Source organism: Aquarana catesbeiana, linkage group LG02 (genome assembly GCF_042186555.1).
Source record: "Aquarana catesbeiana isolate 2022-GZ linkage group LG02, ASM4218655v1, whole genome shotgun sequence".
Classification (NCBI taxonomy): domain Eukaryota; kingdom Metazoa; phylum Chordata; class Amphibia; order Anura; family Ranidae; genus Aquarana; species Aquarana catesbeiana.
In genome coordinates this window covers 389,053,445-389,125,533 of record NC_133325.1, presented here as the reverse complement: position 1 = coordinate 389,125,533, position 72,089 = coordinate 389,053,445, and the positions used below count along the sequence as shown (strand labels likewise).

General features: G+C 42.8%; 1 protein-coding gene across 1 annotated transcript; it reads left to right on the top strand.

The window, feature by feature from the left end:
* Positions 1-32,320: 32,320 nt before the first annotated feature.
* Positions 32,321-70,460, top strand: LOC141128112 (uroplakin-3b-like). The gene is made up of 6 exons (XM_073615198.1): positions 32,321-32,466; positions 44,905-45,048; positions 45,140-45,338; positions 50,903-50,982; positions 57,267-57,396; positions 70,078-70,460. Exons 1-6 carry the CDS (start codon positions 32,412-32,414, stop codon positions 70,205-70,207), a joined length of 738 nt encoding a protein of 245 aa, XP_073471299.1. The 5' UTR covers positions 32,321-32,411; the 3' UTR covers positions 70,208-70,460.
* The last annotated feature ends 1,629 nt before the right edge of the window (positions 70,461-72,089 follow it).

Here is a 72,089-nt window from a genome sequence, read left to right as displayed (position 1 = left end):
AAAAAAGGTTGCCAAGGCAATCAAAACGTGGTTGTTTTTCTTCTACGCCAACTCTTGAGGACTCTATGGAGTGACTTTTTTCTTTTTGTTTGACTTGATGTCAGGTACTCTTATATCTTTAACTTACAACTATGTATGGTAATCCCCCCCCCCCCCTTTTTCTTTTATTACCAGTTTAGAACTCACTCAATGCATACTTTTTTCTATTATTAAACTCCTTACTTTTATGCTGGTATATATATTTTTTTTTTTTACTGACAGCAGTGAGTTGTTTGCTATATTTCTTTATTTCTTTCCTCGGGCTATTATTCGTTTTTTGGATGTTTTTTGTTACTTGTATACACCTTACCCCATCCCTTCTCTTCCTCGTCATATGCCTTCTCATGACACATTGATGGGTATGCAACTTAATGGGACAATGGTATAATTTCTATTTATTAATTACTTTTTATTGTTGGTAGCGTTCCCTTTGGTGGTGTTTTTGCACCACCAGATTGCTACTCTTTGGCCTCTGATGGACCGCTTGTCGCTCCCCCAGTATGCCATTCTGTTGAGCTTTTATTATTTTGCAAATCTTAGTAATATCTGCTCGACGAGAGCCAATTCCTTTCGTTTTCTTCCAGACTATTCTTTTTCCTACCCCTCTTCTGAATTGATCATAGATCAATTCATAGATCATAGTGCAGTTTGTACTACCATCTCCTCCTCTATCCCAGGATTCGTCTTGGTGCATTAATGATTCCATTCTAACTCACCCGTCCCATTGTCTAAATATTAAGCATGCTTCTTTCAGAAGCCCATAAACCTGTAATTCGAGGTCCGCTTATCCGGCAAGCATCATTTCTCAAATGCGAGCATAAGCTCCTTCACCAAAAATTAGAAAATGACTTCAATCTGTGTCATGATGCATTCCGAAATTCTCCCTCCCCTTCTACTAAGACTAAGCTTGATAGAGCCCACTTAGAATTCGACCTGTTTCTCACTGACTCTGCAGATAAATGAATACGTAAATCACAGCACCTTATTTACCTCAAAGCAAACAAACCAGAAACCAACCAGATACCCTATTAGCTTGAACCATATGCTCACTGCAAAAACATACGACATCTGAGCAACTCAAACTTAACCCTGATTAATACACAAGTAACTCTGTCAAAATTTTACACACATTCCCCTCAAATCTTGCTAAATTATATTTGCCCAACCATAATTTTGACCATGCTGCTGCTGATTCCCATTTTTCACAAATTACCCTTCCAACACTCTCACAAACCCACTGTGAACGACTCGAGTGTCCCATCTCTGCAACAGAAGTCATCGTGGCTATTAAGGCTTTAAAACTTAATAAACGTCCCGGCCCAGATGGATTTTCTGCTTCCTACTACAATAAATTTTTTGATATATTATCTCCTATCCTAACTGAGGCCTTCAATACGTTGTTCAGGGGACACTCTTTTCGTTCAAAATCCTTAATGTCCATAATTTCCATACTTCCCAAAACTAAATCTGATACAACCTCTTGGACAAATTACCGTCCTATTTCGCTTCTTAATATTGACATTAAACTTTTAGCTAAAATACTTGCAACCTGCTTGAATCAAGTATTAGACAAACTTGTTCATCGAGATCAAGTTGGGTTTATCCCCTCGCGCCAACAAGTGATAATATTCATAGAACTTCTTGCCCATGTTGCTAAATCCAGACGTCTACCTTCATGTTTTTTATCGCTCGATATAAGAAAAGCATTTGACACTGTCTTATGGCCCTACTTCCCTACTTACAATATATTCTTCAAAAATGGGGGTTTGGACTGCATTTTTTGAAGTGGATTTCATCCTTATACGAAAGACTGAACGCGTTTATTAAATATACTGGTTTTAAATCAGACCCTTTCCCTATTGGAAGAAGCACCCGTCAAGGATGTCCTCTTTCCCCCCTCCTATTTGCACTCCTCATTGTACCCTTGGCCCATTTAATTAGATATGATCCAAACATAAAAAGGTATTGAATTAGCTGGGTGTCATCATAAAGTATGTCTTTTTTACAGATTATATCTTACTCTTGATGTCATCTCCCCATATCACAGCACCTAATCTCCTCTCTGTCCTAAACCGTTTTGCACACATTTCGGGCTTAACAGTTAACAATCAAAAATCAATTGTACTCAACATTTCCTTGCCTCCTTCAGCTTGCTAAAGATTCACTTCCCTTCTCTTGGACACCCCATAGACTTCCATACCTAGGAATACAACTCACTTCTAAAATAACTGACTTATACTCAGCTAACTTCCCTCTATTGCTAAAACAGGCTACTGAATTACTATCACAATGAACCTCTATCCCTCTATCCTGGATAGGCAAAATTTATGTAATTAAGATGGCTATATTGCCCAAGTTTTTATATCTTTTTAGAGTCTTACCCATCCCAGTTCCATCTTATTTTTATGGCTTGTACAGCGCAGAATTATCTCCTTTATCTGGGGTAAAAGGAAAAACTCAAACCTCTAAATCCACTCTTTGTTTCCCACAATGCTGCAGAGGTTTAGGTCTCCGAAATATTTCTGGTTACTATCATGCTGCACACCTTCATATTTACCAAAATACCATGCGATCAAAGAAATTTCTTTATGGGTAACAATTGAGTCTATCGACTGTGACCCTATTTCAGTATCTAACATGTTATGGTTAAGACCAACTGATCGTACTTTTATTCGTAATCCTATTACAAAACATTCTTTATCCATCTGGGACAGATTCAAAACTTCTCTTGGCCTTCAATCTCCTCATTTACCGCTCTTTTCTTTTGTTAAAAATCCCACTTTTTACCCTGCCTGGATCGCTCTTAATTCTTTCAAAGCATGGAATACAGCTAATTTATCCCATTATATAATTTGACATCTGCCTCCTCCTTTCCTACTTTGTGTTATACATTTGTACTTCCTCAATTGGGACTGTTCCGATATTTGCGAAGCCAATTTTTTTTCCAACCTTATCTCAATTCCAGGTCACAACTATCCCAGATGTCAAGTTTTGAATGCTTATGTATTTCTGACCCTCATGCTAGAGGACTTGTTTCGTTTCTCTATAAGCAAATTTTAGATAGTACTAACACTGGTCCTCTCTCATATGTCTCCAAATGGGAACTAGATCTTAAGCGCTCATTTAATGCTACTGAATTGTCTAGCATATGGTCCACCACTAAGTCTGCTTCTTCTAATATTGTTGCTGTGGAAACTAACTTTAAGGTGCTAACCAGTTGGTATTTAGTCCCCGCTAGAATATCGAAATATGCTTCTGATTACCCTGGAGCTTGTTTTCATGGCTGTTCAGAGTCTAGCACACAACTTCATATTTGGTGGGATTGCCCAATTGCCCAAAAATTCTGGAAGGCAATTTTTGACTTGGCCTCCAAAATCTTTGATACACCTATACAGCCCAAACCTGCTACAGCCCTATTAAACCTGATCACACAGAATCAATTTTGCCTTCTAACAGCCGCAAAACAAAGCAATGCTAAGGCATGGAAAACTGTGTATTGTTTCTAGCTGAAACCATACACAGAACTATTAAAGCTCTTATTCATGGTAAAATGGAAGCAATCGAAAGAGATTGAATCGGTCAATTTAAGAAACTCCGGCTTCTTTGGGTTATGCATTGTTTACCTCCAGACTTTGATGACACACTATTATTGCCTTGGTAATTTTTTTCTATTTGCCTAGACTATACTTTCTATTCAATTGGAATCACATCACCATTTGTAAACCCCCCCCCCCCCCATTTCCTTCCCCCCTTTTTTCTACCCTCTTCTCTCTATCTACTCCTATTTTTTGTTTTCTACCTTTCTTTTAATATTGTGTGGTACTAATAAGCTCATTATCTCTTCTGTTTTTAATATATACTGTACCTATTGGATTGATCTCTTTATTACTGCTCTTGCAAAATGAACTAATAGTCACTATCTTACTCGTGTAATACTTTATTGATTTATTCGTTGCACTACTCGTTACATTTTTACATACTTATGTACTCATCCTGTTCATAAATCGATATGTTTAGCTTTATTGCTATTTGAATATTGTGCCACCATCCTTGTATGTACTCAATTTGTCAATCTTTGTTATATTTTAAAAATAATAAACAAATTTGATGAGAAAAAACATTTTTACGTGTGCACCAGGCTTAAAAGAGAAGTAAAGGAATTTTTTTTGCAGAATTATACTTACCTAGGTGGATGCAGCATGGGAACGATGCTGCATATTTCCCCTAGCACCTCTGCACTGAGAGCCAAGCGATCAAACACCGCCGATTGCTCAGTTTTCAGAGCTCCGTGAGCAGAGGGCTGTAGACTGTCAGTCACAGCTCTCTGCTCTTCTCCCTCCTTGCTCATTGAAACGCTCAGCTGTGGAGGGGGAAGAGCAGCCGTCTCAGGCTCCCAGTGTTTCGCTGAGGGGCTAAGCCGGGTGTCAGTCCAGGCACCTGGTGGATCCAGACTCCATGGTCGGGATGTCGCAGTGATATGGACTGATATTGGTGACGTCAGCAGAGAGCGGACTTCAGACTTCACAGGAGTGCAAAACGAATTGCACTGCTGTGATCCATAGGAGAAGTACAGCCAAACAAGCATTGGCTATACTTCTCCTTTAAGTGTCACCTTTGTATCTAATAGAGGAGATCTAGATTGACAGTGACTCCTTCAATGGTGGCCAGAGTCATTATCTGTTTAAAGACCCAAAGATTTTTTTTTATATGATACCCCACAGAGCTTACAAAAGCTGAAACAAGCTGTTTATGATGTGGTTTGCACAGTGTGGGAATCATAAAGGGGTCCATGTGGTGAGGAAATTGTTAGTATTGTTTCATTTGTATTTTTCCATATCCAGTTTATTTATGTGCATAGGTTTATGGAGAGTATGTTAGGCATGTTTGGCTGCAGAAAATTGCGTAATATGCACCAGGAAGCAAAGATGCCCAACTTGTAGTTATCCTAGTGGTTGATTGGATAGTCGTTTGAAGCAGGGCAAGCATTTCAAAAAGTGTTCGTAATGTCTTCTAAAAAAGTTTAGGTGTATTGCCAAAGTCAATCTGGTTATGCCAGGAACATTTAGAGCAGACAATGGGGTATGAAGTGGATGATGTTAGCTTTGCAATGTCAATATTTTTTATATGTATAAGCAGGGCAGCCATCAGAAATTGTGGGGCCCCTGTGGAGCGGAACTGGAGGGGGAAGTGTCATGGGAGGAGGTCAGCGGGACAGGTGGCGGGCAGCAGGACAGGAGGGGGAAGTGTCATAGAATGGGGGCAGCATCACAGATTAGAGACAGTGTCTCAGGTTGGGGACAGTGGGGCAGGTGAGAGGCAGTGTCAGAGGTGGGGGGCAGTGGGACAGGTGGGAGGGAGTGTCACAGGTGGGGGGCAGCGGGACAGGGGGGAGGGAGTGTCACAAGTGGGGGGCAGCGGGACAGGTGGGAGGCAGTGGTACAGGTGGGAGGCAACGGGACAGGGGGGAAGCTAGAAAGGTGGGAGGGAGTGTCACAGGTGGGACTGGTACCTGAGCGGAGCCTGCCTGACTGTGACAGCCGGCCCCAACCTGCATGCACAAAAGAGGGGGGCTCCTCCACCCGACCTCCTCCTCCATGGGGCCCTCTGACCTGCACAAACAAAAGAGCAGGGAGGGGCTCCTCCCCCTGATGTCCTCCTCCATGGGGCCCTCTGACCTGGCACCTGACCTCACCCCACCCCGCAAAGCGCATAACAGCGGGCCTGACCTGCACATACGTGGGATCGGCCCACCTCTCCACCCTCCCCTGCATTATGGCAGCCGGTCTGCTCTGACAGTAGCTACTTCGTGTTAAAGATGGCCCAGGTTGTGACCTATGGTCCAGGCCCCTCGGAAGTGTGGGCCCCTTACATGTGTACCGGTTGTACCCCCCTGATGGCAGCCCTGTGTATAAGATATGTTCAAGTGCTCCCCAAATGGGCAAAATGACATATTAAACACACAGTTGTCACATAGTGAATTTTAAAAGAAAAAATGGGACCCGAAATTATCTGGATTTTATGCACTCAGTGGGGGTGCACCGCACCGGGTGCCACATATTGGGGGGTGTCAGGCCAGCTATCAGGGACAGGACAAGGCAGGGCGGTTCTCTGTAGCTGTGGCTGGCTTTCTATATTTGTGCGTGTCAGCAGCGGCTGCTCCTCTGTGTTATTCAGCTCACAGTCGGGCTCTTTACTGCCACCTCTGGCTGCTTTCTGCATGTGCACCCCTCATGTGTACTATATTTTGGATTGCAGCTTGTTTCATGTCTCACAGGGACATGTAGAAACAGGACCTGGGACTAGGAAGACCACCTTACAAGTGAGGGCTATGATTACAAGTGAAGGTAGGAGGCTGTTTGTGTACGGGGGGGCAGCTGAGTGTTTTCAGGTACGTGTGTGTGTGTGTGTGGGGGGGGTAGCTGAGTGTGTACAGGGAGAGGTGTGTGTGTGTGGGGGCAGCTGAGTGTGTACAGGTGTGTGTGTGGGGGGGTGGGGAGCTGAGTGTGTACAGGTGTGTGTGTGGGGGTGGGGAGCTGAGTGTGTACAGGTGTGTGTGTGGGGGGGGGTAGCTGAGTGTGTACAGGTGTGTGTGTGTGTGTGTGTGGGGGGGGGCTGAGTGTGTACAGGTGTGTGGGGGGGGCAGCTGAGTGTGTACAGGTGTGTGTGTGGGGAGGGCTGAGTTTGTACAGGTGTGTGTGTATGTGTGAGGGCAGCTGAGTGTCTACGGGTGTGTTGGGGGGCTGAGTGCGTAGACGTGTGGGGGGGGCTGAGTGCGTAGACGTGTGGTGGGGGGCTGAGTGCGTAGACGTGTGTTGGGGGCTGAGTGCGTAGACGTGTGAGGGGGCTGAGTGTGTAGACATGTGAGGGGGGCTGGGTGCGTAGAGGTGTGAAGGGGGCTGAGTGCATAGAGGTGTGAGGGGGGCTGAGCACATAGAGGTGTGAGGGGGGGCTGAGTGCGTAGAGGTGTGAGGGGGACTGAGTGCGTAGAGGTATGAAGGGGACTGAGTGCATAGAGGTATGAGGGAGACTGAGTGCATAGAGGTGTGAGGCAACTGAGTGCATAGAGGTATGAGGGGGGGCTGAGTACGTAGAGGTATGAGGGGGACTGAGTGCATAGAGGTATGAGGGAGACTGAGTGCATAGAGGTGTGAGGTGACTGAGTGCATAGAGGTATGAGGGGGGCTGAGTGCGTAGAGGTGTGAGGGAGACTGAGTGCATAGAGGTGTGAGGCGACTGAGTGCATAGAGGTATGAGGGGGGCTGAGTGCGTAGAGGTGTGAGGGGGACTGAGTGTGTAGAGGTATGAGGGGGACTAAGTGCGTAGAGGTGTTAGGGGGACTGAGTGCGTAGAGGTATGAGGGGGACTAAGTGCGTAGAGGTGTGAGGGAGACTGAGTGCATAGAGGTGTGAGGCGACTGAGTGCATAGAGGTATGAGGGGGCTGAGTGCGTAGAGGTGTGAGGGAGACTGAGTGCATAGAGGTGTGAGGCGACTGAGTGCATAGAGGTATGAGGGGGGCTGAGTGCGTAGAGGTATGAGGGGGACTAAGTGCGTAGAGGTGTGAGGGAGACTGAGTGCATAGAGGTATGAGGGGGCTGAGTGCATAGAGGTGTGAGGGAGACTGAGTGCATAGAGGTGTGAGGCGACTGAGTGCATAGAGGTATGAGGGGGCTGAGTGCATAGAGGTGTGAGGCGACTGAGTGCATAGAGGTGTGAGGGAGACTGAGTGCATAGAGGTATGAGGGGGCTGAGTGCATAGAGGTGTGAGGGAGACTGAGTGCATAGAGGTGTGAGGCGACTGAGTGCATAGAGGTATGAGGGGGCTGAGTGCATAGAGGTGTGAGGGAGACTGAGTGCATAGAGGTGTGAGGCGACTGAGTGCATAGAGGTATGAGGGGGCTGAGTGCGTAGAGGTGTGAGGGAGACTGAGTGCGTAGAGGTGTGAGGGAGACTGAGTGCATAGAGGTGTGAGGCGACTGAGTGCATAGAGGTATGAGGGGGGCTGAGTGCATAGAGGTGTGAGGTGGACTGAGTGCGTAGAGGTATGAGGGGGACTAAGTGCGTAGAGGTGTGAGGGAGACTGAGTGCATAGAGGTGTGAGGCGACTGAGTGCATAGAGGTATGATGGGGGCTGAGTGCATAGAGGTGTGGCGAAGGGGCTGAGTGCATACAGGTGTGAGGGGGGCTGAGTGCATTCAGGCATGATCAGTGAAGGGGGGGTGCCAGATACTGTATAGGATCCGCCCCAGGTGCCAAATGCTCTAGGTACTGTACGCCCCTGTGTGCACTTTATATGTTTGTTTTTACTTTTGTAACCTAGCATTTTATATGGGTTTACACTTTATGTATTATTGAATTATTATTATTAGGTATTTTTATTTATTAGAAATATGAAGACAGACTGATGTGGAAATAGTGAGGTACTAGAGATAGCCATTTCAAGACCACTGTATTTTTTGGTTATATACACATTAGCATAGACCTGTGTGTTATCCAAGCAGGCCAAAGTAATGAGTTCACTTAAATATCAGACATCTTTGCTTATTGCTCACCCATCCATTTGCCTGCAGGCAATGGTTCTGTCTATGGCCCCCATTGCTCAGAACTTATCTCTAATGTCAAATGCAGATATCTAGAGCATTGCTGTAAAGCATATTTTATCTTTTGTGTGAGCCCCTCCCTGCTACTGTACATAGTTGTGGAATGACAGATTTATCTTAGTTCATGTCAAACAGGTTTACCATGTTTCAGAAAAACAACACAGTATTTGAAGCAATGTTAATTAGGGTGGTTAAGGTCCATGATTTCCTAGAGGCAACTATTATCTGATTAGACATCTCATCCTTACTCACTTGTAGTTATTTTCTAAAGGAGTAGCTCTTAACTTTAGTAAACCCGTTTTGACTTTTGACATTCAACCTTGTACAAGCAGGTTACAACTATGGACTAGGGATTTTAAGTGAAGACAGGTTTGCCTCCTAAACCAATAATATGATATCCACATATGTGATATGAATGGGAATTATAATTACAGTACATCTAAGGACTTCTGTGTGGCAGCCCAAATAGGTCTCACATCCATTTACTGTGATGCAAGAGCCTTAATAATTAAAAAAAATAAAAAACTTATTTTACCACCCTTGAGTCAGCCAATCCTCTTTAATTTGGGCCTTACACACTCCTCCTCGAGACACTGCAAACAAAAGTTGAAGGGTTTTAGCAGAAAAGTCAGTTCTGACAAACCAGAAAGTAGCGGGCAGGAATAGGTGTCACCAGCTGCTGACTGGCAAGCTGCAGGCTTATGAATTAGTAGTGATGATGCTGATATTTACTCCCCCCTGCAATATATTTTCATCAAACTGTAGTGCAGGCAGTCACAGCCTACATGAGGGACAACACTGCTTTGAATTCAGCAATAGTGCAGCAGCATTGTTCCATCATAGGAAGTTACAGGGGGTAGACTTTACTTACGGGATTTGTGAGGTTTTTTTAGGGGGAACCAAGGGAAACTGATAAATGCAGATTCACTTACAAGTACTTCAGCATACATTTGAAGGCTTTATTTTACATTTAGAGCATATGCAGCAGATTTTCTGCTTGTCCCATAGAAAACAATAAAAAGCAACCTTCATAATATGCTTTTTCACTTTTCCAGAAAAACGTCAAAAGGCATGTGTGAGTTCTTCAGTTCACCAAAGCACAACATTCCAATGCAATATTTTCAGCACCATTTTAGACAGGGAAACTGGTGCATTGTGTTCTAGGGCTAAAACCAGCCATAGATGGTTCAAATCTTGGTCAGTTCAGCAGGACGGCTATAACTATTATACATAACTATAATATTATGAGCTTGGTTTTGGACAAGTTGAGTTTGGGGAAGTGGTGTGACATCCAGACAGATATGTCTGTTAGTAAGTTAGTGATGCGTGAGGAGACTGATGGAGTGAGTTGAGGGGTGGAGAGATAGATTTGGGTGTCGTCAGCTTAGAAATGATATTGAAAGCCGTGAGAGGCTATCAACTGACCCAGGGAGGAGGTGTAGATTGAAAATAGGAGAGGTCCAAGAACAGAACTTTAGGGGCCCCCGACAGAGAAGGGAAGAGGAGAGGAGGAAGTAGAATTGTAAGTGACACTGAAGGTGCGTTGGGATAGGTAGGATGAGAGCCACTGCAGAGCAGAGTCACAGAGACCAAGGGAGTAAAGTTTTTTTAAGGAGCAGGGGGTGGTAAAATGTATCAAAGGCAGCTGAAAGGTCCAGAAGTAGGAGTACAGAATAGTGTCCATTGGTTTTTGCGGTTAGTAGGTCATTTGTGAGTTTTAAAAGAGTAGTTTCTGTGGAGTGTTGAGGGCGAAATCCATATTAAAAGGGAGCAAGAAGGTTATTCTTAGTGAGGTGGTCACCCAGTTGGTTGTAAACCAGGCGTTCAAGGAGTTTAGAGGAAAAGCGGAGCAGGGAGATAGGGCGTAGATTGTTAAGATTGGTAGGGTCCAAGGATGGCTTTTTAAGTATGGAGGTTACCAATGTGTGTTTTAGAGCAGTGGGGAAGATGTCAGAAGAGAGGGAGAGATTGAAGATGTGGGTTAGAGAGTGTAGGATAAAGTCAGAGGGTGACCGTAGTATTTGAGGGGGAATAGGGTACAGGGAACAGGTGGTTAAGTGGACGTTAGAAAGGAGTTTAGCAACTTTGTTTATAGTAGCAGGTTTGAATAAGGGGAGTGTCAATTTTATCTATTGACATGTGGTCTTAACTGGGGGAGATACCTGTAGAGTGAAGATTTTATCACAAATTGTATCAATCTTGTTTTTTAAGTGATTAGCAATCTCCTGGGCAGTGAGTGAGTCAGTGGGTGGAGGCGGTGCATGGCGAAGTAGAGAGTTGAAGGTAGAGAAGAGTTGGCAGGGACTGGATGAGAAGGTGTTAATAAGTGTAGTAAAATAGGTTTGCTTGGCAGTGTGGAGGAAAGAATAGTATTTTTGGAGGGCAGATTTGTATTGGTTGAAGTCTTTGAGAGACTTAGTCTTGTGCCACAGACGCTCAAGAGCACGACTACATTTTTTGAGAATTCTGGTGTCATCTGTTTGCCAGGGTTGTAGGGGTCGAGGCCTGATTCTGTGTGTAGTGAGGGGAGCAAGCTTGTCCAGGGTGAAGGACAGGGATGTATTGTATTTGGAAGTGGCTTGGTTGGGACAGGACAGGGGTGAGATTTTGTCATAGAGGTGTTCAGTAGCAGTATAGAGGAGAGATGGGTGAAGGTTTCTGTGGTGATGGTTAGGCGATTGGAGGAAAGGGTGATGGAAGACAGGGAGAGAGAGAAACTAATAAAGTGGTGGTCAGAGAGAGGAAAAGGATTGTTGGAGAAGTTGCATGGAGTGCATAGGTAGGAGAATACAAGGTCAAGGTTGTTGCCATCAGAGTGAGTTCAGGTCAAATGAGGAGGTTAGACTAACAAGTTTAGAGGTAGCAGGAGTGTTTGTATAAGCAGGGATGTTGAAATCACCGAGAAGGATTGTGGGAATTTCAGAAGAGAGAAAGTAGGGTATCTAGGCAGAAAACTCATCAAGGAAAGTCGATAATGGTCCAGGGGGCCGGTAGATCACAGCAATTCTTAGGGAAGTTGGAGAGAATAGACATATACAGTGAGCTTCAAATGATGAGAGGAAAAGAGAGGAAGGAGAGTGAAGAACATTGAAGGTGCTCTGCGGGTATGGGAGCAATCCTACTCCACCTCCCTTGCTTCCATTAGGCCTAGGGGAGTGAGTCCAGAGAAGGCCACTGTGGGAGAGGGAAGCAGGAGGAGGAGTGTCGGATAAATTGCGTAGATTGCGACTACTGCCAGAGGGTGTGGGGTGATGGGATGGTGATGGGTGTGTTGGGTACAGTTAAATAAGGGGAGTATAGTCAAATAAGGGAGGTACAGTAGGTGAAAGGTCAGGAGTTTTAGTGCAGCTGAGGGCATGACCAGTCTTGGACTGGAAAAATAGTAATATCCCACTTTTTGTTTGGATGTAATATGTAAATATCCTTAGACCACAAAGTGGTTCAAAAGTTTATTTGTCACAGTAATTGTTCAAAAACTGTTAACACATTCTAGGAGTGCCAAGGTGTCCTCATCAAGTAATAAACTATCTACATTATTACAAGGGTTCTGATTATATGTATTTTAAATAGTCTAAATGTATGACACAATAATCAGCTAGTGAAAAATACATTTATCCTAAATGTATTTAGGGTAAACAAAATGGTATTATGAACAGTAAAGAACTTTTTAAGACATTCTATAAAAATATTGCATATTTACAGTGCTTTTTTTCAGCGGGAACGTCAGGGAACGCAGTTCCGGCACCTCCAGCACTGAATGTATGTAATAGCATGGGGTGTGGGGTGTGCTGGAGGGTCTATTGATGTTGTCTGCTGGGGGATCTATTGTCACTGGTGGGAATCTGATTTTGTGTGAGGGTTTATTGTTGCTGATGGGGAATCTATTGATGCTGGGGGGTCTTATGTTGCTGGCTGCTGGGAGATCTGTTGTTGCTGCTGGGGGGGTCTATTGTTGCTTGAGTGGATATTTTCTTACTGGGTGTGATATTTTGTTGTGAGTAGTTCACTGTTGCTTCAGGGAATCTATTGTTGTTGGGGTGGAGTCCATTGTTGCTGGGGGAGTCTATTGTTGTGTGGGGATCTATTGCTGGCATTCTATTGTTGCTGACTGCAGGGGATTTTTTTTTACTGCTTTTCTTTTTATCATTACCATGTTCCAGATGATTTAGCACCACAAAATGATACTTGGTCCTGTATTCTCTAAAAGGGGCAGTACTGGTAGGTGGGTAGGGGGTAGAATCAAGGGACGGTGACTCAGACGGGGGGAGTTCCTGCACCTATTCTCCGAGAAAAAAAGCCCTGCATATCTATATATGTCATATAAAAAGTAAATACCCTCATAAAATATGTACAATCCACATACAGAAGTTTTACATATCACTATGTAAAACCCTCTCAGAACTCTTAAACAAGTCTCTCAGGTCAGTTCCAAACCTAGAACTGTATTTAGGCAAACCGCTTAACCACTAAGCTAGTCTTCTGTTACTGTAATAAATTGACTTCATAAGTGTTAACAGTAAGTATTTGCATTTGTCAAGTATTAAATGTTAATATTTTATATAATACAATGTATGGTATGCATTATATATAATACATGTTATAAAACAAAAAGATATCCAATATTGAGAAATGCTTTGTTAGAGAATAAAGTCACCATACTTTTTCATTCAGCTGGCCCGAAACAAGGAAGGTGGAGAAATCCCCCCTGCCCGGACACTGGGGTTTATTTACTAAAGGCAACTAGACTGTGCACTTTGCACTCTGCAAGTGCAATTGCAATTGCTCCAGAGCTTAGTAAATGAGGCAAAGATTCACTTTGCATTGAATACCCAATCACATGGAAGGAAAATAAAAAAAACTTCTGCTCATTCACTAAGCTCTAGAGCAACTGCTCTTGCAGAGTACAACTGCATTTTGCAAACTGCACAGTCAATTTGCCTTTATTAAATCAACCCCATTATATTCTGACAGTGGCAGTGCTAGTCATGTGGGCAAAAGTGAGAGAGATCAAGAAGAATGGCCAGATTTGACAGGATGTCCAAAACAACTTGAATTACTAATCAGTACCACCCTTGCGTGCAAAACAGCATCTCCAGAAGAGATATTCAACCTTTCACAGAATGATATGCAACTAAGGACCATGGACCATGGACTAAGGACCAACTAAGGACCATGTTAGGTTCCATTGCTATTACTTAGGAACATAAAATTAGGCTACACTGGGAATAGGTCAGCAAAATTGCATACCTAAAGATAGAAAACATTCTGGCTTTTTGACAAATATTAATTCTCATGTATATAGTGGGAACAGCATGAAACCTTTGGAATATGGTGAATCAGAAGATTGCAGCATGAAATGGGATGAACCAGAAGATATTTGCCTGAAAAATCTGCAGGAATACAGTTTTTATTTTAGGACATACAGTGGGGAAAATAATTATTTGATCCCCTGCAGATTTTTTGTAAGTTTGCCCACTTATTTAAAATGATAGACAGAATATCAGTGGTGGCTGGTGCACAATATTTTCTTTAGGTGGGTGGCAAACAAACCTGGCCCCCTCACTTGCAGTGCAGCTCCCTCCCCCCCGCAGGAGATGGACAGGAAGGCGGTCATCAGTGGCCTTACCTCTTAGGAGGCCGATGACGAGGTGGTGCTGGATCTTGGCTAGGGCTCCTGAAAGCTTAAAGAGGCTGTTGCTGTCCCTCTGTCCCTCCACCTGCTGCTCCTCGCTCCAGCTTGCCAAGGGTAGAGCTGGGGCCGTTGCTTCTCTTCCCAGCTGAACAGGCATTGCTTCTCTTCTCTGCCGAACAGAAAATGGGTCCTAAGATTCAGTTGGCCAGGAGTCCTAAGATTCCCTGGCCAATCGGGTCTCAGGACCTGCTTCCTGATTGGCCCGAGAAGAGAAGCAGGAAGACATTAGCAAATATTAATTTGCTAATGTCACACAACCGGGTGGGCTTAGGGCGCCGTGCTCTGCGCCCCGAGCCCACCCTTTTTTGAAGCCAATTAGAGCCTCAGGCTCTAATCATGTGCTTAAAAAAAAAAAAATATTGAAATACATTTATCCAGCTCCCAGCATGTAGAATAGGGGCCGGGCGCATTGATTAGGGGGGCCCTAATGGAATGGCAACCACTGCAGAATATCAACCAAAAATCCAGAAAAAATACATGATACAAATGTTATAAATTGAGATGCAGTTCAGTGAGTAAAATAAGTATTTGTTCCCTTACTAACCAACAAAAATTTTGGCTCCCACATACTGGCTACAGTATGTGTTTATGTGGTACACAGATTAGTCCTGTCAATTTAATAAGGTGCTCCTAATGACAACTCGTTATGTGTATAAAAGACACCTAGCTTGGTGAGAAGGAGACAACTGTTGGAGTGATTATTCGCAAATGGAAGAAATACAAAATAATCATCAATCGCCCTCGGCCTGGAGCTCCATGCAAGATTTCACCTCATGGGTTAAGGATGATCATGAGAAAAGTGAAGGGACTATGAGAACTACACAAGAGGTGCGTATGAATGATCTCAAGGCAGTTGGGACCACAGTCACCAAACAAGCCATTGGTAACACAATACGCCACCATGGATTAAAATCCTGAAGCACTTACAAGGCCCCCCTCCTCAAGAAGACACATGTACAGGCCCATCTGAAGTATGCCAATGAACATCTAAATGATTCAGAGCAGGATTGGGAGAAAGTGCTGTGGTCAGATGAGACTAAAATTGAGATCTTTGGCATTAACTCGACTCGCCGTGTTTTAAGAAAGAAAAATGCTGACTATGACCCTAAGAGCATCCCTACGGTTAAGCATGGAGGTGGAAACATTATGCTTTGGAGCTGTTTCTCTGCTAAAGGTACAGGCTGACTTTGCCGCATTAAGGGTCCAAAGGACAGGGCCATGTATTGTAAAATTTTGGATGAGAACCTTCTTCCCTCAGCCAGAACACGGAAGATGGGTCGTGGATGGGTCTTCCAGCATGACAATGACTCAAAACATACTGCCAAGGCACCAAATAAGAGGCTCAAGAAGAAGCACATTAAGGTCATGGAGTGGCCTAGCCAGTCTCCAGACCTTAATCCTATAGAAGATGTATGGAAGAAGCTGAAACTTCGAATTGCCAAGTGACAACCAAGAAACCTTAAGGATTTAGAGAAGATCTATAAAGAAGAGTCGATCAAAATCCCTCTTGAGATATGTGCAAACCTGGTACCCAACTACAAAAAAAATCCTATCTCTGTGCTTGCCAACAAGGGTTTCTCCACCAAGTACTAAGTCAAGGTTTTGCTTGAGGATCAAATATTTACTGTATCTTACTGAACAGCAACTCAATTTATAACATTTGTGTTGTGTTTTTTTCTGCATTTTTGGTTGATATATTGTCTCTATCATTTAAAATACACCTATGATAAAAATTATAGACCCTTAATTTCTTTTTAAGTGGGCAAACTTACAAAATCTGCAGGGGATCAAATAATTATTTTCCCCAATGTAGCTTCTTATCCTTCTTGCATCGCCTTTAAAACTCTGTCAATCCTTCTGTATTCATTACTCATTTCTCCTCCGTGGGTTATATGCCAATAGTCCTACTAACATGTTCTTCCCACTAATCCTCCCAACATGAGCCAGCTGTCTCACATGTCTTTCTCACTTCTCCAGTAGGAATGAGCAAACCTGCCTGGGTTAAATTTGCAGGGGGTATATTGGATCCTGCTTGAAATCACAGAACACAAACCCAGCTGCAAACCCTATTGAAGAAGTTAGGAGGCGAATGTCGATATTAAATATCAACAGAACGCCCTTTTATGTCAAGAAAAAGGGTGTGAGGAGCTGGGCACTGCCATGGGAGACATTTTTTAAAATACGGTACAGCAAGAAGAGGGTCTTTCAAATGCAAATTTGAAGGTGGCATGAGAAAAAGAATAGAAAAAGTTCAGGTGCCAGAAAGCTTGTATTAATTGATTAGTCACAGTCCTAGAAGTATTAGCAGCTGGGGATGACTCCCGGGGGGGGGGGGGTTAAAGGCTGCAACAATATGTTCCATAAAGCACTTAGACACCAGTATGTAACTCCGTAACAGTGGAAAAAAATTAAGTCCATGAAAAAAAGGCAAACCTTTAATTTAGATCTCTCAGTTCCTCCTAAGACCTCCTTTTCTCTAGTTCCCTTATCACCTCCTCCCATGCTCTCCTCCAGGACTTCTCCTGAGCCTCTCCCATCTAATGGAATGCACTACCCCTATCTGTCCCACCATCTCCTACTCTGTCCTCTTTTAAGCAATCCCTGAAAACATTTCTCTTCAGAGAAGTCTATTCTGCCTCCCCCTAACAATCATACTTTTATTTTCTCCATCAGCTCATCCCCCCACAGTTATTACCTTTTGTATCACTTGTCCCTTACTTTCAGATTGTAAGCTCTAACAAGCAGGGCCCTCTAATTCCTCCTGTATTGATTTGTATTGTAACTGTACTGTCTATCTTCATGTTGTAAAGCGCTGCGCAAACGAAATCCTGTATAATAATAATAATAATTTACATGCTTAGGAGATGCACAACAACTTTCAATAAGATATCTTAAAGGTATAGGAAAGTTTGCTTTTAAAATATAAAGCTAATTTTTTTCACTGTACCACACTGCATTTAAAAGTTTAATAAAATGTCAAAACAGAGTGCACAAAAAACACAAACCTACTTTCCTTGCAGGGCCAGCTCCACCATAAGACAGCTTAGACAACCGCCTTAGGGCGGCAGCATGGGGAGGCGATGAAATACGAATGCCCAGTCACTTGCTGGGGATTTGGATTTTTAAAATACCTGCACAGGGCTCACCAGAGACATAAGAGTACAGATGTCAAAGAAGAGACTGACATCAAATGGTGCACAGGGTAGCAGAGTCTCTGGAATAACAGTAGTGCAAGAGACACTAGAGGCACAGGAGTGCAGAGATTGATGAAAGCACAAATGTACAGAGAACACTGGAGACACTGGGTTGACAGGAACTCCAGAGCACTGGAACTGGAGCCTACGGCTAGGTTTAAGCTATTACTCAGGCAAGGGCTGTGGTCTGAGCACAGACCAGCTAGCTATATTAATCAGGGGATGAAATGCGGCAACACATTTAGCTTTAAGTCCGATGCAAAAATAAGGTGAGAACAGTCCACATGCCTATAGTAGTACATATAACGTTTGTAGAACGACAGGTTACAGATCATCTTTGCTGCTGATCTTTGAAACCACCTTTCAACATGCAGGGGAAAGGACAGGCAGAAGCAAATAGAGTGGCAAAATCGGAGGACTAGGAGGAAGGGCGGGCAGTGACAAAAATTAAGTGCTTCTCCTCAAATTAGAGGTGTTGCTAACAGAACACAAACACTGCCCTTTATTTGAAGCAGGTCACCACATACTTGTGCTGAAAAGTAGTGTGCACCAAAACACTACATAGTTATCCTTCTTATTGCAATACCTGAAATTAAAGTTAGGCAATCCTAACATGGAGTTAGTAGGGAGCAAGCACGTTCTACAGGACAAAGGGGTGGTCGGCTGAAACTTTTACAGTCAGGGCATGTTGGCCTTTTCTCTTTCAGAGTAGCCATGCTATACAGTCACATCCTGATCTGGAGGAAGTGCAGTGATTGACAAACCCTTTCTCTCCTTACTGTCTTAATGCCAGCTTTGCAAAACTACTTTTTTGCAGCTTCTTTCATTAGAGCTCATGACGTCAGACCCCTTTCATATGTTTATGACCTGTGCTACACCACAGAGGCAGGTAACAAGGCATCAATCATTTGGTGGCTGTAAAGGATGCAGGGTGGTAAACTGCTGGTACTGCTACATGTCTTGTCTGATGGGGACAATGAAGCCAATAGTCCCTCTCACAAATCCAGAGCATATGCATTATCCCAATGTAAATTTTGCCATGCTGTGTTGCAGCTGGTGCGCTTGAAGACATAAGCCACACTGGGTCAGAGCTGCTGGCAGTTCTTCAGGACTGGGCTATTGGGTGGCAGACCCCACATCATCATCAGCCAGGCAAGGTCATGTGTGATGGCACCAACCTTCTGGCTGCCCTTCATATGGGAAAAATACTCCTGTATCTTGCCTAGCACATTTACTTCACTTGGGGGTGCAGAGGTTCATCAGGAAGTTCTCTGGCATCCACGAGGTCCTTTGTCAGGCCAGAACAGTTTATAGACATTTTAGTGCGACATACCCAGATTGTGTTTGCCCAGCAGAAATGCAGCATCAACATCAGCTGCCTGCCATCCTGGCCATATGGCAGAGGCTGTTCCCCTCCTCCACCTCCTCTCGTCCCTCTACTCCTCCTTCCCTTCCTCCCTCACTTCATCATGCTCCACCTCCTCTTTCTAAGTTCCCTTGAATCATACATGGTAAAGAACTGAAAATAGCTCCTTTCACCTTGTTCCAGGCCTGGGTGGCTCCACAGTAACATATTCATACTCATTTCAATCCCGCTTTATTCCTCATTGGCCTTTAAAACAACAAGTACATACTGTAAAGATAAAACACTTCATTTTAAAAGAACACATTTTCCAAGGCTGAGATCTGCTCTTCAAGATCTGGTAGGGATTGTTGTCATAAAAGAACACAGAACAGAAATGGGAAATCTTAAACTTCAACTGTGTGCAAACACACTGCAAATACTTATTCCAATGGGCAAAGAGTTTAAAAGGTTAGACATTGACAACTGTGACCCGGGTATCTTATGGGAGGCGCACAAAGCCGTGATGAGGGGAGTGTTCATCAAACATGGAGCGCGTATCAAAAAAGAAAGAGAACACTTGTTACTGGAACTTCTTAAGAAGATTCAGGTCACAGAAACAAAGCACAAGACAACACCGACCACATCTCTAGAGACAGAACTGATGACACTAATGCTATGTACACACGGTCGGACTTTCCGGCGGACTTGGTCCGGCACACTTTCTGACGGACTTTGTCCGCCAGGTGCGCCGGACTTTAAAACGGACGGACTTGCCCACACACGACCGGACTTTTCCGGCGGGCTAAGTCCGCCCGTCTTTCCGACGGACTTTCGCCGGAGGTACGGCGGACTTTCAGAATGAACGGACTTGCCCACACACGGACAAGTCCGTTCATTTTGAACGTGACTCATGTGCGACGGGACTAGAAAAGGAAATCAATCTTGCCGCTTTTATCGGCAAGACTGACACCTTGCGAGCCCCGTCGCGGGGCATACCAGGCCCTTAGGTCTGGTATAGATTATAAAGGGGAACCCCCTACGCCGAAAAAACGGCGTGGGGTTCCCCCAAAGATCCATACCAGACCCCGATCCGAGCATGCAGCCTGGCCGGTCAGGAAAGGGGGTGGGGACGATCGAGCGCCCCCCCTCCTAAACCATACCAGGCCGCATGCCCTCAACATGGGGGGGTGCTTTGAGGGAGGGGGGCGCCCTGCGGGGACACCGGTGGTCACCGGGCGATATTGACCACGCCCCCTAAAACGTCACAGTCCCAGCATGCCCAGGGACTGTGACATCATTAGGGGGCGGGGTCTCCGCCTATATAAGTCACAACGGAGCCCTCAGAGAGCAGTCCAGCCGGAGAGAGCGTGGTGTCAACATCTGGAGAAGAGAAGAGGGAAGAAGCCAAGAAGCCCAGAAGCCCGGACCTCTGCTGGCAAGAGAGCTACCTGAAGACAGCAGAGGAGCCGGCCGAAGAACTGGAACACCGGGAGAAGAGAGCGGAGGAGAACCAACCGGACGCCGGGAGAAGAGGAACCGGAGGAACCCCCGAAGCCGGAGGAAGACCCCCACGGAGCTGTTTAATAAATTATTTTAAAAACCTGTGTAGTGTGTTTTATTATTGACACTTTTTCCCTAGGTGAATGGGTAGGGGTACCATGTACCCCATACTCATTCACATAGGGTGGGGGGGCCGGGATCTGGGGGCCCTCTTATTAAAGGGGGCTCCCGGATTCCGATAAGCCCCCCGCCCGCAGACCCCGACAACCAACGGCCAGGGTTGTCAGGAAGAGGCCCATGTCCTCATCAACATGGGGACAAGGTGCTTTGGGGTGGGGGGCCCCGCAGGGCGCCCCCCTCCCCCAAAGCATCCCCCCATGTTGAGGGCATGCGGCCTGGTACGGTTTAGGAGGGGGGGGGCGCTCGCTCGTCCCCACCCCCTTTCCTGACCGGCCGGGCTGCATGCTGGGATCGGGGTCTGGTATGGATCTTTGGGGGAACCCCACGCCGTTTTTTTCGGCGTAGGGGGTTCCCCTTTATAATCTATACCAGACCTAAGGGCCTGGTATGCCCCGCGACGGGGCTCGCAAGGTGTCAATCTTGCCGATAAAAGCGGCAAGATTGATTTCCTTTTCTAGTCCCGTCGCACATGAGTCACGTTCAAAATGAACGGACTTGTCCGTGTGTGGGCAAGTCCGTTCATTCTGAAAGTCCGCCGTACCTCCGGCGAAAGTCCGTCGGAAAGACGGGCGGACTTAGCCCGCCGGAAAAGTCCGGTCGTGTGTGGGCAAGTCCGTCCGTTTTAAAGTCCGGCGCACCTGGCGGACAAAGTCCGTCAGAAAGTGTGCCGGACCAAGTCCGCCGGAAAGTCCGACCGTGTGTACGCGGCATAAGAAAACAAATTACAATATAGGGCCAAAGCAGCACTACAAAGGTGTCGTAAACTTTCATACGAATCAGGGAATAAATGTGGGAAATTGCTTGCCAATGCGGTACGAAATCAAAGACTTAACACATATATACCCCAGATAATAGACCAATCAGGACAGAAGAAGAATACACCGACACAGATAGCGGGGGGATTTAGAGATTTTTACACCTCCCTTTATAATCTTCCTGTTAGACCGCCCAATGACACAAAAATAAAGGAATACCTCTCTGCATCTCAGATCCCCCAACTGACGCCAGAGAACAGCGCAGAACTAGAAGAACCCATCATCTTAGAAGAACTACAGCAGGCAGTGAAAGGCATGAAACCAGGCAAAGCCCCGGGCCCAGATGTACTCACCCTGCAGTATTATCAAATCCTACAACCTATCCTAGGCCCTTATATGGTACGGCTATTTAATGGCCTAAACAATGGAGTCTCCTTTTCTAGAGATACGCTTAGGGCACACATTTCTATAATACTAAAAGAAGGCAAAGACCCAACTGCTTGCGGCAGCTATAGGCCCATATCCCTTCTAAATGTGGATCTTAAAGTATTCACAAAAGTGTTAGCCAATAGATTAACTCAGTTCATGCCAGATCTTTTTTTTTTTTAATTCCTTTATTTTCACACTGAGTAGGTACAACCAGTTACATATTCCTTTATACAACAGTGTTAGAATCAAGCAAATGGAATACAGAAGAGAGTTTATAACCCAAGATATCAGAAACAGCAAGGTCAGAATATCTGATTACTTAAATTAGCACCATATTCACAGTTTGTGGGGGTTATACCCCAACCCAACACTACTGCCTAAAAATAATACCTTTTTTCCGTAAGGATGGTAAAGGTGGGGATCTAAAAGGCTATGAAGCCCAGACATGGGACCAAATGAGAAGGTAGTTGATTTTAAGATTTCCTTTGTATCTGGCCGTAGAGAAACCCATGCATGAGAATGCGTTTATCCCGGGGATAGGTAAGAAATATGTCAGGATAAAAGGGGTAAGGAAGGGAAGGGGAACAGAAAGGGGAGTAGAAGATGGGGGGTAAAGATATTAGAGAACAAGAGTACAGAAAATATGAGAATATGAAATATGAGGAGGATTGACCTCCGCCTGAAGTGTGGAGCATGTTCATTCAGTTAGCTGGGTTGCTGGATTGCTCCATTTCCTGAAGATATGCTTCCGTGTATATAAAGTGCTGCCAGGGTCTCCAGGTTTCCCGAAAGGTCTCCTCCCTATTGTATAGGGTAGCCGTGAGATCCTCCATATCCCTTAGTTCATTAACTTTAGTGAACCACAAGGATTTCGTCGGTGGTCTCTCCGATTTCCAACATAGGGGAATGCATGCCTTTGCGGCATTCAAAAGTTGAATGGTGAGAGAGGTCTTGTATTTTTTAATGGGTCGATCTGACAGATGGAGCAGACAGGCTGCAGGGTTCCCCTCCAGGGAAACACCTGTGAGGTGACCGATTGTGCGGGCCACCCCTAGCCAGAAAGGGGCAAGTCTGGGGCATGACCAAAAGATGTGTAACATCGTCCCCTCCTCAGTACCACAACGCCAACAGAGGCTGGGCAGTTGAGGGAAGAAACGATGAAGGATGGCAGGGACCCTGTACCAGCGTGTCCTGATTTTGTAACCAGTTTCTTGAACCCTGGTCGCAATTGAGGATTTCTGGGCAAAGTAAAGAATTTTTTGTCTCTGTACATCAGTGAGTTGGATTCCAAGTTCCCCCTCCCATTTAGTGAGAAACAAGGGTACGTATCCCTCCTCTGGTTGGGTTAGGGATGAATATATCAGTGACAGGCAGTGTCGTATCGGCTCCCCACGGTGGCAAATGAGCTCCAGTTCAGTTAGTTTGCGGGTAACACCTGGTTTCCGTAGATAACTGCGTAGAAAATTCCGCAGCTGCAAGCTGCTCCAGAAATCTAGGGGAGGGTCTGTCACCACCGTCCCGACATTTAGGGAAAGTTGGCCATTGGGCTCTATGAAGTCGTGTAAATACAGCCTGGTGTCCATTGCGAGTCGCTTAAATTGTGGGCTCTGCAATCCAGGTGGGAATTCCGGATTACCCAGAATCGGGACCATGGGGGACGGCTGCGGGGACACAGATGAGTGCCGAAAAGCATCTCTGACCACCGTTAAGGTGCTGCCCAGAGTAGGGTGTTCTGTGATTCCCTTGAGCAATGGTGTTGTGATCCAGGGCCAACTCTTGGCCAAACCCCCGGAGTCTTCCTCCTCCATTGCTACCCAATGTTTCGCCTCAGCATGACAATGCCAGTCCACCAACCTAGTTAGGTGGACCGCTCTGTAGTAAGCCTTAATGTCCGGTAAGCCCACCCCCCCCCCTACTTTTCGCCAGATGGAGAAGTTGCAGTCGGACTCGCGGTTTGCGGTGGGACCAGACAAATGCCCGGAACATGGAGTCAATTCGTTTGAAAAACGCTGGAGGCAGTCGGATGGGGAGTGCCTGAAGCAGGTATAACACCCTTGGCAGCAGAGTCATCTTAAGGGCACTACATCTGCCGAACCACGTCAGCGTCAGGGAGTGCCAGTGTAGAAGGTCAGTTTTAAGGCGTAGAAGTAGTGGGTCAAAATTGGCCGAGTACAATTCCACTGGATCTGATGTGATGTCAACTCCCAAGTATCGTATAAGCTTGGTTGCCCATTTCAGTGGAAAGGACGAACGTATACGTTGGACAACTCCTGTTTCTACCGTTATGTTAAGAATGGAGGATTTGGTTAAATTGATCTGAAACGAGGAGAGAGTACCGTATTCTTGGAGGGATTGTAACAGATTGGGAAGAGAAGAAAGTGGTTCCGTCAGAAAGAAGATGAGGTCATCCGCAAAGGCGGCCACCTTATGGGATCCTGAGGATTTCGGGTAGCCCACAATGTCGGAGTTTGCCCTAATTGTGCACAACAGGGGTTCCAGGGACAGGATAAAGATCAGAGGGGAAAGGGGGCATCCCTGTCGTGTACCATTTCGGATATCAAAGAAGTCTGATCTCGTCTCGTTTACCCTAACTGACGCAGTGGGGCGAGTGTACAAGGAGAGTATCCATTGTAACATGGATGAGCGAAGACCTATGTGTTCTAAAGTTGCCCTAATAAAGGACCATTTGACGCGATCGAAGGCCTTCTCCGCGTCGGTTGATAGCAGGAGAAGAGCCTTTTTGGTGGTCTTTGCCGCATGTATCAGATTGATAACTCGTATAGTGTTGTCTCTTGGTTCACGTAGCGGCACAAAGCCTGCCTGGTCTCTGTGTATCAGACTCGGTATGTGGGGAAGCAGCCTGTTGGCTAAAATCTTGGCAAAGAGTTTAAGATCCGAATTCAGGAGTGCAATTGGACGATAGCTCCCACAAAGTGACGGGTCTTTACCCTCTTTCGGAATGAGGGAGATATAAGCCCTTAGGGTGTCTATTGGGAAGGCGTTCCCCTCCGTAAGGGTGTTAAGTGCAGAAATCAAAGGTTTCGCCAGTGTGTCAAAAAAGGTTTTGTAGTACACTGGGGTTAACCCGTCAGGGCCTGGGGCCTTTTTCGGTTTCGAGGAGGCTAGTGCCACCCCCAGTTCTTCTACTGTCAGGGGTTCCTCCAGCTCCTCCCTCACATCCTCTGGTAATGATGGCATGCCTGAGGCAGCTACATATGTTTGGGGGGATTGCCTGCCCTCTGGAGGGGGGTCCATATGTTGCATTCTTTCCAAATTATAGAGGCCTGTGTAGAATGAGCGGAACTCCTCTGCTATGTCTGAAGAGGTATTTAGCTTCCGTCCTAAGGATGACTGTATGTGGGGGATATATGTTTTCGTGCGAGGGCCCTGTAGGGCTCTGGCCAGGAGTGACCCGGGTTTGTTTGAAAACTCGAACATGGTACGATGTGCCCACGCTAGTTTCTGTTTGGTCTTATGGAACATCAGTGTACATAGTTCCTCACGGGCCTTCTGTAGGTCTCGGTAGGTTGCGCGGGCAAGACTAGCTTTATGTATTCTCTCTAGTTTGCGAATTGATGCAAGGAGTTCCTCAGTACGTTTCAGTCTATCTCGCTTGAGGCGGGTTCCTATTTTGATCAGTGCCCCTCTCACAACCGTCTTGTGGGCTTCCCAGACCACAAGGGGGTTGGGAACCGACCCCTCATTAACAGCGAAGTACTCCCGTAATGCGTTCAGTATCTCCGAACGGGTTTCCTCTGATTGAAGCAGTGCTTCATTTAGTATGCCAGATCTAATTCATGTCGACCAAGTAGGATTTATCCCTGCAAGAGAGGCACGGGATAACACTACAAAAGTACTAAATCTTATTCACGTAGCTACCCAACAGAAGACCCCATGCGTCTTTCTCAGCACAGACGCTGAGAAAGCGTTTGACCGTGTCAATTGGGGATTCATGTCAGCAGTCCTCAAACAAATAGGCTTAGGGAATAAAATGATACAGTGGATCTCGAGTATTTACACTATACCTACGGCTCAGGTCAAGGCAAATGGGATTCTGTCAGACCCCTTTACAATAGCTAATGGTACCAGACAGGGCTGCCCATTATCGCCGCTGCTATTCGCCCTAACACTTGAGCCATTTTTGTGCACGGTTCGCTCAAACTCAGACATAACGGGGGTAACGGTGAAGGGCACTCAATACAAAATCTCTGCGTATGCAGATGACCTCATGTTCTCCCTATCCAATCCAATGATCTCAATACCAAACCTACTCAAAGAATTCAACAGATATGGAGCCCTGACTAATTTAAAAATAAACTTTGATAAATCGGCCGCGATGGGAATAAATATCCCACCAGGCAGAGTGGACTCATTGAAGTCGCAATTTAAATTCAAATGGTCAACGGACTCTCTTAAATATCTCGGCACCCAGATTCCAAATGACTTAAAACATACCTTTGACCTCAACTTTCCACCCTTGCTGACTGAGACCCGTTTACTACTGCAAGACTGGCAAAAGGGACTTCACTCATGGTTCGGCAGGTGTAACCTGTTTAAAATGTCGATACTCCCGAAATTCTTGTACCTGTTCCAGGCCCTCCCAATTAAAATCCCACCTAAATATTTTGAACAAATACACTCATTATTTACCCGATTTATTTGGGCACACTCTAAACCTAGGTTACGTAAAAATTACTTAACAGTACCTAAAAATCTGGGAGGAATTGCCCTCCCAGACCTGAAAAAGTACTACACAGCGGTCCACTTGGGTCGAATAATAGACTGGAACCATCATTGTAAAAACAAACTGTGGACACAATTGGAACAGGCACAGTCCGAAATTACACTAAAAGGAGCAATCTGGTGTTATGACCAGATCTCCTCACAGTTAAAGTCTCACCCGGTCATCGGTGCCACCCTTCGGATTGGAGGGTCCGTGATTTCCGCTAACCTCTTATCCACCAATGACTCCCCTCTTTATCCCATACTGGGCAACCCTGCTTTTATGCCTGGCCTGGGACGGGAGGGGTATAAGACATTGACATCATCAGGAAAAGACAGAGCAGCACATTTTTTAATAGATAATGCCTGGCCGTCCCTACAATCCCTTACGGATGTTAGAGGACAATTCAAACTGCCATTTTGGGAAGCCTTAAAACTGCACCACTTTCTACACTCAATCCCCAATCCAATGCACTTCAGTAGAGACTTGACGACCTTCGAAGACTATTGCAGAGATGAGGGAGTTCTACCCCAAGTTTTATCTAAAATGTATATCTTGCTTAATACCCCGGTGGAACTACCAGACTTGACACACATAAAAAAATGGGAAACAGACCTAAAATGCCAGTTTACGGACACTCAAAAACTAACGATAATTAGATTTTCTCTGAAATCATCCATATGCACAAAGACGCAGGAACTCAATTACAAAATATTGACCAGATGGTATTATACCCCCGTCAGACTTCACAAGATGTTTCCTCATTCCTCAGAGGGATGCTGGAGATGCCACTCTGCCAAAGGAACACTCCTCCACATTTTTTGGTCCTGCCCTCTGTTGCAGCACTTTTGGACAACAGTCCGAATGATTTCTCAGAAATTTACGGAATACCCGATGAATGACAATCCAGCTTTTATACTGCTGCATGTCTCCTCTATTCCGCCAAAGACATATAAAAAATCAATAATACGACATTTACTAAATGCAGCTAAATCCTGCATCCCACTATTGTGGAAAAAAACTTCACCCCCGACGGTGGGAATGTGGCTGCGCAGAGTGGAGGAGATCAGGAGATTGGAGGACTTAGTCCTCACGGCACAGAATAAGCAGGAACAACATCTCAACACCTGGACGCACTGGAATATATTTATATATTCAGATGAAGGGCAGGCTATGCTAGCGACTTGACCATATAATAATAAGATTAATACTCCATCCGAGGAACCTGGAAACACTAATTCCACAGACCACCCTTATACTACCCCCCCCCCCCACTTCCCTTCCCAGCTTGTACTCATCTCTATGACTGCTTCTCCCTCTCCCTGTCTCTCCTTCTTTTCTCTTCGTTAGTTCTTTTTTATTTCTTATTATTAATTTTTTTTTTTTGTTGGGGGGGAATTCTGGTGATCCTAGACTGAGATCATTACGTATCTATGTGTTAGGCTCGACTGAAAGGAACACGGGATTCAACCAGACATAAAAGTATACAGAAACAACGTTCAGAATTGGTTGTAGTATGCTCGATTACAGTTACCACACGTGTATACTTTCTAGTGTACGAGAATTATTGTTGTGAGATACTGTAACATGTCTTATATTTTGACTTTCTGTTTAAGAAAATAATAAAATTTATATTTGAAAAAAAAATAAATAAAAGGTTAAAATAAAACCCTCATTTTCCCTCATAGCCAAAGTTAAAAAAAGCTATAACTAATAAGAAAAGAGCATTTAAAAATATAAAAAAGGTATGAATACTATCCTTCTAATAGTTAAAAAAGCTATAAATAATATGAAAAGAGCATTCAAAAATATAAACAGTGAAGGAATAGTATCATCATTTAAAAGTTACAAAGAAGATAACAAAATATGTAAAAAGGAAATCATAGTCACAAAAATTCAAAAGGAATGAAAGGTTGCAAAAGAGAGTAGGACAAATGCCTAAAATGTCTTCAAATTTATTAATAGTAAAAGGTCAGAGATGAGCATGTAGGATCTGAGCATGTACAAAATAATTTTAAGTTGGTGACTGGGGACAAATAGAAGGTGGATTTACCCTTGTCAGCTCTGTGTATACAAAGTAAAATAAGGGACCTCAAGTCCACAATTAACAAACTTTATGCTTCCCAGATCAAGTTCTTCTCTATTTAAATTTGCATTTACAGGCATTTAGGCATATGCAAAGTATCTAATCTATGCCCTTTTTTCTCTGGTGTCGTTTTCTTTCCGAGAGCCACGCAGAGGAAATCACTTTTTTAGAACATTATGGTGCAATAACATAATGCTGCTGACTGTTTAAAGAAGATTGCACAAGGTAGATCGTTGAAAGTAGTCTCGGTATACCATTTAAAAATCTATATACTGTGACTTATCTATTAGGATATTGCATGATGATACAAAAACACAATATGCATACTTCACTGTACTTTACTGTGTATATTATGCCACATGTACTTTATCTTTGCTCCTTATCTTTTTTGGTAAATTTGAAACTTCTCCTGTCTTATATGTCTAATAAAATAGATTATATATAAAAATCATGTTGATTTGATGGTCTTTGGCTTTTATGATAGGTTTTGTTTTTTTGATAGGACTAAGTTTGTTCTGTAGAAGAGAAAAGAGAGTGATTCCCAGTGGTGAGCTTGAAATTTCCCATTTTTTACTACATTTTATGTAACCACAAAGCGTATGTACGAGGACACTTTCCTAAACCACAGTATTTTTAAACAGCATTTTGGAGGCTAATATAGTTTTGGTCAGTTAGCCCTGGTTCACACTGACCACGGGAATGAAATTGTGCAAGTTCAGCTGAACCCACACAATTTCATTCCTGCATGTCAGTCCTGACTTCAGGGGCGATTTCAGAGATATCTGTGCGGGTTTCTGCAAAGATGTCAATGGAAATCGCACCCCGAAATCGCCAAAAGTAGTACAGAAACGACTTTTGGGAATCGGTGCGGCGACGCAAATGCAGCGTCGCACCGATTTGGATGCTGCCATTGCAGCCAATTTGGCATGTGATTTGACAAATCGCATGCCAAATCGCATCAATGTGAACCAGGGCTGGGAAGGTGTTCTGTCTTACCCAGTTGTGCAGCAAACATGATACCAGTGGCATACTTAATATTTTTTAACAGCCCCTTTGGTATGTGTCAAAATTATTTTCAGTTATAAAACTGAAACAAAATAAATATTATTAATGCATATAAAAGAATCAGAGGCAGTTAAAAATGTTTCTTACCCAAACAATGTGTACCAATCATGCAGTTAAAGTGGTTGTAAGCCCTAGAAACCCCCCCCCTCACCCCCCCATAAAAAAGAACCTGCAAGACAAAGGCATAATGAGCTAGTATGCATAGCATACTAGCTCATTATGAATTACCTTAGATCAAAGCCCCCGCAGCGGTCCTCGTACCCCGCCCTGGCCGGTGACACACTCCCGGAGCTGCAATGACATCACTCCTGCGCATACGCGCGGGAGCCGCTGGTAACGGCACACTCACTAAAGCAATGGCACGTACATGCAGATACGAGGGATATCCAGGGTAGCTACAGGTAAGCCTTATTATAGGCTTACCTGTAGCAAAAAGTGGTTGTAAAGGGTTTACAACCACTTTAAAGCAGATCTTCACTCAGAAATTGAAGTCCTGCTGGTTGGCTACCTCCCGCAGCCTGTACATGAGTTATAGTTGTTTTTTTTTTTTTTTTTTTTTTGGGGGGGGTATTAAGTATTGATTTTTTATTGGCACCCTCTACCCATCCCCCCCCCCCCGCAACCATCTGGGGAAAGTCACATATGAGCCTGTGGGACTATTAACATGCTGTGTGAACTCACACATGTGCACTAGGAACCTACAGTAAGGGAAAAAGGTATTTGATCCTCTGCTGATTTTGTACATTTGTCCACTGACAAAGAAATGATCAGTCTATTATTTTAATGGTAGGTTTATTTTAACAGTGAGAGACAGAATAACAACAAAAAGATCCAGAAAAACGCATTCCAAAAAATGCGTTTTGTAGCCCATTCCAGTCTTGTATGGTCTTGTAGCCCATTTCAGTCTTGTGTAGGTCTACAATCTTGTCCCTGACATCCTTGGACAGCTCTTTGGTCTTGACCATGGCGGAGAGATTGGAATCTGATTGATTGATTGCTTCTGTGAACAGGTGTCTTTTATACAGGTAACAAGCTAAGATTAGGAGCACTCCCTTTAAGAGATTGCTCCTAATATCAGCTCATTACCCATATAGAAGACACCTGGGAGCCAGAAATCTTGCTGATAGGGGGGCTGATAGGGGATCAAATACTTATTTCACTCATTAAAATGCAAATCAATTTATAACTTTTTTTAAATGCATTTTTCTGGATCTTTTTGTTGTTATTCTGTCTCTCACTGTTAAAATAAACCTACCATTAAATTATAGACTGATCATTTCTTTATCAGTGGGCAAAGGTACAAAATCAGCAGGGGATCAAATACTTTTTACCCTCTTTGTAGCTGTGGTTCCTCAGGAAACCATAGCTGACTCCTGTATCCAAGATGGTGGCTCTGGTGATCCACAAGATGGTGGCTCTGGTGATCCACAAGATGGTGGCTCTGGCGATGGTAAACAGACCTAGCTACGGGAAGACAGTCATGGACCCCTGACACTGGTAAGTATCTGATTTTTAAATGTCAACAGCTACAGTATTTGTTCAATTCAAGCTGAAGTTCTTCTTAATCAAGAGCATACTGTGGCATAACATTGGGAAAATAGCAGTGTGCACTAACAAGTAAAAGTTTTCCCAGTATACTTGCCAGCTAGCCTGCAAAAAAGAACAAAATGGCATTGGCTAACAATTTACATTAAAAACAGTGGTTTTAGTTGCAGACATTTGCCAACATAAAGTATGTGGAACCCTACTGCTTTATCAAGGCCCCCTGTAAAGTGTGGTCCTAACTCTTCTAGCAAAAGGAATACTATTAATGGCCATAAAATTAAAAAAGGCAATTAAAAGTGCTGCTTATCCAAACTATGTATATCATGCTAATTAAAAAATACATTAAATTAACAGGTGTACTGTGGCAAAACACGGGATAATAATAGTGCGGTTATAGTAAGGTGATCCTGTAAACGGCAGTGACCTGATAATATGTAGTTAAAAAAAAAAAAAAATCCTTAAAATATATCTACAACTGAGCAATTTTATACGATATGCAGGCAATAAACGTTTAACTGTTACAATACATAAGTAGGAAACAGATGGAGACAAAGTAAATAGTGACACATTGGCCACTTTCTCTCCATACTTATCCATGCCACTCCTAAGTGCCACACCTGCCGTGCATGGTGCCCTCACCCATCTCCTGTCACCATTGCCTGAAAAGCCCTGTGCAGGCACTTTCAAGTGGCTGTGCCTGCACTCTTATGAAACTTTGTAACTGGCTTTACCTGGCAGACTGCCCCACCACTGTATGATGCTATAACGAGCAGCTTATGGTTCTTGGATAGTGTGCATGCATGTATAGGGCAAGTCTAGCCAATAGTGGAACCAATGCATTATTATTTAATTATTTCACTAAATATATGAATTGTATCATTTGTACAGTTTTTAGGTTGCAAATCCTTTTTTTTAGCTCGTCTAAAATGAGTGTACTTTAAAATATTTACACACAAATAAGGTATTTTTCCCCTCCCCTAGCAATGTTCTTGGAACTGGTTTTGTCACATTTTAGTGGCAGGTAGGAGAATAGTTTGCAGCTAGCACCTGTGGGTGTCCTTAAGACAATGCCTTGTAGAGTAAAAAACAGGACTAACATGTTTTCTTTTTTAAGAAATGTGAAAAATGCAGTTATCTAAAGCATCTCATTAGTTATTCTGTGTTTCTTAGGGGGGAAGCTTGTAATCAGACTTTTCAAAATCTTGTCATACTGATTCTGTTCCTCAACACGTCCAGTATTCGAGAGAGGACCACATCAAAATGATCATAAGCATCAAGTTATGGCTTCTTGTTTCTTTATCTTCTGTTGCAGCAGGTAAGTGGAGTTTACTAACTTGCTGTTGGATTTTTAGCAGTAACCATTTAGGACTTACGACACTCCGAAATCAGTTTGCAAAATGCAGTGCAATATGCAGAATCTGATCGTATGGGTGTGATCACCAATGCGATTTGATTCTGGTGCGGACAAAAAAAAAAGGTCCTGCATGAGTTTGGTGCAAATGCGGTGCAATTTGAGCCATACAAATCCATGGCTCTAATCGCATCCCAGAGACACTGCCTGTAATTCGCACGATTCCTGTGCGAATTACATGCGGTATCCTGCATTGCATCAGTGTGAACACTGCCTTACATAAAATCATTGTTAGAGACTGTCATGAACGGGGGCTTAACATCAGTCCAAAAAGTTCTTTCTCGTTGGATAGTTCCCCTTATTTCCTCTCTGGTAAAACACTGTCAACAGGACAGTGTAGTTTCAAATAGCAGTAAAAAACAGAGAGGGGTTCCAGATAGACATACACCCTTAACATAATGTTTGCCTAAATCAAAGTTAACCTAGTCAACCTAGTCAAGACATCATGAGGCTCCGTGCACACTGGGTTTAAAAAAAACACCAGTTCCCCTGGCAGAAAAAAAAAAAAGTTCACATAGAGCATTTTTTGTACACAGTTTAGGCGAGTTTAGGAGAGCTTTGCATTTTTTCTGCCAGAAAACTCCAATCAGAAACGCAAACCAGGAGTTTTTTTTTTCCTGCCTCTAAATGTTGATCTTAAAATATGCCTGTAATCGTCCTAATGTGTATGGACACATAGGATAACATTGAGCTGTAGTAGCAGGGATTTTTAAGCCAGTGTGCTTTGAACCTTAGAGACCAGAGCTTTGGACAGAAGTTGTCAGATAAGAGCAGCAGTCCAGCAAATAGAATTTTTTGTTTTTTTGGGGGGAGGGGGGGGGGGGGATATAAACCCTTGCACCACTTAGCAACCCAACCATCCAAGTCACAAGTAATTACTGGGTAGTTAGTAGGAGTTATACAATTAATACTAATACTGAGTATTTTGCAGCGACAAAATCTGTAGAATTTACCTATCTGATCTTCCAGGTTGCTGCAAAAAAATGTGAAATTGCTGGTAAAAGTTAATCTCCTCAGCTAAAATAACAGATCTTTCCATGTTTAAATGTACAATAGGTATTAAAGGATTTCAAGAGAAAGTTATAAAAAAATGAATTTAAGTATAAAGGTTGGCAACAAGGTTTTTGGGACAATTTGCAGGAAGAACAAATACTGTATGAAATGTGTTATGGTATTATTGAAAGATTAGCAGTACTCATTTATTACACTATGCATCACTTTACTTTCATTGGTATGTATTTGTATATTTTAAGGGGTTCATTTATGATCATTAAGTCTGTAATGAATAGGAATTAGAATGATGGACTTCAGAGGCACGTATAGAAGTAATATATTTTATTGATCTACAATAAAATCCATAACATTATGCAAAGACAATAACGTGATAAAAAATAGGTAGGACTCAATGTGGTTCCCCTGGAGGGTGTAATAGATAATACTTCCTGTGTGACAATAATTGAGATATGCCCACATATATATACTTCTCTCAGAGTGGATTCCACTTGTCCTCCTTGATATAAAACAGTTCTGCTTCACATGTTTTGTGACCTAGAAAGTTGCTTCTTCAGGAGCTTGAATATTTCTATTAAAAAAAAACATACCTTAATTAGAATACAAAATACAAAAAAGTATATATATACATATATATATATATATATATATATATATATATATATATATATATATATATATATATATATATATAATATGCATCTCTCTCTGTGTACATGAACAGTGTGTTCAATACAACCAACACTCACTTGACACCTGGGGCAGATCCAGAGTCTAGTTTAGGGAAGAGCACTGCCAGAAAATTTTGTGGGCAATTTGTCGGGGCAATGGCTGGTGTTGGCGCTTCAATCATCACGGCGCCATGGCTGATATGGTGTCAGGATGATTGAAGCGCATTATTTCTATTATTACATTGTAATATAAAATTAAAAAGTTCGACTCACCATAATGCAGAATCAGTGGGAGCCTTGAGTGTGTCAATTGCTACTGTCGCCTGCCACCAGATGCAGCGTGTCACTTGCCCCTGTTGCCTGCCACCAGATGCGGATTGTCACTTGTCACTGTCTCCTGCCACCAGATATAGATTGTCACTTGCCATGTCACTTGCCACATCCCCTGCCACCAGATGTGGATTGTCACTTGCCAATGTCACCTGCCACAAGATGCAGATTGTCACTTGCCAGTGGCTGCTGCCCGTGCCAAGCTGCTACTCATCAGAATATGCAACCAAAGTGACGTTGCGTTGTGGCCATCTTGGTACACCCGCACTTGTCCGCAGTAAGCCTAGAGTTAGAAGTCGGCAAGCGGACATCTTTATATACCCACCGGAGTCTTGCTTTTCACAGTTATTTTTAACAGTAAACTCAGCTTAAATAGTGAAATATAAGTTGAGTTTACTGTTAAAAGTAACTGTGAAAACCAAGACTTTGGTGAGTGTATAAAGATGTCCGCCTGCCGACTTCTAACTCCAGGCTTACTGCGGACGAGTGCGGGTATACCAAGATGGCCGCGACGCAACGTCTTTTCAGTTGCATATTCAGATGGGTAGCAGCTTCCTGACAGAACACCTACCTGCTCGCTCAGTCACACGCCAGCCCGCTCACCAGCCTGACCAGCCGCCGGCATGCTCACTCAACAGCCTGCTCACCAGCCTGCCTGTACGCTTGCTTACCCGCCGGCCTGCTCAGTCACCCGCCAGGTCACCCGCTCACTATTTTCTCGGGGGGAGTAATTGCACCGTTGCCTCCTCCTGAATCCGCCCCTGCTGCACTTGACTCAAGTGAGTGTTGGTTGTATCGTGTATGTGAACATGTTTACAGAGATACACACACACACACACATATATATATATATATATATATATATATATATATATATATATATATATATATTACTTTTTTGTTGTATTATGTATTCTAAGGTATTTTTTTTTTAATAGAAATATTCAAACTCCTAAAGAAGCGACGTTCTAGGTTATGAAACATGTAGAGCAGAACTGTTTTATATCAAGGAGGGCAAGTGGAGCCCACTCTGAGATGAGCATAACTGTATATATATATATATATATATATATATATATATATATACTCCTAAGTTCTTCAGAGAATATGAATGAAAGAACAAAAACTTTTCTTTCAGTAATGGTTAGTGCTTGGCTGAAGCCATTTATTATCAATCAACTGTGTTTACTCTTTTTAAATCATAATGGCAACAGAAACGATCCAAATGACCCTGATCAAAAGTTTACCTACCCCAGTTCTTAATACCGTGTATTGCCCCTTTAACATCAATGACAGCTTGAAGTCTTTTGTGGTATTTGTGGATGAGGCTCTTTATCTTCTCGGAAGGTAAAGCTGCCCATTCCTCTTGGCAAAAAGCCTCTAGTTCCTGTAAATTCTTGGGCTGTCTTGCATGAACTGCACATTTGAGATCTCCCCAGAGTGGCTCAATGATCTTGAGGTCAGGAGACTGAAATGGCCACTCCAGAACCTTAACTTTATTTTTGTTTAGCCAATGACAGGTCAACTTGGCCTTCTGTTTTGGATTATTGTCATATTGGAATGTCCAAGTACGTCCCATGCCCAGCTTCCTGACTGATGAATGCAAATGTTCCTCCAGTATTTTTTGATAACATACTGCGTTCATCTTGCCAAAATTTGGACCAAATTTCCTGTGCCTTTGTAGCTCACACATCCCCAAAACATCAGCGATCCACCTCTGTACCTTTCATCATAGGCCTTGTTGACTCCTCCCCAAATGAAGTGTTTACGGTTGTGGCCAAAAAGCTCAATTTTCGTCTCATCACTCCAAATGGCTTTGTGCCAGAAGGTTTGATGGTTTGATGGCCAGAAGGTTTGATGCTTGTCTCTGTGCTGTTTGGCGTATTGTAACTTTGATACTTTGTGGCATTTGCGTAGTAATGGCTTTCTTCTGATGACACGACCATGCAGCCCATCTTTCTTTAAGTGCCTCCTTATTGTGCATCTTGAAACAGCTACACCACATAATTTCAGAGAGTCCTGTATTTCATCTGAAGTTATTTTTGGGTTTTTCTTTGTATCCCGTATAATTTTTCTGGCAGTTGTGGCTGAAATTTTAGTTGGTCTACCTGACTGTGGTTTGGTTTCAACAGAACCCCTCATTTTCCACTTCTTGATTAGAGTTAGAACACTGCTGATTGGCATTCTCAATTCCTTGGATATCTTTTTATACCCCTTTCCTGTTTTATACAGTTCAACTACCTTTTCCCGCAGATCCTTTGACAATTCTTTTGCTTTCCCCATGACTCAGAATCCAGAAATGTCAGTGCAGCACTGGATGAAGGATGCAAGGGTCAGGAGTCCAGAAATGCATTGACCTTTTATACACACACACACACTAATTACAAGCAAACAGATCACAGGTGAGGATGGTTACCTTTAATAGCCATTCAAACCCCTTTGTGTCAACTTGTGTGCATGCTATCAGGCCAAACACTAACCATGAGTGAAAGAAATGTTTTTGTGTTATCATTCATATACTCAGAAAAATGGCCAAGAAATCATAAATTCGGCCAGGGTATGTAAACTTATGAGCACAACTGTATGTGGGCATATCTCAATTATTGTCACACAGGAAGTTTTAACTATAATGCCCCGTACACACGGTCGGACTTTGTTCGGACATTCCGACAACAAAATCCTAGGATTTTTTCCGACGGATGTTGGCTCAAACTTGTCTTGCATACACACGATCACACAAAGTTGTCGGAAAATCCGATCGTTCTGAACGCGGTCACGTAAAACACGTACGTTGGGACTATAAACGGGGCAGTGGCCAATAGCTTTTAACTCTTTATTTATTCTGAGCATGCGTGGCACTTTGTCCGTCGGATTTGTGTACACACGATCGGAATTTCCGACAACAGATTTTGTTGTCGGAAAATTTTATCTCCTGCTCTCCAACTTTGTGTGTCGGAAAATCCGATGGAAAATGTCCGATGGAGCCCACACACGGTCGGAATTTCCGACAACGCGCTCCGATCGGACATTTTCCATCGGAAAATCCGACCGTGTGTACGGGGCATTACACTCTCCAGGGGAACCACATTGAGTCCTACCTATTTTTTGTCACGTTATTGTCTTTGTATAATGTTATGAATTTTATTGTAGATCAATCATTCTAATTCTTATTAATTTCAGACCATTTGAGATGTGGCACATTATTACTATGGGAGCCTTATTGCCACCTAAGGGCACTGCAATTTAATCTAGTATTCTATTAATTCTGTAAATCTTTCATGATTTTAAATTATAAACTGTCATGCCATCTGTAGTTAATGGTGTGCAATCATCATGCTTGTCATCTTGTTATTTCAAAGAAGTAAAACTAATCTGTTGGGCATAGAAAAGTAAACAGCGTAGTTGCATTTAAATGTGTTCTTGTACCAGCCACATTTTTTTATTTATTTACATTCTTAAAATGTACAGATTTAGGAAATTTTTGCATACAAATGTTTGTTCACGGGAGCTATGCCTATAAGCTCAAAACCTGTGGCAATCAGAGTAGCACACCTCTGCTAGGATCCCCACTACCAGTGGCATCGCTAGGGGGTGGCTTTTGGGGCTATAGCCCCGAATCTGGAACCCATAGCCCCGAGTCTCTGCAGGGGTTTCCATGGGGAAGGGAGGCTGTCTGAGGACCCTGATGTAAGTGGGGGGCTCTCTGGGGACCCTGATGCAAAGGGGAGGCTCTCTGGGGACCCTGATGCAAGGGGAGGCTCTCTGGGGACCCTGATGCAAGGGGGGGGCTCTCTAGGGACCCTGATGTAAGTGGGGGGCTCTCTGGGGATATATACAGACATGTATATTACTTTTTATACAAGTGTATGCTCGCCCAAGCATATGACTTTCTTTACTACGATGCTATGGACTCTAGCCCCAGATCTTTTGTAGACCTAACAATGCCCCTGCCCACTACTAAACAAAATCTTTTCATGTGTTACTGGTCCTAACCTGATTCAGGATATTATCAACAATCTGACACAAGGATAAAGATCTTTAGTTTATATTTGTAGTTTACAAGTTTCATTTGACACAGCTGAAAACAATTGTAACTTTTTTTAAGATAAAGATCCTTATCCTGGTGTGTTTGTTTTGTACTAAAGCTGTGTATACAGGTTGACTTTTTTTTTTTTCATTCAACCAGCGGGTTGAACGAAAGAAAAAAAAAATCACAGATCCCTGCATGCACACAAGCAAGGTGGAAGCAGGAATGCCCCTCTTGCTCTATTGTATTCTGACAGCGAGGACTCCCCCTACCCGATCAGAATACACAGATCAGAGGTGCAGCCATTGGCTGCAAGCGCTGATTGAATGCTGGTTATCCATCATGACCGTTCAACAGAAGCTGGTCTTTAGACTGGCTTCTCTTGAACAAACAGCAGTAGACACATACTAGAAAGCCATTTGTCTCTTGCTGAACCAGCTGGTACGTGTATAACTAGGGTTGCTACCCTTTACCCTTTAAACCTGAACACATATGAATTACGCAGGTTCTGTGTTTAGTGCAGATAAGGCACCAAGTGAGTTTAATTACCACCTTAATCAGCCAACCTGTGTAATCAATATGTGTTCGGGTTTAAAGGGATGAGGTGGCAACTCTATTGCCCCGTACACACGGTCGGACTTTATTCGGACATTCCGACAACAAAATCCTAGGATTTTTTCAGACAGATGTTGGCTCAAACTTGTCTTGCATACACACGGTCACACAAAGTTGTCGGAAAATCCGATCGTTCTAAACGCGGTGACGTAAAACACGTACGTCGGGACTATAAACGGGGCAGTGGCCAATAGCTTTCATCTCTTTATTTATTCTGAGCATGCGTAGCACTTTGTCCGTCGGATTTGTGTACACACGATCGGAATTTCCGACAACGGATTTTGTTGTCGGAAAATTTTATACCCTGCTCTCAAACTTTGTGTGTCGGAAAATCCGATGGAAAATGTGTGATGGAGCCTACACACGGTCGGAATTTCCGACAACAAGGTCCTATCACACATTCCCTGTCGGAAAATCCGACCGTGTGTACGGGGCATAAGTATACCCAATGCTTGGAACATAGGGATCAGGAGTGTGTAGGGCCCAGAGAGCAGTAGTCAGGAGTGGAGGGGTCATGAGTGCATAGTGCATAGACAGCAGGGATCAGGAGGGTGCAATGCATAGAATGTCAGGCATATGTAACTCACAGAGCACAGGTGTCAGATGTATAAAGCTGAGTTTAGCGGCCAGAAATAAATAAAGCACAGGTCAATGTATAGAATAGAAATGAGTAAAATTACTAATTTCCAGTACAAATTCTCCCATCCCCCTAGTACAGAGCTGCCCCCAACTCTTCCCAGAATAGATTTATCCTCAACCCAGTAAAGACCTCAGTTCTGACCTTTCCCCAATTAATCCCCCCCCCCTTCCCAAATCATCAGTACAGACTTCCATGAAATTATTTTCGCTCCATACTGCTCCAAAGCACAGTGAGGGGATGTCCTCCCCTTGCTTTTTAATGGCACATTGCACATCAAAGCTATGCAGGAGCCTAAAGGAGTCTTGCTTAGGTTCAGCAGTAGCTCAGTATCTGTCTTAACAAAACAGCAGCTGCAGTGCAAGCAAAAACAGACAGTCATGGTGTTGGCACCCAGGGCAGTCTGCAAAAGATGCAGTTTTTAATTTTTTTTTTTTATTTCTGTATTTAAATTACAAAAAAGTTTGGCTCCATGACATTCAGTTTGCACATGATGTTTGACTTTCTAAGGCTGGGTTCACACTACAGCACGAAGTGGCTCACAGCAGGAGTCCGGTGCGTCTCCATTCACCGTTTCAGGTCCGAATTTAGCCCAAATTTGGGGTTGAATTCAGACCTGAAACAGACCAAAAGACGCACAGGGCTCCTGTGCAATTTGCACTGGAGCCGCTATGGAGATGTGTGAACCGGCTTCGTAGAGGGCCGGACACAATATCCTGCTATACGAATTGGATGCGGACAAATCCGCATCCAATTCGCAATAGTGTGAACCCAGCCCAAAAGTCCAGCGCTACCTGCAGATTCTTTACAGCAAAACATACTTTTATTGATTGGTTTCTTCTGCCAGGTCCTACATTACTGCTATGTCTTGTAGTGGCAAAGGGCTGGCAGATAGAGCCATAGTTTGGGCGGCACAGTGGTGTAGTGGTAGCACTCTCGCCTAGCAGTAAGAAGGGTCACTGGTTTGAATCCCAACCACAACACTACCTGCTTGGAGTTTGCATGTTCTCCCTGTGCCTGCGTGGGTTTCCTCCGGGTACTCCGGTTTCCTCCCACACTCCAAAGACATGCTGGTAAGTTAATTGGATCCTGTCTAAATTGTCCCTAGTATGTATGAATGTGAGTTAGGGACCTTAGATTGTAAGCTCCTTGAGGGTAGGGACTGATGTGAATGTACAATGTGTATGTAAAGTGCTGCGTAAATTGATGGCGCTATATAAGTACCTGAAATAAATAAATAAATAATAGTTTATCTGGAATTGCACATTATGAGCTACTCCCATATTTATGTTGTATTTCATGTCAGGGAGAATTCAAAATGAGGTAGGCAGCAACACCTAAAACCCAAGTGCACAGGAACCAAGCATAAGAGCAGGGAAAGCTCACTGTGGGGCCAAAGGCTCCACCTTAAACTAAAATATCACTTTTGGGTAGACAGAACCTTTAAGCATACTTCTATACTACAGTCAACCCCTATCTATGTGTATAATACCCATATTACATACCCACAGGATGTACAATATCACAGGGAAGTTTCTGCCATGTATATGAAATGCCAATTTAGTTGCATTGATCTGATGTTAGAAGAAGGATATGGGAACACACACAGTGCTCAAAGGGTTTGAAAATGTACATGCTGGGTCCACTTATGTCATAAGCTGGCAATCTACTGTTAGAATTGATTTAGAGGAATTGACCAAAATTCTAAGCCTCGTACACATGGTACAATTGTTGGCCAACCGAGCGTCTGATTTTTGTCAAAAGGGCATGTTCCAGGACCTTGTCTTGCATACTAACGTTACACAATTGTCGTGCCACAAACACAAACGTAGTGAAGTACTACAAGGAATTTCAGCTCTTGAGTGCCACCCTTTGGGCCCCTTCTGCTAAATTTCGTGTTTGAGGAGCAATGATTCCGAGCATGCATGTTTGAACTTTCGACTTTTGTGTGACGGATTTGTGTACTGACCATACGAAAATCTAAAGTCAAACCATTGTCTGCCAAAAATTTACTAGCCTGTCATCCAACATTTGCTGCCCGAAAGTTGGACAACAATTGTCAAAAGGAGCGTACTAACAGTAAGATTATAGGACAACAGTCTGTCAACAGACAGGCCCCTGCTAACAATCGTACCATGTGTACGAGGCTTAACAGTGGGTGACTTTTATCAAAGGAAACAAGCCAAAAACTGGCAAGCCAATTAGCTTCAGGCATTAATCAGGTATTCTGGCAGCCTGTGTTGGCAGCTGACAGAATACAATACACCAGCAGGGGGGAATCTTCTATCCACAATGATTATGTGGATGGAGTAATCTGTTGAATTTTCTTTGTTCAGTTCACAAGCTGAATTAAATATATCTATTAGTGTATGGCCAGCTTTACGGTGGCCCTGCCCAGTGATTGCAGTACTGCTTGGACCAAGGAGAAGAGGCGAGACCTTGAAGATTTGTCCTAATACATGAACTAGTATTGTCCCAAGCTGTCCCCTGCACACACTGTGTAGGAAGGTGAACTGTCTGCTAATATTCAGTGGCATATGGTGTGCAGATTCCTCCTTCCCCTATTTCCTTTTTGGGGTTAATTGGATATTTGAGACATAATTAATTGAAGGTGGAAGTCCGTTGTTTAAGTATTATTCTCAGAGGGTTCATTCCCCCTCCCATCTTGGCTGCTGGATCATGTCAGATCTGTACACAAGAATATGGCGCTGTGATTTTATATTGGCTGCTCATTCTCTTAGATTCATACCAACAGTAAACAGAGGTGGCTCCAGACAATTTTTTTGGGGGGTTGTTGTGCTGGAAGTATGAGTGGGGGGCTAACCTATTGTGCAGCTGTGGGCGTGGCCAAAACTTGGGTGTGTCCAGCAAATGGGCGTAGCCAGCAAGTGGGTTTTTCTTCATGGGCACTCGTGAATTATGGTCACTGGGCAACACAAAAAGTGCTCTACCAAGGACAAATAAAGTAATACAACTCAAATTCCCCCAATTTACTAATGTTGTTGCTCACACTGTGCTGTGCTTCCCACATCAAACCATAATATCATATCAAATAGTGCGGAACAACAGAATCACACTCAATGAATATACCTAACAACTTAATATTGTGTATAATCAACAAATCAATACTCAAATAAATATTAAAATATTTACAAAAAGTTAATAAATGTAAACAATCCCATATATTATTGTGCCGCCTATAAATAAATAAAAACAGTCCTATATACTGCTGTGCTGTATGCACAAAAATAAATAAGTAAAAGTTCTTCAGTGAATTAATGAGTTCTACCACCATTTTTAAGCTGCAATCATCATATGTGAAAAGTTGCAAAACAACTTATTCAGTTTTAATATGTCTTGCCCACACTCCTTGTTGTTAGCGTTATCCAGCGAGTTATGATTATGGTGATTATATGGTTGTAAATAGGTCAACACATTAAGATAAGTGCGGATTGTGAATGGTGGTGGAACTCACTGGATAGCATTTACAACAAGGAGTGTGGGCAACACACTGTGCAGGGTTCCGGAGTACACTATGCACAGGGTGCGGGGTTCAGGAGTGTGCTGTGCATAGAGTGAAGGGTTGACGATTGTGGTGCTACATACAGAGTGCAGAGTTCAGGAGTGCACTACTTGCAGAGTGCAGGGTTGAGGAGCGTGCTATATGCACAGTGAAGGGTTTAGAAGTGTGCTACATTCAGAGTGCAGCATTCAGAAGCCAGATACATACAAAGTGCAGTGCTCATAAGTGTGCTAAGTACGGAGTGCAGAGTTCAGGAGTACACTACGTACAGTGCACGGGGTTCAGGAGTGTGCTACGTACAGAGTGCAGACTTCAGGAGTGCGCTATGTACAGAGTGCAGAGTTCAGGAGTGCACTATGTACAGTGTGCAGGGCTCCTTTAACAATGTGGGAAACAGATGAATTGCATGGGCGCTGCCCCATGACCATCAAACTTTCTCCTAAAGAAGTGAACATTGTTCATAAAACACATAGAGAAATCCTGGTTCTACCAAACATTGGGGTGGATTTACTAAAACTGTAGACTGCAAAATCTGGTGCAGCTCTGCATAGAAACCAGTCAGCCTCCAGGTTTTATTGTCAAAGCTTAATTGAACGAGCAAGTCAGAAGCTGGCTACCATGCACAGCTGCACCAGATTCTGAGTGCTCCATTTTAGTAAATCTCTTGAAATATGTCGACTACAAAAATGCTAAAATACCATAGATAGGTTATATTGTATGCTAAATTAGACCTGGAAAAATGTAAGGTTGTTGTGAACTTTGACCATTGTAAACCATTGAGTATTAGATAAAGGTATCAGCCTCAGTTTGTGATTTCAATTTTAATTCAATTTCAAGTGATGTAAACAATTGTGTATTATTAGAAAATATTGTTTTATTTTGCACCAATTAAAAAAAGTATCTGAAAAGTCCCATCAAAATGGGTATATATACTGCTATTGAAATATGAAGTATCATTTACACATAAAGTTCTCAACAATAGAGATCTGAAAACACAAAATGTCCAGTTAGCTATATTATCAAAATGTTTAAAGCTGAACTCCAGGAAGTTATACAAATATACAATATACAAATAAAATATGGCTCTGTAATAATTCATTATTTATTAAATATATTTTATTAAATGTAAGCAGCATATATACCTGAATTTGACCTGGTGTCAGACTTTTGCATTCTACTGCACAGCAGAGCTTAGAGAGGGGATTGAAGAAGCAGCACTAGGGACCATTCAGTACCAGGAGACTGCTAATAGTTGGAGATAACAACTTACCTGCAAGGACAGGTTTTGCTGTGTGGTAGAACTGTGTAAACTCCTTACCTGCAAGGACAGGTTTTGCTGTGTGGTAGAACTGTGTAAATCTCAGGACTGGATGGTCAGAAAACAAATCCTTTGTCAAGAATAAACAGCTCCTGTATATATTTTTTTTATTTAGCGGCTTATCCAGAGTTCAGTTTTAAATACATATAAATGTATAATATTTATCTGACTGTAAACACAATATTGCACAAAATGCTCTCTGTTTTTCAGATTTAACAGCTTATGTTCCACAACTGACTAACAGTCCCATTCCAGGGAGAGTGACAGCTTCTACATTTGTACTAGACCAACCACAGTGTCTATTTGGGAGTAATTCATCTAACACTGTTTGGTTAGTTGTCGCTAAAAGCACAGGTAGGGAAAACTGAATAGATCTTAAAATTCCATTTTGTAACATTAAAAATAAACCTCATTTAACTTTTTACTTGCTTTTTTTCCCCTGAAGCTTCTTTAAATAATTCATTACTGCAGACCAAAACACCCTACAGTGTTTTTAGTACGACAGGATACTACCATACCTTCGAAAATCTCGAGTCATTCTATGGTTGCAGTAGTACTCCTCAGTATATCAGAGTTGGCAATGATTCTGTCTGCAGTATCACAAACACTTACTGCAATAAGTATTTACCACAAGGAACTTACAAGTAAGTGACCATTTATGACTATTTCCAAGCCTGTTTACTTTTCAGTTTTTTTAAATCTTCATTGCTCCTATAGTAAATGTCTTGTTTAATAAAATAAAAACCTAATATTTTTTTTAAAGATTCTCTGAAAAAAATGGACTGAAAGCCAGATTATTTCAAAGTTTGGAAACCTTGGCTTTGTTATGCACTCCCAACCTTATTAACCGTCAGCTATCTGTAAACACCATCCTTATTGGAAGTTAATTCTGAGCCCCAAAGGGGAACCATCCCTCCCATCTCCCTCCTTTTCTCAACTCTCTCTCTTTTGCTTCCCACTCCTCTCCCTGTTTCCAGTTATCTCCTCAGGATTCCCTTCCTGGAAGCCTTTTGCCTCTTCTTTAAGCACTTAAGCAGGCCATAGACGATTTGAATCTCTGCCGGTTCAGGAGGGACCAGCTGAGATTTGAACCATGTATGGGCAGGGTGAATGTACCCAAATTGATCAATTGATCAACTTGATTACAAACAGCCTGTCAGAATTTACATGTGATTATTGCTAGCAGCTATTATAGCTGCTAGCAGTAACCACTGTTCTTCCAGCGGGGATGGCCCCTCCTGCCCCACCCGGAGAACACAATAGCTCAACAGGAGGGATACTCCCATCAACACTTATTGTGTTAATGGGGGAATCAAGTGATTTTTTTTCTGCCACCCATGGTTGCAGGAAAGAAAATCGCTCTGTCTATGGTCGGCTTTAGGAGCCAACATTCCCAGACATCTTCATATGTGGACATCCTTGGTGGACAATTGGACTACCCTGTGAAGATTTGTGTTGTACCTTGGACTGCCCTCCCAGTTTGACTCGCATGCTCAGGGCCGGATTTCCCACAAGGCCACCGAGGCCAGGCCTCAGGGAGGCAGTGGTACAGGGGCGGCGCCGCTCCTGCAACGACTTCTCGGCCCCCCTCCACACTTACATAGCAGCATGCAGTGCACCCGGGCACCAGAGAGGTGGGGACGCTGAAGCGCTAGAGTGCTCTTCTCCCTCCTGCTCCTCTCTGTGTCCAGACTGAGGCGGCTCCCTCCGCAGGTCACGCTGCTGCTGCTGTTTTTTTCGAGGCTCAAGCCTGTCCCCCCTCCCTCCTCCTGTCAGAGAAGGAGAGCAGCCGCCGGAGATCGGAGCGGCTGGTCTCTGTGGGGGGGGGTGGGGCGTGTTCTCCTCTGTCTCTCACTCCCGCCCAAGCCTGTCTCCATCTGTTTTGTTGTACACTTATGGAGGGGGGTTTGTCCTGGGGGGTATGTACTAATGGAGGGGGGTTGTCCTGGGGGTCTGTACTAGTGAAGGGGGGTTTGTCCTGGGGGGTCTGTACTAATGGAGGGGGGGTTGTCCTGGGGGGTTTGTACTAATGAAGGGGGGGTTTTGTCCTGGGGGTCTGTACTAAATGAGGGGGGTTTGTCCTGGGGGGTTTGTACTAATGAAGGGAGGGGTGGTTTGTCCGGGGGGGGTCTGTACTAATGGAGGGGCCTGGGGGTCTGTACTAATGGGGGGGTTTGTCCTGGGCGAGTCTGTACTAATGAAGGGAGGGGTGGTTTGTCCTGGGGGGGTCTGTGCTAATGGAGGGGGTGGGGGTTGACCTGGGGGGGTTTGTACTAATGGAGAGGGGGTTGTCCTGAGGGGGTTTGTACTAATGGGGGGGTTGTCCTGGGGGGGTCTGTACTAATAAAGGGAGGGGTGGTTTGTCCTGGGGGGGGTCTGTACTAATGAAGGGAGGGGTGGTTTGTCCTGGTGGGGGTCTGTACTAATGGAGGGGGGGTTGTCGGGTTTGTACTAATAGAGGGGCGTTTGTCCTGGGGGGTCTGTACTAATGGAGGAGGGTTTGTCCTGGGGGGGGTCTGTACTAATGAAGGGAGGGGAGTTTGTCCTGGGGGGGTCTGTACAAATGAAGGGAGGGGGGTTTGTCCTGGGGGGGTCTGTACTAATGAAGGGAGGGGGGTTTGTCCTGGGGGGGGTCTGTACTAATGAAGGGAGGGGTGTTTGTCCTGGGGGGGTCTGTACTAATTAAGGGAGGGGGTTTGTCCTAGGGGGGTCTGTACTAAGGGAGGGGGGTTTGTCCTGGGGGGGTCTATACTAATGAAGGGAGGGGGGTTTGCCCTGGTGGGGGTCTGTACTAATGGAGGGGGGTTTGTTCTGGGGGGGTCTGTACTAATGGAGGGGGGTGGTTTGTCCTGGGGGGTGTGTACTAATGAAGGGAGGGGTGGTTTGTCCTGGGGGGGTCTGTGCTAATGGAGGGGGTGGGGGTTGACCTGGGGGGGTTTGTACTAATGGAGAGGGGGTTGTCCTGAGGGGGTTTGTACAAATGGGGGGGTTGTCCTGGGGGGGTCTGTGCTAATAAAGGGAGGGGTAGTTTGTCCTGGGGGGTCTGTACTAATGAAGGGAGGGGTGGTTTGTCCTGGTGGGGGTCTGTACTAATGGAGGGGGGGTTGTCCTGGGGGGGTTTGTACTAATAGAGGGGCGTTTGTCCTGGGGGGGTCTGTACTAATGAAGGGAGGGGGGTTTGTCCTGGGGGGGTCTGTACTAATTAAGGGAGGGGAGTTTGTCCTGGGGGGGTCTGTACTAATGAAGGGAGGGGGGTTTGTCCTGGGGGGGGTCTGTACTAATGAAGGGAGGGGGGTTTGTCCTGGGGGGTCTGTACTAATGAAGGGAGGGGGGTTTGTCCTAGGGGGGTCTGTACTAAGGGAGGGGGGTTTGTCCTGGGGGGGTCTGTACTAATGAAGGGAGGGGGGTTTGTCCTTGTGGGGGTCTGTACTAAGGGAGGGGGGTTTGTTCTGGGGGGGTCTGTACTAATGGAGGGGGTGGTTTGTCCTGGGGGGGTCTACACCCAGGAAAGTACACCCAGGGCTCCAGAGGGCAGTGTTGAGGGAACACCATTAGAGAGAGAACCCCGCTGCCCTGCGCCACCAGAGGGAAAGCCACACAGCCTGGCGCCATCCCTGGCGGAGAAAGGAATGGAGTCATTGCAGGAATACAGATCTGGGTGCTACCCAGCGGAGTTGCCACGGGCAATTCAGAGTGAGCAGACTCCTGATCAGAGGAACCATTGCTGTATCGCTGGGTCAGGTGAGAGGGCCGATCAGCCATTATCTACTAATGTCCATAGGAACTGCAGTCTCTGACCGTCTCCTGTATCATGTCTGCAGTCTCTGACCATCTCCTGTACTATGATTGCAGTCTCTGACCATCTATTGTATCATGTCTGCAGTCTTTGACCGTATTATGTCTGGGGGCTCTTTCTGGTGGTGTGTGGGGGGGGCGGCATTGAAGGGCCCGGCCTTGGGGCGGCAAAGGGAGTAAATCCGGGCCTGCGCATGCTCACATCTGGCATATAATGTTATAGCCCGGTGTTGGCAGCTGTTTCATTATTTCCCCTTTTGAAAACCAACACAATTGTAGCACCCTCCTTGGTAGGTGCTAGAGAGAGAGTATAGCTTTTGGGTTTCCCTGCCTACCAGGGAGGCTATTAGGTGAATTTAGGTGTTCACTGCCTACCAGGGACCAGTGATTTTTTTTTTGTCTGCGGTGGTGCAAAGCCTAGAACACAAAAACCTGTAAGTGAACAAAAAACGTACATGTGAGACACACACTAAAAAGTGCACTTAAGGGTGTGCTTTAGTCCCCCACTCCAAAGGGGTAGGACCACTACCCTGACCCCTGGGGTGCAAGGCTCCTGACAGGGACATAGATTTACATGGTCTGCCTGGCCAGAAGGCCTGGCAGACCCCTTCTTATAAGACAGCCGAATACATCCTTGAATACTAGGTCAGGGGAGCTCTCCTGAAGAGAGACTCCCCAGAGGCAGGGGAGGAAGGAACCTGTTCGCTACACATCCTCACCCTAGACATCAGGGTAAGCCGAGGACTCGCACCCCTCATCCGTGAGAAAACACACAAAAGTGAAAAGTGACAAACAAATGGGGGAAAAATAAAAGGTGAAATACATCAATTATATGTGTGCAATTTACCTGTCACACTGCATAGCTAGTCCACTATTTTCTATTTTAGCTTTACAGATTCCTGATTGGAGAAAAGCCAATGTAGCACCAATCTTTAAAAAAGGACCAAGATATATCCTTAGGAATTACAGACCAGTTAGCCTAACATCAATAGTATGCAAGCTCTTTGAAGGGATGATAAGGGACTATATACAAGATTTTAGTAAAGAAAACGGTATTATTAGCAGTAATCAGCATGGATTCATGAAAAATCTTTCTTGCCAAACAAATCTACTAGCCTTCTATGAGGAGGTGAGCTGCCATCTAGATAAAGGAAGGCCCATAGACGTAGTGTATCTGGATTTTGCAAAGGAATTTGATACAGTTCCCCACAAAAGTTTACTATACAAGCTAAGGTCTGTCGGCATGGACCAAAGGGTGAGTACCTTGATTTAAAGCTGGCTACAGGGGCGAGTTCAGTGGGTAGTGATAAATGGGGAGTACTTGGAATGGTCCAATGTGAAAAGTGGGTCCCTCAGGGTTCTGTCCTGGGACCCATCCTATTTAATTTATTCATAAATGACCTGGAGGATGGGATAAACAGCTCAATCTTAGTATTTGTAGATGATACTAAGCTAAGCAGGGCAATAGCTTCTCTGCAGGACGTGGAAACCTTGCAAGAAGATCTGAACAAAATAATGGGGTGGGCAACTACATGGCAAATGAGGTTTAATGTGGAAAAATGTAAAATAATGCATTTAGGTGGCAAAAACATGACAGGCTCAGCAACGGCATGCAATGCCAAGTTGCTGCAAGCAAAGCCAATAGAATATTGGCATGTATTAAAAAGGGAATTCATTTCAGAGATAAAACGATAATTCTCCCACCCTACAAGGCTCTGGTCCAGCCGCACATGGAGTATGCCATCCAGTTCTGGGTTCCAGTCCTCAGGAAGGATGTGCTGGAAATGGAGAGAGTACAGAGAAGGGCAACAAAGTTAGTAAAGGGACTGGAGGATCTTAGTTATGAGGAAAGATTACAAGCACTGAACTTAGTCTCTCTGGAGAGGAGATGCTTGTGAGGGGATATGATTTCAATGTACAAATACTGTACTGGTGACCCCACAATAGGGATAAAACGTTTCCATGAAAGGGCATTTAAAAATACTCACGGCCATTCAGTAAAATTAGAGGAAAAGCAATTTAACCGGAAAGAGCATAGAGGGTTCTTTACGGTAAGAGCGACAATAATGTGGAATTCTCTTCCACAAGCTGTGGTTTCAGCAGGGAGCATAGATAATTTCAAAAAACTATTAGATAGGCACCTAAACGACCATAACATACAGGGATATACAATGTAATATTGACATAAAAGCGCACATACACAGGTTGGACTTGATGGACTTGTGTCTTTTTACAACCTTACCAACTATGTAACTATGTAACTACATGTGTCATCAGTCTGCTCACTGGGAGGATGCATAGAATATTATACTTCTAATGTTTGTCATAGCATTTAGTAAGATTTTATTCATGCTTTACTATTGTTCTAAAATGCACTCAATAAACAGTATTACATTGTTTTTTTTACTTACAGGGTGAAATTTGTGGTCATCAATAATGCAAGTATATTGATTGATCAAACCAACTGGTCAGATTTAATCACACTTAATGCAGGTAATATTACTAGAGATTTTTTTTTATTTACATTGCAAATGTAATCTATATTTTATAATAATGAAAGGTAAAAATATGTTCTTTTCGGAAAAATGAAATAAAGTGACCACAATAAGAATTGCTCAGTCATGTAAACATGTGGAATTGCGCTTTAGGTACTAGACGATTGCTTTGAACAGAGTGAAAAAAGCATAGAACTCTGGTCATGTTTTTATTGTGTTCTGTGTTCCACTGGGTAGATTTTCCTAACAGGGAGTGATAGGAAATGGCTACAGAGGGAACAAGGACTTTTTTTTTCAGTAAAGTGGGGAAGGGTTAGAGGCTCTGTCAGGTAAATCCTCTCATTTTTTTGTCTGGCTGTCATAAGTTGTCAGAGAGACAGGGAGGGAGGTGAATCCCCCAATAGGGTGATGAACACCTATAACACTTTTACAGAAGTATTTACTTTTTTCAAATGTATCCAAAACTAAAAAAACATCTGATTGGAGGACGCAAGAGACTGTTCAGTACTTGCATTTTTAAAAATTATGTTTTTTTGTGAGAGGCAGCAAGGAGAGCATTCTAGCTGTATCAGCAGTCCAGGAACCCCAAGGAAGGACTGATGGGTGCACACAGCAATGTCTGGGTGAATAACTGAACTGCTTTAAAGATTGGCTATACTCCCTCTATTTACAATGGGTATAGAAAAGAATCACTCCTCTTTTTAAAATAATCACTTTTTTTTGCTTTGCAGCCTGAAATGAAGACAGACACAGTTTTTGTTTTACCCAGCTCTATTTACTCAGTGCAACTTATAACATCCAAGTGAAAGATACAACACTAACATGGCAGAAAAAAGTAATCAAAAATAAATAACAGAATCACTGAGTTTGAAAAAGGATCACCCCCTTGTGTCAGTATTTTGTTGAACCACCTTTTGCTTTAATTATAGCCTTTAGTCTGTTGGGCTATGTCTCTACTAACTTTGCACATCTAGACTTTGCAATATTTGCCCACTCTTCTTTGCAGAACTGCTCAAGTTCAGTTACATTTGATGGTGACCGTTTGTGGACTGCAGTCTTCAAATCATTCCACAGATTTTCAATGAGCCATTTGCCATGTAGTGATTATAGCACTTTATCCTTTGAGAACTTATGATTTATTTGATGCACCCCGGATGAAGCTCTATTTTTGAGCGAAACGTGTAGGGTATTTTGCTTTCTTAGGATAGGTTTTTTGGTGCACAATCACTTTTACATGTGGTTATATTTTGGTGGGGAGGGGTTTTGATCAGCTTGTTTGAATTCCTATATCTCTTAGAGCAAGAGAATTGATTAGGATTGATTAGTACTTTGCAGCATAGGGCAGTTTTTTTTTCTTTGTCTCCAGAAAGGAGTCTTTGAATAGGGAGGGGCACTTTGATGCCTCCTTGATACACTCCTTTTTTTTGGGAGGGTCCAGAAAGGAGTCTTTGAATAGGGAGGTGCCTCCTTGATACACTCATTTTACTTGCTGCAATGTCGATAGAGACATACAGCTGAAAGGAATTCTTTGATTGCACCCCTCCCTATAAGTGAAACATACACACTTAAGCCCCATACACACTATCAGATTTTCTGCTGAGTTTTTCCTTCAGATTTACCAAAACCATATAATATGAGGTCAAACATTAGGAGTTTCAATGTGTATGCAATCAGGCAGGCCCTTGCACTACATGGTTTTGGTAAATCTGAAGGAAAAACTCAGCAGAAAATCTGATAGTGTGTATGGGGCTTTCACAGATCACTTCAATAAAGTCCTAACATACTTTAGGCGTCGTCCCCAGATTTTCTTGATGTGTGGGCATGTGCACCTTGTTTGAATTGTGTATTATTACTAATAAAAGATACAACTAGTTCAGATATAAGAGGCCATTGTTTAATTGAAAGCTCAGAATCCTCAAGGTGAGTTTTGGCAAAGCTCGTCACTGTCGTGACTGCATGTGGCCTTTCTTGAGGAGTGACTTTTTTCTTGCCACCCTCCCATACAAGCCACATTTGTGAACAATTTGTGATATTGTGGTCACATGCACACAGTGACCACTCTTTGTCATAAATTCCTGCAACTACTTCAGAGTTGCTATAGGCCTCTTGGTAGACTCTCTGACTAGTTTCCTCCTGGCTCTTTCATCTAGTTTGGAGCAACGTCCCGATCCAGGGACGGTCTGTGTTGTAACAAATACCTTCCACTTCTTGATAATACACTTCACTGTGCTTCTAGGCATTGATAAATAAATTGGATTCGTAGCATCCCCGAGTGGTACTGTGGATACGAGAAATGAGTAAACATATGCCACGTCCCAATATATTATATTTGGAAAAAAGGTTTTTGGATGATGGACTTTATAAGCACAACACTAACTACATAGTTTTGTAAAAAAGTATATAAATTTATTTATTTACAGAAACATATGAAACAATTTTAAAAAACATTGACTATCCACAATTGTGCCTTGAAGCACAAAACACACCACCTATGTATCATAGAAACTAGAGTACTTAGTAGTGAGAAACCCAAAGCTCACTCTCCAAGGATTTGATGTAGTAACGTCATTTAGGAGAGGCGGTGTGTCGTGGTTCGGCTCAGCTCTACATGTTACGTGTACTCAAAAACGCTTCTTCAGGAGCTTACCGTATTTTCTATAAATAGAGAATCACAATTACGTTTCTAACATATAATTATAATACACAGTATTGTTAATACAATGATACTTTAATGTTATACATTTGCTGCTCAGCTTCCCTGGACCACATTGTACCAATTGCCACAGGTCCAACCCCACAGAAGGACTTTGGGACTATGTGAACAGGGGTAACATTAGAATAGTGCTATTCTATAACTATTCTATAACAGGTGGTATGTGTATGTGTGTGAATCTAGGATGGAAAAGGACTTGGGGGTCCTAGTGGATGATAGGCTCAGCAATGGCATGCAATGCCAAGCTGCTGCTAATAAAGCAAACAGAATATTGGCATGCATTAAAAGGGGGATCAACTGCAGAGATAAAACGATAATTCTCCCGCTCTACAAGACTCTGGTCCGGCCGCACCTGGAGTATGCTGTCCAGTTCTGGGCACCAGTCCTCAGGAGGGACGTACTGAAAATGGAGCGAGTACAAAGAAGGGCAACAAAGCTAATAAAGGGTCTGGAGGATCTTAGTTATGAGGAAAGGTTGCGAGCACTGAACTTATTCTCTCTGGAGAAGAGACGCTTGAGAGGGGATATGATTTCAATTTACAAATACTGTACTGGTGACCCCACAATAGGGATAAAACTTTTTCGCAGAAGAGAGTTTAATAAGACTCGTGGCCACTCATTACAATTAGAAGAAAAGAGGTTTAACCTTAAACTACGTAGAGGGTTCTTTACTGTAAGAGCGGCAAGGATGTGGAATTCCCTTCCACAGGCGGTGGTCTCAGCGGGGAGCATTGATAGCTTAAAGAAACTATTAGATAATCACCTGAATGACCGCAATATACAGGGATATGTAATGTAATACTGACACATAATCACACACATAGGTTGGACTTGATGGACTTGTGTCTTTTTTCAACCTCACCTACTATGTAACTATGTAACTATGTGTATAATTTGACAACTTATATATGTATACATGAGAGCGATAACTTACATTATTGTAGTCAAAAATTAAACAAGGGACAAAGTCCACAGTGCAGCCAGAGATGCATGGATATCTCATCAAATTAATTCCCAGCTAGTCTGTATCTGTAAAGAAGTTTTTTAGGGATGCATATTAGGTGTTTAATAAAAATAGCAGTGTATGCAACATTAATCCTGTCACTATAATGGTCACTAAAAGGGGGGGGGGGGGCACAACTGCTAGCTTACCTGTGAAATAATGATCACAAAGGAAACTTATGGTGATTGAGGGTTAATTGCATAGTCAGCAAGGAAAAGAAACCGTTCAGGATATTTTGGAAAACTTTTATGATAATTCTGGAAATGTAAGGGATCCCCCACTATTCACACATCTCTATTATTCATCTGTTTTTGTTTCCATATAGAATCTATTTGGAGAGGTATAGAATACACATTGAGGCACTTAAACAGAAATATATTTCTGATCAGCAAACACACACAATCCCCCTACATAATCCCTTCTTAAGCTAGCACATACCATCAGCAATGAACATCTCTTGCAGGGCTCCGCTGTGTCACAGCCACAAAGCGTGGTGGGAAAAATGGCTGCATGAGATGCCAGCAACAGGCGTCCTTTTGTACGCTTGTCCCAGTCGTGACATCAGAGGTGCAGCCAGAAGTGAGGCACAGCGACCCGGCCCGTAAGTCACTGAGCATGCGCTTGACACCAGAGCTGCAACGCCATAACCATTAGATGGCAGCAGGGCAGCCTGACACCAACTACATGACGCAGAGCACATAGCAACCAGAGGGGCGAAGATACGCCCTCCTCCAGATGCTAAAAGTGCCGAAGACTGCCACTCAAAAAGAGGCTGGGTCAAACAGCACTTTGTGGCCGCATAGTCACAATAATATTTTCCAAACCCGCTAGCTGGACCCATGCTGGCCAGAGGCAGTTAGGAAGCTAAGCAGCAAATGAAACCGGTACAACAAATAATAATAATAAAGTAAGAATACCAATATATTCCTTATATAACCTATACATAAACAACATAAACAGAATATATCTTGATGTCTTAGTAATTTTTTCCTGGAAAGAGAGGGGAAGAGGGAGAAAAGAAAGAAAAGGAAAAGAACTAAGAAGGTGATCGATCAATTTAGAGTCCACCTAGATTTAAATTGTATACATGACCACTGAACCAAAAACCAGACTTATAGTTGCAAATTGTAAAATGTATAGTGGATTCTTGTATGCTTCAAGGCACAATTGTGGATAGTCAATGTTTTTTAAAATAGTTTCATATGTTTCTGTAAATAAATACATTCATATACTTTTTTACAAAACTATGTAGTTAGTGTTGTGCCTATAAAGTCCATCATCCAAAAACCCTTTTTTCCAAATAAGCATTGATAAAGCCTTTGAATTTTTTTGTATCCACCTCCCGACTTGTGCCTGTCCACAACTTTATCCCGGAGATCTTTTGACAGTGCCTTGCCACCCATAGTTGATTGTTTGCTTCAGTTGCACTACCAGGGACTGAAATGCTCCAGGAAAGCTCTTTTCATGCTGGGCTAATCTAAATGACCACAGCTGATCCCAGTTGATAGTCAAATGGCTCTGTGTGCTATTGGGAAGGTGATTAGCTACACCTGAATGAGTTTACAAGTCATTTTTAAGAGGGGGTGATCCTTTTTCCAACTTAGTAATTCTATTTTTTAACTCTTTAATTTTTTTTCTAACATGCTGGTGCATTATGGTGCTGGAAAAAGAGCACAATCAAAAATTGAAAATAAATGAAAATGTATATAGATCCTAAACTCCTATATACCCCATAAAAACATGGCAATGATGGAAATACTATATCCAAAAATCACATACTCCACTTACAGTGGAGTTGTATGTATCCAAAAGCTTTTAAGATCCCAAAATCACAAATGAGAAAAAAGCAGAATCTAAACAATCAAAAAATACAATAAATTAGAAGGCACTCCAATAATTATAGTACTAATAAATCCATCCCTTCCAAAAACATAAAAGAAAAAAGAAAGTCCATTGATCTATAATAATTACCATGTGTGAGCAATAGCTCCAGTCAGTTAGTCATTTAAATATGGAGCCCCATGGAGGCTGCCTTGCCCACCACCCTGGGAGACAAATGACTACCAAACTCCTGGTGTGGTGGGGATGTGTTGTCAGGTATGCGTAGCTTCCCCATCCAAGATGGCGGCAGCTGCACATGTAAAATGCTGTCAGCTGCTGGTAGCATTTAACATGTGTGTGGCCACATGTCTGCTGGTAGCATTTGACATGTGTGTGGCCACATGTCTGTAATATATAAAAAGGTGGTTCTGAAGCAGCCAAACAACATCATTTTGACAAGGAATTGATTAGCAATGGACAAGACAAAAAGAACTGAAACTGATAACTTTTCTATGGGTTAGTGAAAATGTGGCCATGTTGTTGACACCACCATCTATATTTACAATATGTATTTGCTAAGGTAAGAACTCTTGGAAGCTTTTTGGGGAAAGCATACAAATGTGAATACCCATCCATTATTTTAGAAGATTTCTGGGACAAATATTTTTAGCTAGCTGACCCTATTGAAGAAAGTAGACCTGCAACCAGGGCTGTTTAGTAAATCCTTCATTATTTATGTTAACAGGAATGGATCCAGCACGAATTGATACTTGGCCAGGAGCACGTAGTGGATGTATGATTGTTATTACTTCTATACTATCAGTCCTGCTTGCTATTGTCTTTGCTGCTCTGATCGGGACTTTCATCATTGGAAGGTAAAAAAAATACTTTATTTACAGAAGTTATACTATTTAACCGCTTCAATACCGGGCCAATTCTGACACTTTGCTCCTACATGTAAAAATCATCATTTTTTTGCTAGAAAATTACATAGAACCCCCAAACATTATATATGTTTTTTTAGCAAAGACCCTAGAGAATGCAATGGCGGTTGTTGCAACTTTTTATCTCACACAGTATTTGCGCAGGAATTTTTCGAACGCGTTTTTTTGGGAAAAAAACTGTTTTGTGTTTAAAAAAAAAACAAAACAGTAAAGTTAGCCCAATGTTTTTGCATTTTGTGAAAGATGAAGTTACGCCGAGTAAATAGATACCTAACATGTCACGCTTCAAAATTGCACACGCTCGTGGAATGGCGCCAATGTTCGGTATTTAAAAATCCCCATAGGCGACGCTTTAAAATTTTTTACTGGTTACATGTTTTGAGTTACAGAGGAGGTCTAGGGCCAAAATTATTGCTCTTGCTCCAACGTTCGCGGCGATACCTCACATGTATGGTTTGAACACCGTTTTCATATGTGGGCGGGACTTACGTATGCGTTCGCTTCTGCGTGCGAGCACACGGGGACAGCGGCGCTTTAAAATTTTTTTTTTTTTTATTGTTAATTATATATTTTTTTTTTTTTATTTTGACACTTTTTTGAAAAAAAAAAAAAAATTGATCACTTTTATTCCTATTACAAGGAATGTAAACATCCCTTGTAATAGCAATATGACATGACAGGTCCTCTTAATAGTGAGATATGGGGTCAATAAGACCCCATATCTCACCACTAGGCTGGGAAGCCTGAAATAAAAAAAAAAATAAAACGATCGCCGCTTCCAAGCCGAAGCGGCGCCGTTTTTTTGAATGGAGAGACCGGGCGTGACGTCATAACATCGCGCCCGGCCTCCGACGATCATAGAGACTCCGGGGACCATCTGGTCCGCCGGAAATTTCTATGATCTACATCCGGCGCCGGCGGATCTACTCTCCGCCTCACCGATCGTAACGGTGAGTCGGAGCAGGCACCGGAGGGCGGCGGGAGGGGGGGGAGTCCCTTCTCGCCTCCCATAGGAACGATCAAGCGGCGGAACAGCCGCTATGATCGTTCCTATGGTGTAGAGATTCGCCGGCTGAAACCGGCAATATCTGAATGATATCTGTAACTACAGGCATCATTCAGATATAAGCGCCCAAACCAAGGACGTCATATGACGTCCTTACAATGCAACAGGATAAAATTTGATTTGGCTGGCTTAACTTAATTTCATACTTAAAGCATTTTTCCAATTTTTCAGTTAAATTTGATGCGCCTCATTATATTTTTATTTGTGATGAGCTGAACTGTTTCAAGCAGGGTTTGATGAACTTCAAAGAAGTTGGGATGGCTAATAGGCAATGAGGTGTCAAAATAGCACTGGGGGCGGGGTAATAAGGTGGGCACTGCCCTGGGGAACATGTACCATTGCAAAAAATGTTTTTCAACGTCTATTCAACCAGAAGCAGTAATCCAGACTAGGGAGAGCTGCATCTTTGTGATGTTCAAAAACTGACATATACATAGGGGAAAAAACTGTTGGCGCACAGACCCTCCAGTGGCCTGCTATGTATTTCGGGGGTCCTTTGGAGGGCTCTGTGTGCTGTTTTTTTTTATTTAAACTGTATAATTTTTTTTTTTGTAATTTAAATGTTTGCTGTAGTGCTTTTTTCACCAAGAATGAAAAAAATTTCATAGAGACCCCCCAAAATATGTACTAGACCCTTTCAGCCTGGTATGGATTTTAAGGGGGTACCTCATGCAAAAAAAAGCAAACAAAAATATGTGAGGTCCCCCTCAAAATCCATACCAGATCCCTAATCTGTGTATGCAGTCTAGCTGGCCAGGAAAGGGGGAATGGGTGTGCACCCTCCTTCTGAACCATACCAGACCACATGCCCTCATTATGGGGGATCCCTCCTGGCAAAGCACCTTTTCCTATGTTGATGAGGACAAGTGCCTCATCCCCACAACCCTGGGGGATGAAATTTGAAACCTAAAAATAAAGACACCCAAAGTCCCCCGTCAGCACTCCTGGCTCCCCCCCACCCCACTAAATACTCTCATAGGAAGCCGCTTTCTATGGGCCACTCATGTGGGCTCAATACCAAGCTGGACTATTTGTAGCTATTCAGACACACAGCCTGGCTCAGCCCCACCCTCGCTCTCTGTACAGGGTTTGGCTGACAGCAGTGGGAGCCAAGCCTGTGGGACAGGGGAGAGGGAGAAGAGCACAGTGCTGTATTAAGATTGGGCTCAGGTGAGTACTTAGGAAGGTGGGGTAAGAAAATGCATTAAGGTAAACGAAACCATTGACCTTTACAACCACTTTAATTATGGTAAACACAGTTACCTAGCTCATTCATAAACAAAGAGAACTATGCATTATTTTCCTGACTGGAGGGTCCAGAATAGAGCTTTTACAAAAGGTAAACCGCAATTTTTAAACTTTTTTTAGGTTATGTTATATGAATGGGAACACAAATATAAAGTAGGTGTTATCCCACTTGGCTGCAAAAGTATAAATGCACTTTAAAGTGCAACTTCAAACAAAATGTTATTTTATTTTTTGGGGAATAGAGTTGAAATTGGTTAGAACCTCAGTCAGGTTTTAATTGGTGGTTGTGGTTCCACTTCTAAAGGTAAAATCAGTTTCTACACATATTCTTTACAGCTTCTATATAGGGATTACTACAGGACTATGACATTAGAAATTGAGAAATAAAAAGCTTACAATTATCTCTATATATATACAGATATTGTTAGATGTATGATGTGTGCCTGGAACTCAAGAATTCTGCATTCTTTAGATATGACACTAAACAACTACAGCCCTAAATGCAAGTACCGCTTTGTACAGCCATTGCTGAGCCTGTTATAGATTTTAACATGCTGTTGGCAGTGGGACTGGACGTTGCACATGTGCCTCCTGGGTGGCCAAAAACCTCAGAATTTGACTCATACAGGTCAAACAGTGCATGTAGCCTAACTCCCTTCTGCCCAAAGGAGGTACAATATAGAATGCTTTTGTTTTGAACTTTTAGCCTTACAAATTTTCTTGTAAGCTGTACAGCACACACCTCTCCACATTTTTGTGGTCACGTGTATCTATATAAAAATATAAGCTGCGCTAATCAGGTAAGTAATCAAGATTGAGTGAATGCAAATTAAGTGCATATATCAATAACGTGCACAAAAAAGCAGGGGTAGCCAAGCAGGGTAGCCAACCTGCACATGCTCAGTTGTGTCTTTTGTGCTGGAGAGAAAATTTCCTTGTTCTCAGAGCTAGCCAGGTCACATGATATTGACATCACACATGTGGGCGTGTATACAGGCTACTGTGGAAATCTCCTCCTACCTGAACACACAGCTCTGGACAAACTCTGCAGGTTATCATGTGACCATGGTACACAGATCAGCCAAAAAGGTATATAGTGACAGTATTTTAATGTAAAAAGAAGATTTATAAACTGTGGGATCTGTGGATGGGCACATGAACTATTATCATATTACTGGATTTAGTAACACTTTAAGGTTTTTGAATGGGTATATACTGTATATATATATATATATATATATATATATATATATATATATATATATATTTGCAATAAAAAGTATGTGAACCCTTTTGGAATGATATGGATTTCTGCACAAATTGGTCATAAAATGTGATCTGATCTTCATCTAAGTCACAACAATAGACAATCATAGTCTGCTTAAACTAATAACACACAAAGAATTAAATGTTTCCACGTTTTTATTGAACACACCATGTAAACATTCACAGTGCAGGTGGAAAAGGTATGTGAACCCTTGGATTTAATAACTGGTTGAACCTCCTTTGGCAGCAATAACTTCAACCAAACGTTTCCTGTAGTTGCAGATCAGACGTGCACAATGGTCAGGAGTAATTCTTTACCATTCCTCTTTACAGAACTGTTTCAGTTCAGCAATATTCTTGGGATGTCTGGTGTGAATCGCTTTCTTGAGGTCATGCCACAGCATCTCAATTGGGTTGAGGTTAGGACTCTGACTGGGCCACTCCAGAAGGCGTATTTTCTTCTGTTTAAGCCATTCTGTTGTTGATTTACTTCTATGCTTTGGGTCGTTGTCCTGTTGCAACACCCATCTTCTGTTGAGCTTCAGCTGGTGGACAGATGGCCTTAAGTTCTCCTGCAAAATGTCTTGAGAAACTTGGGAATTAATTTTTCCTTCAATGATAGCAATCCATCCAGGCAGGCTGACGCAGCAAAGCAGCCCCAAACCATGATGCCCCCACCACCATACTTCACAGCTGGGATGCGGTTTTGATGTTGGTGTGCTGTGCCTCTTTTTCTCCACACATAGTGTTGTGTGTTTCCTCCAAACAACTCAACTTTGGTTTAATCTGTCCACAGAATATTTTGCCAGTACTGCTGTGGAACATCCAGGTGCTCTTGTGCAAACTATAAACGTGCAGCAATGTTTTTTTTGGACAGCAGTGGCTTCCTCTGTGGTATCCTCTCATGAAATCCATTCTTGTTTAGTGTTTTACGTATCGTAGATTCGCTAACAGGAATGTTAGCATATGCCAGAGACTTTTGTAAGTCTTTAGCTGACACTCTAGGATTCTTCTTCACCTCATTGAGCAGTCTGCGCTGTGCTCTTGCAGTCATCTTTACAGGACGCCCACTTCTAGGGAGAGCAGCAGCAGTGCTGAACTTTCTCCATTTATAGACAATTTGTCTTACCATGGACTGATGAACAGCAAGGCTTTTGGAGATATTTTTATAACCCTTTCCAGCTTGATGCAAGTCAACAATTCTTAATCGTAGGTCTTCTGAGAGCTCTTTTGTGCGAGGCATCATTCACGTCAGGCAATGCTTCTTGTGAAAAGCAAACCCAGAACTGGTGTGTGTTTTTTATAGGGCAGGGTAGCTGTAACCAACACCTCCAATCTCATCTCATTGATTGGACTCCAGTCGGCTGACACCTCACTCTAGTTAGCTCTTGGAGATCTCATTAGTCTAGGGGTTCACATACTTTTTCCACCTGCACTGTGAATGTTTACATGGTGTGTTCAATAAAAACATGGTAACATTTAATTCTTTGTGTGTTATTAGTTTAAGCAGACTGTGATTGCCTATTGTTGTGACTTAGATGAAGATCAGATCACATTTTATGACCAATTTGTGCAGAAATCCATATCATTCCAAAAGGGTTCACATACTTTTTATTGCAACTGTATATATATATATATATATATATATATATATATATATATATATATATATATATATATACAGTCAGGTCCATAAATATTGGGACATCAACACAATTCTAATCTTTTTGGCTCTATACACCACCACAATGGATTTGAAATGAAACGAACAAGATGTGCTTTAACTGCAGACTTTCAGCTTTAATGTGAGGGTATTTACATCTAAATCAGGTGAACGGTGTAGGAATTACAACAGTTTGTATATGTGCCTCCCACTTTTTAAGGGACCAAAAGTAATGGGACAGATTAACAATCATCCATCAAACTTTCACTTTTTAATACTTGGTTGCAAATCCTTTGCAGTCAATTACAGCCTGAAGTCTGGACCGCATAGACATCACCAGACGCTGGGTTTCATCTCTGGTGATGCTCTGCCAGACCTCTACTGTAACTGTCTTCAGTTCCTGTTTGTTCTTGGGGCATTTTCCCTTCAGTTTTGTCTTCAGCAAGTGAAATGCATGCTCAATCGGATTCAGGTCAGGTGATTGACTTGGCCATTGCATAACATTCCACTTCTTTCCCTTAAAAAACTCTTTGGTTTCTTTCGCAGTATGCTTTGGGTCATTGTCCATCTGCACTGTGAAGCGCTGTCCAATCAGTTCTGAAGCATTTTGCTGAATATGAGCAGATAATATTGCCCGAAACACTTCAGAATTCATCCAGCTGCTTTTGTCAGCAGTCACATCATCAATAAATACAAGAGAACCAGTTCCATTGGCAGCCATACATGCCCACGCCATGACACTACCACCACTATGCTTCACTGATGAGGTGGTATGCTTTGGATCATGAGCAGTTCCTTTCCTTCTCCATACTCTTCTCTTCCCATCACTCTAGTACAAGTTGATCTTGGTCTCATCTGTCCATAGGACATTGTTCCAGAACTGTGAAGGCTTTTTTAGATGTTGTTTGGCAAACTCTAATCTGGCCTTCCTGTTTTTGAGGCTCGCCAATGGTTTACATCTTGTGGTGAACCCTCTGTATTCACTCTGGTGAAGTCTTCTCTTGATTGTTGACTTTGACACACATATACCTTCCTCCTGGAGAGTGTTCTTGATCTGGCCAACTGTTGTGAAGGATGTTTTCTTCACCAGGGAAATAATTATTCGGTCATCCACCACAGTTGTTTTCCGTGGTCTTCCGGGTCTTTTGGTGTTGCTGAGCTCACCAGTGCGTCCTTTCTTTTTAAGGATGTTCCAAGCAGTTGATTTGGCCACACCTAATGTTTTTGCTATCTCTCTGATGGGTTTGTTTTGTTTTTTCAGCCAAATGATGGCTTGCTTCACTGATAGTGACAGCTCTTTGGATCTCATATTGAGAGTTGACAGCAACAGATTCCAAATGCAAATAGCACACTTGAAATGAACTCTGGACCTTTTTATCTGCTCCTTGTAAATGGGATAATGAGGGAATAACACACACCTGGCCGTGGAACAGCTGAGCAGCCAATTGTCCCATTACTTTTGGTTCCTTAAAAAGTGGGAGGCGCATATACAAACTGTTGTTATTCCTACACCGATCACCTGATTTGGATGTAAATACCCTCAAATTAAAGCTGAAAGTCTGCAGTTAAAGCAAATATTGTTTGTTGCATGTCAAATCCATTGTGGTGGTGTATAGAGCCAAAAAGATTAGAATTGTGTCGATGTCCCAATATTTATGGACCTGACTAATATATATATATATATATATATATATATGTATATATATATATATATATGTATATATATATATATATATATATATATATATATATATATATATATTATTATTTATTTTTTTAACATGCTGTATTATACATGTATTGTAATATACTGTAAAAGGTTGCTGATCTTTCTTACCTTTTGTGTTGTTTTCTATTCACAATTGAATTTGTGATTAGTGGATAAATTAATACAATGGACATTCATTTCTTATTTTTAAATTTTCATGTTAATAAAGTTGTGAATTTCATTTTGCCCACTAGATGGATTCTTGTAGCAATAAGGAATTTTTCTGCTTTTTAGCTTGTTAATTTTAGCTACTAGATGGCGTTGTGTGAATCTGGGTGTTCCTTAACACTAATGTGGGAAGAGGGATCTGCCTTCCTTGCATTGTAGTGATTTAAGGCTATGTTCACACGTCCGGTGCAAATTCCCTGTCCGTTTTCCCTGCAAATTTCCAAAGCAGTTATTCAGCGGTTTAGCTACGATTTCCACATATGGTTCAGATGCAAATTTTCAGAGCCAGCGGCCACCGCCGTATTTAGGAACTGTCAGACAGCAGAGCGTGATTGACGCTGGATCTACACCAGGGTTTTTTTGTTTTTGTTTTTTAAATAAAGGAATTGTCAAAAACTGTCTCTGTTTTTTTATTTCTTTTTGACACTTTTTCATTCACATAGGGGGGCGGGATCTGGGGACCCCTCTTGTTAAAGGGGCTTCCAGATTCTGATAAGCCTCCAGCACACAGACCCCCACAACCACCGGCCAGAGTTGTGAGGAAGAGGTCTTTCTCCCCATCAACATGGGGACAAGGTGCTTTGGGGGGGGGGGGCAGAAATAGGATAGTGCCCCATACGTCTTCAACTCTTGTAACAGGTTGGGGAATGACACCAGTGGGTTAGATACGAAGAATAAGAGGTCGTCAGCAAACGCCTTGATTTTTGGGGAAAGCGTGTCATCCAAACGAAGGCCCGTGATGTTTGGATTATCCCACACTGACTGTAGAAAGGGTTTGAATGTCAAAATATATATTAAAAGGGACAGGGAGCACCCTTGTCTTGTCCCATTAGCAATAGGATGAGGAGAGGTGACCATTCACTTTCACTTGGGCCGACAGGCGAGAGTAAATGGCTTGAACCCAATTCATCATCTGTTGTCCTAACCCCACGCAGTAAAGGGTCTAAAAAACAGGAAGCGCCAGTTCATCCTGTCGAACGCCTTTTCAGCATCAGTCGAGAGGTGCAATACCGGAGTCCCCTCGCCTTTGTAGTGTTGTCCCGAGCCTTTCTCGAGTGTAAAAAACCCACTTGATCGGAGTGAACTAATTGAGGGATCAAATCCACTAAACGTAGTGAGAAGACTTTGATGAAAATGTTTAGATCCACATTTAGGAGACATACCGGCCAATAATTATAGCAAAGGAGAGGATCACCATAATGTAGGCCCGTAACGTGTCCTCTGGGAGGATAGCCCCCTCTCCAGCAGCATTATACGCCGTAAGGAAATGGGGAGTCAAAAGATCCCCAAAGGTCTTATAGTATAAGAGGTAAGATCCTTCTGGGCCCGGGGCCTTGCCGGTTTGCATCCTGGCTACCACCAGGGCCACTTCTGCAACGGAAAGCGGGGCCTCCAGTGCCGCCAATTCCTCGTCTGACAGTCAAGGCAATTCCGACTTTTGTAGGTAGTCCCTTATGACTCTTTGTTCTGAAGATGCACATTATTGATATATGCACTTTATTTGCATTAATTTATTCTTAATTATTTATGTGAATAGCACAGTACTTACTATTCAATTAGAGTGTTTATCCTGTATCAGGATGTTGTGCAAGCAGCTTTTCACATTGGATGATTCATGCCCAGAGCGCAGATCTACAAGCACATTTTCACGTGTATCTATATGCTTTATAGGGTGTAGGAATTTGAACAGGCAAGATTTTTTTGTTTTTTATTTTTTTGTGTTGGCTAGATTACAATAAATAATATCCTTTTTCCTTTACACAGAAAAAAATATAATTAGGCAAAATACTAAATAGTCTAGGATGGTTTTCTTTTGTCATTGAGCAAATCTGTAGTAAATATAGTGTGCCTAAATTTCAAGCTTGCACTGTTTAGTTGAAAATGTGAATTTTGTAGGAAATTGAATTTAATTATTCAAATTTTCCACTTTCTTACTACTGAATTCTAAGCAAATGTGAGCTTAAAGTTGAGCTCTGAAAAAAGCACTTAAATACAAGAGGAATGTGTATTCTTACCCGAATCTTGGGATCATTTGTGTATTTTTTCTAGATCTGTGTAGTGATCCAGTGTAATTTTTTTCCTTTGAATTTGAAGCTTCCTGTGATCAAGACCAGTCACTGTGACTCTCTGTCCTTGTGCAGAGTGACTGGTCTTGTTTCCGCCCCCCCTTATAATTTTCTGCAGGTAGCCTGTCGTGGGTGGGCCTACTGGGTCCCTCTGACAGCTTTGCTGCTATTTTTACAAGATAATATTTGGCTTTACAAAGGCATTTGATGCACACAAAGTGAATTATTTTCCTTTGTGATTATTGATAAATATATCTAATTGAAAGTTTCTGTGCCTGGAATCAAACTTTTTTCTATGAATTACCATAAAAAGTGATGTTCAAAGCTCACTACCATATCAGATCATTGAAAGATTACTTTTTATTGGTTGCTGTGGGTTCCTGTGCTTACTATTTATTTTAATATATAAGGCTAATAGTCTTATGTAAATATTTTTTTTCTAAATTTACAGCTTTGTATCGTAGAAAGTCACTTCCATATGCTCTCCATTGGGAGTTAGCTGTCAATGTTACAGCTGAAGTTTAATTTTGTAAGCAGAACAAAGTGGCTTTGTATGTAAATGTGTTAAATAGATTCAGCCTAGGTTCACACTGCTGCGGGATTGAAATCGTGCAAGATCAGCTGAACTCGCACAATTTCATACCCACATGTCAGTTCAGACTTCGGGGGCAATTTCAGAGACATCTGTGTGGGTTCATGCACAGGTGTCTATTGAAATCGCATCCAAAGTCGCCAAAAGTAGTACAGAAACTACTTTTGGGAATCAGTGCATCGCCGCAAAGTGGGTGTTGCACCAATTCGGACAGAGCCATTTCCGGCAATAGCTGCCGATTTGGCATGCCATTTGACTTGTCAAATGGCATGTCAAATCGCATCAATGCGAACCTAGACTCAATGTTGCAATCCATTACAACAGATCATGAATGTGTTCTGTCTTGAACTAAAGCAAACTTATAAAGAGAAATATACATATATCAATCTCAGTATCTTTATTTATATTTATATATCTCAATCATTAATTCCTTTCTTCCCATTTTCTATTTAGCTTTTCTAGCAAATACTCATTTATTTTACCTTTTACACGCAATCATTAGGCCCCTTTCACATGGGGTGGATTCCATCCCCTGCTGATTGGAGGAAAGTTGGCAGATAACACATCTGTGTCTACTCAGTTTCTGCAGAACGGACATGGACAGAGCCTGCTCTGATCTATGGGCGGCCAGAAATAAATCAGAATCTGTTTACACTCAACTATCCTCTGATCCAATCCACCTAAATGGAAGAGGACGGATTCTCTTTCATTTTTTTTAGTGGACACAAGTCCATTTACACCAGCCTGTCCATAGGAATGCATAGACCTTCCAATCAGGTCCACCTGAAAAACTGACAGGCAGACCTGATTGGATTGCCCTTGTGAAAGGGGTCTTATATTTTGCTTCTTTTGTGCTGTTGTTTAAAATAAATACACTCTTTGATAAAAAAAAAAAACTGCATTAAATTTGTAAACAACTTCAACACACTTTGCACTGGGAACATCATTTCAGTGTCCTAATAAATGGGCTACATTGCAGAACAAAATTTTAACTTTCTATAACCTACAAATATTTTATGTTTTTCACTTTTTGCCTTTAAATTCCATAAAAATAAAAGTAATTCTTGGAGATCACTACCACTAAAAAGCCAGGTTTTTCTCCAAAAACAATATATCTATTGTAGGTGATGAAAAGGTTATTTGAAAATCAGTAACTAATCTTACTTTACTATCGGACCCATAGAGCAGTGTTTCTCAACTCCAGTCCTCAAGGCGCACCAACAGGTCATGTTTTCAGGATTTCCACTATTTTGCACAGGTGATTTGATCAGTTTCATTGCCTTAGTAATTACCACAGCCATTTTATCTGAGGGAAATCCTGAAAACATGACCTGTTGGTGTGCCTTGAGGACTGGAGTTGAGAAACACTGCCATAGAGTGCAGCAGGGGAAAAGGCATCTGACACATCTGAAAGTGTTCTGGATGCTGAAAAATATTAAAATGATATTGAATTCAAACATTTATTTTTGCTAAATGAGCTCTGCTAATAGTAGACCTTAAAGTGATTGTAAAGGTTTGCATTTTTTTTTTTTTAAAGTAAAAAATATGTCATACTTACCTCCACTGTGCAGTTCGTTTTGCACAGAGTGGCCCCGAACACCGACTTCTGGGGTCCCTCGACGACTCTTGTGGCTCCTCCTCTTATCAGATAACCCTTAGGAGAAGTGCTCTCCCGGGGGGTTACCTTGCGGGCGCGCTCCTGAGTCCAGAATTTGTGTCCATAGGCACTAATGCTGGACTTGGCCCCACCACCCGGCACCCACGTCATTGGATTTGACTGACAGCAGCAGGAGCCAATGGCTGCACTGCTATCAATTTATCAAATCAAGAGCCGAGAACCTTGGACAAAGGAAGAGTGCATCTCCGCCAGGTGAAATTCCAGGGCTCAGGTAAGTAAAATGTGGGGGCTGGGGGACCAGTGACTGCCAGGTGTTTTTTCACCTTAATGCATAGGATGCATTAAGGTGAAAAAACCTGAGGGTTTACAACCCCTTTAAATGCCCCTGCTGTTGTTTTTATATTTTTTTCCTCCTCTGAGCCGAAGTGTCCACTATGTGCAAGCTCCCATTTAGAATTACAGCCTTACATGCAGCCATCCCCAAGAGGGACACAAAGCCGCGCTGATTGGAGGCTGCTGTCAATCCCTGCTGTGGTAGAGGAGGAGAGGCATGGCTTTGGCTCTGTGTCCTTCTCTGTCTTCCTGTGCGTGAGGTGCTGGGAATGGTTGCACATAAGGATGCAGCTCTAAACAGGAGAATGCATGTAGTGGAGACTCCAGTGGGATGCCATAGGTCCCGACAGGCACAGGGGGCACCCACATACCTGGAGCTGGGGTACAGAAGTAGGAGAAAACTCAAAGGGAAAAAAATTATAAAAAAAAACTCAATTTCTGCAAGTTCTGATATCAGCAGCTCATTAAGCAAAAAAAAAAAAAAAAAAACATAATTATATTAATAACTTAATATCATTTTAAGTAAACAGCCTCACAAATGCAAAGATGGCAAAATAAGAAGCGAGGAAGAGAAATATGAAAATATTTCCTTTCCATACAATGTTTCTTTTAATTTTTTTTACAGCATGACAGAGTCACTTTGGGAATAGGTTATACTGACAATATTTAAATGGCTTGGGTTCAAATAGGTAAAGTAAAATAAAATAAAATTGTGTTAAAGACAATGTTTTATATATGTCTTTTATATGTTATTTCAAATATATACAGTATATATATATATATATATATATATTCATTTTCTATTATTTTTTTTCTCTTCTCAGCAAAAACCTTTCATGTTTTACACAGAAGACACCAAGTAAACCGAATGCCATCCCTCAAGCAATTGATCTGAAGAATTATAAAACACACCATGTACTTGATACTGAATTGTATGACCAGCCAACGCATTAGCTTTTAGCTTCACATACTATGACCCTTTAAATTACTTGACGATGTGCTAATTGTTTAATAGCGATAAATTTCATAGTAACATCACAGTCTCTAAGAGGTCCTTTTAAAAAACAGTAATATGGTTGTACCACAGCCATACTTCTGTTTTTTTTTTTTTCTTGATTATCAGTGTGCTGTATAAATGTCAATTGCTTACCCTGGCTTTGGGAGTCCAAAGGTTTTGGAAGGCATTATAAATGAATGGACGTAGTTTAAAAAAAAAAAAAGCCACCTAATGAAAAGTAAAAGCTTGGTGTGACGGAGAAGTGGGCTGAACAGAACACACATGGAGATCAAGAGTGGTTTTAGGGCCCCTGACCAAGGGGTTCTTTATTTGGGAGGGGGATGGGGCTAAAAAAGCAGGGAGTCATATAAGGGCAATAATCCAAACGCACTAAGGGACAGGCAAAAATATAACAGGGTGGCAATAGAGCACATCAGGGGGATAAGTTCAGAGGCACAGAGCAGCAATCTGGTACATCAGGGACTTAGTCCAGGCTCACAGGGCAACAATCCCGGCACCAGGTCCCATCATTCTGGTACAGCAGGGGTTAAGTCCAGGGTCATAGGACAACAATCCAGGCACAGTGAGTACAAGGCCACAATCTGGCACAGCAGGGTTTAAGTCCAGGGCTACAATGCAGGCATAACAGGGGCAGACAACAATCTGGTACAGCAAGGGCAATAATTCAGGCAGGATGGACAGGCAGCAGTAGGCACAGCAAAGGTTCAAGCATTCACCAGCAAACAGCAGCTTACGCTGAGGAAGTCCAGGCAGTGTGGCAGGGGAAAGAAGGTCCAGAGGGCAGAAGTCCTTCACAAACCCATTGCCGGTCCTCAGAGGGCTGTGTGTCCTGGCCGCAACTTAAAGTGGAGGGCCACCCTAAAATAAAAAATAGCATCAAAATTCTAAAAAAAATTTAAAAAAAAAAACATTTGAAACAAATTTTTTTTTTAATTTACCTGTAACCCCTGTTGCTAGGCAGTATTCCTAATCTGCCTCTTCCTACTCCGCGGCGCTTCCTCCTCTTCGGTGAGCGGCCCCGTTGCCTTCTGGGAACTGTGTGTCCCAGGAAACAACGGGGCCATTCACTAGAAGTCCCAGCAAAGCACAGCCCATATGGAAACTGTATCTGTCTCAGCAGTTTCATGCATCTTCTAGCCTCTTTCTAGTGAGACCTGCAGCCATGAGCTCCTCTGTCCATCACTGAAGTAAGCTATGAACAGTCAGACACTCTTCTTTGTTGTCTGATACGTTGAATTCAGCCAGAGATCTCAGCTCCAATTTGTCAGTGCTGAGGTTTTTGACACTATCCTGGAACAGGAAACAATAACTTGTATGCTACCTGTTGAGAGCAACCTCATCTCATACCCCCTCTCCAAATTATGCAGATAAGTTGACTTCATTGCACACTGTATCTTGATTAAGCCAGCCATAAATGGATCAAAATTCAGCTGATTCAGGAGGGACTGGCCAAATTGTGCTCCATGTATGGACAGGCTGTAACAAAGTTGATCCATTGATTGACTTGGGTACAACCAGCCTGTTAAATTGTTCTACATGCGGTTAGTGCCAGCAGCTATAGGTGTTAGCAGTAATCATTGTATTCTGCTGGCTGGGAAGGCTCCCCCCCACCCGCTGGCAAAATACAATAGCACTGAAGGAGGCATTCTCCCATCAACACTGACTGTGTTGATGGGGGAATTAAGTGATTTTCTTTCCTTCCACCCATGGTGGCTTGCCTTAGAGATTGTCCATTTCAAAGAAAAAAAAAATTCAATTTTTTGACTTATATTTCTAACTTATATTACATTTGGTGACATTGGATGTTTAAAAAATAGT

Bases quoted from the DNA above. Each gene is read 5' to 3' on its own strand.
- LOC141128112 (XM_073615198.1), top strand. From the start codon at position 32,412: ATGATCATAAGCATCAAGTTATGGCTTCTTGTTTCTTTATCTTCTGTT. The intron at 45,049-45,139 runs GTAGGGAAAACT...TTTCCCCTGAAG, and splicing joins AGTTGTCGCTAAAAGCACAG to CTTCTTTAAATAATTCATTA. The intron at 50,983-57,266 runs GTAATATTACTA...TTATGTTAACAG, and splicing joins TTTAATCACACTTAATGCAG to GAATGGATCCAGCACGAATT.